The sequence below is a fragment of the Nicotiana sylvestris genome, chromosome 1 (genome assembly GCF_000393655.2).
Source record: "Nicotiana sylvestris chromosome 1, ASM39365v2, whole genome shotgun sequence".
Classification (NCBI taxonomy): Eukaryota; Viridiplantae; Streptophyta; class Magnoliopsida; order Solanales; family Solanaceae; genus Nicotiana; species Nicotiana sylvestris.
In genome coordinates, this window is record NC_091057.1 from 142,211,343 (window position 1) to 142,283,431 (window position 72,089).

The 72,089-nt window shown below is 36.4% G+C and overlaps 3 protein-coding genes and 1 long non-coding RNA gene across 4 annotated transcripts in view; 2 read left to right on the forward strand and 2 right to left on the reverse strand.

Annotated features, from left to right (window-relative positions):
• LOC138875464 (uncharacterized) overlaps positions 1-1,068 on the reverse strand; it is an 8,206-nt gene extending 7,138 nt beyond the window's left edge. Inside the window, exon 1 of the mRNA XM_070154294.1 lies at positions 812-1,068. Within this exon, the coding sequence (XP_070010395.1) occupies positions 812-1,068 (257 nt within the window). The remainder of the gene's footprint in view (positions 1-811) is intronic.
• A 30,645-nt stretch (positions 1,069-31,713) lies between these two features.
• Positions 31,714-32,469, forward strand: LOC138875477 (secreted RxLR effector protein 161-like). Its single transcript, XM_070154308.1, has one exon. It carries the CDS (start codon positions 31,714-31,716, stop codon positions 32,467-32,469), a length of 756 nt encoding a protein of 251 aa, XP_070010409.1.
• A 9,699-nt stretch (positions 32,470-42,168) lies between these two features.
• LOC138886906 (uncharacterized) lies at positions 42,169-42,687 on the reverse strand. Its single transcript, XR_011405866.1, has 2 exons — positions 42,524-42,687; positions 42,169-42,353 (listed from the first exon to the last, which is right to left on the reverse strand). It is a non-coding gene; the product is annotated as an uncharacterized lncRNA (long non-coding RNA).
• LOC104212530 (receptor-like cytosolic serine/threonine-protein kinase RBK2) lies at positions 42,420-51,354 on the forward strand. The gene is made up of 8 exons (XM_009761824.2): positions 42,420-42,585; positions 42,680-43,042; positions 43,168-43,419; positions 43,527-43,681; positions 49,298-49,377; positions 49,479-49,614; positions 49,709-49,858; positions 50,882-51,354. The coding sequence occupies exons 1-8, from the start codon at positions 42,507-42,509 to the stop codon at positions 51,050-51,052; spliced, it is 1,386 nt and encodes a 461-aa protein (XP_009760126.1). The 5' UTR covers positions 42,420-42,506; the 3' UTR covers positions 51,053-51,354.
• The last annotated feature ends 20,735 nt before the right edge of the window (positions 51,355-72,089 follow it).

Here is a 72,089-nt window from a genome sequence, read left to right on the forward strand (position 1 = left end):
TATACAATATAACTACTTTTCATTTACAATGTTTGAAAAATACATATCACAAGGAAATACTGTTTATAATGATCTTTTCACCATTAATATCTTCATACCTTCTGTGGCTAGATTTTTTAACCCTAAATTGGTACTTGTGCATGACAAAATAGTGCTTCATTACAGTTGCAATTGTTTGCTTGTCTTGATACACTTGTCCTTCTTCGATAACACTTTGTGTACCTTTAGTTATTATTTTACTTTGATATTCCTCTATGACGGGAGAGGTTGGCATATCAAGTAACTTTATTTTCCCAGACGAACATGCATGAAAATAAAGATAAACAGTGTCATTACAATTTTGTAGAATCTTTGTAGATAAATTGTAGATGAAGAGAATATTTTGTAGTCAACATTTTTTTCCACATAGATTGTAGTTTAATTGTAGTATAAATATAGTAATTATGTAGATACCCTTACAAATAATACTGCTTTATACATACTTAAACTAATTTGTAGTATATTTGTAGAATTTTTATAGAAAATTTGTAGATGAAGAGAAAATTTTTGTAGTAAACATTTTTTCAACATAGATTGTAGCTTAATTGTAGTATAAATGTAGTAATTTTGTAGATAATCATGAAAACAATATTGCTTTATACATCCTAAAACTGATGTGTAGTTTATTTGTAGATAAATGAAGGAATTTTATAGATATTACCGTAAAATCAGACTTTCATAGAATTTGAAACATAACAAACCTGCACTTGTGTTCTCATTGGTAATAGTCAATTCTATATTGAAATCTCGTACACTTATAAATAACGGATACGATCCTAAGTTTTTATTTTCCTTTTTTGTCTCCATATACACACGAACCCTTATATCGTTCCTAATTTCCATTGGAGGATAATTCTCATTCACAATGTATTTGATTTCTACAATTTTTTCTGAAGTATCAATCATTAATTGCTCTGCAATTGTAGAAATCAACATACTGTAACTTGCATCCTCATCGAGCACAATTCCATCAACTTGAAAATCTCTAAATCTGTCATAGCTATCCCAATTCCCATTTAATTGTAGCATGATTGGGATTTTGGATATGATTGTGTGTCGTTGCTGAGGTATTGTTAATATTTTGTCGCTTTTTATTTTATGGATTAAGAAAAAAAAGACGAAGAAAAGAGTATCGACAGAATTGATTTCTACAATTTGACTTGAATTTGTTGAATATTTTTTCGCTTTTTTGATGTCACTTGATTTAAAACGAAATTCCGTGTTCTGAGGCTTTGAAAGCCTCATTTAGAGTTACCTCGATTTGCGTACACAGTTCGGGTGCATAGCCGGAAAGCTTAAATATGATAATCTATGAAAAAGCGATAAGTTTTGATTATAAAAAGAGCTAATTTGACTTCGGTCAATGTTTTGGGTAAACAGGCCTGGACCCGTGATTTGACAGTCCCGGAGGGTCTGTAGGAAAATATGGGACTTAGGCGTACGCCCGGAATCAAATTCCGAGGTCCCAAGCCCGAGAAATGAATTTTTAAAGGTAATTATTTTCTGGAATTATTTAATGAATTTGATTAGAACATGATGGTATCGGACCCGTATTTTGGTTCCGCCGCGGTATACATGTCTTATATATAATTTAAGACATTTCTGTGGGATTTGGTGAGAAACGGATGTCATATGACGTGATTCGGACTTAAATTGCAAAATTTATGTTTAAAGAAGTTCTCAGAAAATTTCATTGATCTTGAGACTTAATTTGATGTTCATGATGTTATTTTGATGATTTGATTACACAAGTAGGTCCATATGATGTTTTTGAGTTAGTATGCACACTTGGGTTGGAGTTCCGAGGGCTCAGGTGAGTTTCGGGTAGGTTCGGAATGTTTTAGATTTAAAACCAGAAGTTGCAGGTCTCTGAACCCGCCAGTGCGGTTCTGCACAAAATTGTGTGCGACCGTGGAAGGGGGCCAGTGCGGTCCGCGGTCGGTTTTGTGCGGAGCACGGTGGAGGCCTGTGCGGTCCGCGATCGATTCTGTGTGGTGCGCAGTAGAGGCCTGTGCAGCCACAGTCCATTTCGTGCGGTCCGCACAGGGGGTCTGAGGGGGTATAAATATATGAGATTTTCAGTTATTTTATACTTTTCAAAAAACCCCAAAAACATAAGACGCGATTTTTCAAACAACCTTTCTTCTCCAAATTAATTTTAAGTCATTTTTAACTAGTTTTCTTCAATCATTAACATCTTTTAACATGATTTCAACTTCAATCAATTATTTTTCATGGGGGAATTGGGTTTTTTGGGTAGAACCTAGGTTTTTTTCTAAAATTGGGGATTTGGACCTTGATTTGAGGTCCGATTTCAAAACAAATTACATATGATGTCGTACATTGTTTGTTATTGTGAGAATAGAGTATAAAGCACGAAGGATGATGTCATGCCGCACGGCGTACCATTCCGTGCCGATTCTATTAATTATATGGTGAGGAAAGAGAGTAAAAGCACGAAGGGTGATGCCGTGAACATTTTGATTATATGATTGTTTTGGTGAGGATGAGAAAGCACGAAGGGTGATGTCGTGCATAATTTTTTTATTATATAACTGCATTGGTGAGGCTGCGAGTAAAAGCACGAAGGGTGATGCCGTGCAATTATTAATTTCTGCTTCCTTGTTGATATTCTAGTTATGTTTTTTCTTTCCTTACTTGATGTCTTTCTATTCGGAACTATTATCTCCCCCACAACATGTTTCCCCCTCCCATATTGACTGGTTATTTCTGTATTTCTTTTTCATTGTATATATATATATATGAACTGTACAGGTTTATTTGGTAGTCTGGTCCTAGCCTCGTCGCTACTTCGCCGAGGTTAGGCTATACACTTACCAGCAAATGGGGTCGGTTGTGCTGATACTACACTCTACATTATGTGCAGATCCAGGAGCAACTTTTGGGCAGTAGTTGGAGTGCTTCCTTCAGCCCGGAGACCCAAGGTAGACTGCAGGCGTCCGCAGGCCCTGGCGTCTCCCTCTATCTCTATTTCCTGTTTCTTTTTCTTTGTTTAGAAACAATGTATTGTATTTCTTCACACCTTGTATGTAGTAACACTTTGACAGTCTGTGACACTGTGACGCCAGATTTTGGGTATTTGAGGTTTTTAAAAGTTGTAATGGATATAGCCTTAAGATATTTAATTGTTGACTTTCGCTAAATTATTTAAAGTTTTGTTGTTATCATGTTATCAGCTTGTCTTTGTTAAAATGAAGCAATGTGGAAGCATAGCAAGTAGTTAAGGTTTGGCTTGCCTAGCTCCCATTAGTAGGCGCCATCACGACCCCCGAGGTTGGGAAATCCGGGTCGTGACAAGTTGGTATCAAAGCTCTAAGTTACATGAGTCTCACAGTACACAGACAAGCTTAGTAGAGTCTGAGGGATCGGTACGGAGACGTTTGTATTTATCCCCCAGAGGCTACAGAGTTAGGAAAAACTTCACATTTATTCCTTCTTATCGTGCGGTTTTGTTTCTCAATGCTAATTGAACCTCTACTCTGTTCTTTCGCAGAAGGCGAGAACACGCGCTTCCTCATCCTTCGGTCAGCAGCCTGAGCCCCTAGCAATAGCTCCCACAAGGTGTAGAGGGCAAGGCCTGCTAGAGGCCGTGGTAGGGGCAGTTCTCAGCCCCGAGCAGCAGCCCCAGTGATGGAACCTTAGGTTGATTTTGATGAGGAGTTTCCGACTCCAGCAGGTCAGGTGGGCCCAGCTCAGGTCCCATAGGGGTTTATTGCTACCCGAGTTCTTCAGGATGCTCTGGTCCGATTAGTGGGCCTCATAGAGAGTGTCACCCGGGCAAGCTTGTAGCACCAGCCATCTCTCAGGCTGGAGGAGGGGCCCAGACTCTTGCTACTCGCACTCCGGAGCAGGTAGCTCCTCAGATTCAGACTCCAGCAGTTCATCTAGTTGGAGCAGTACAACCGGGTGTTGTAGCTCAGACTGGTGATAGAGCGGCTATGTCCGTCGATGCTTTGTGGAGACTGGATAGGTTCACCAAGCTCTTCACTTCTACTTTCAGCGGTGCATTTACTGAGGATCCCCAGGATTATCTAGACAACTGCCACGAGGTTCTCAGGAACATGGGAATTTTTTAGGCCAATGGGGTCGATTTTGCTACATTTCGCTTGTCTGGATTTGCCAATACTTGGTGGAGGGATTATTGCTTAGCGAGACCACCCGGATCGCCAGCCTTGACTTGGGAGCAGTTTACAGTGTTATTCCTGGAGAAGTTTCTCCCCATTACTCAGAGAGAGGCCTATTGGAGGCAGTTTGAGCGCCTCCAGCAGGGTTCCATGACTGTTACCCAGTATGAAACTAGGTTCATCGACTTAGCTCGCCATGCTCTCATCATACTCCCCACCGAGAGAGAGAGGGTGAGGAGTTTTATTGACGGTCTTATTCATCCAATTCGTTTTCAGATGGCTAGAGAGGCTGGGAGTAAGATTACTTTTCAGGAGGCGGTCAATGTGGCCCGTAGAGTTGAGATGGTTCTATCACAAGGAGACGTTCATGGGTCAGGTAAGAGGCCCCGTCATTCAGGCCGATTCAGTGGTACCTTATCCGGAGGTCGAGATTCGTATGGTAGAGGCCATCCTCCTAGGCCCTTTCAGTCAGCGCTCCAGGTTTCTCGCGGTACTTCAGATGGTCATGGTCCCCAGATGCAATATACCAATCAACAGTCCTACAGTGCACCACCTGCTCCTATCAGTGCACTGCCGCTTTAGAGTTTTCGGGGTGGTCATTCAGGTCGTTAGGTCCAGCAGTCTCAGCAACCGAGGGCTTGTTAGACTTGTGGTGATACGGGTCACATTGCCAGGTTTTGCCCTCGAGCACATAGTAGCTCTCAGCATCAGGGTCCTCGTGTTATAGTATAGGCACCAGGTGTTCCACAGCCCGCGCAACCAGCTAGAGGTGGGGGTAGAGGTGCTACAGGTGGAGGTAGAGGTGGAGGTAGAGGTACTAGAGGTGGAGTTCAGGCCGCCAGAGATGGAGGCCAGCCAGCTGCAGGCTATCCCAGAGATATAGTTTAGGGTGGTGGAGCCCAGCCTTGATGTTACGCCCTTCAGATGCAGTTATTACAGGTACTATTATGGTTTGTGATAGAGATGCTTCAGTGTTATTTGACCTATGGTCTACCTACTCGTATGCGTCATCTTATTTTGCACTGTATTTGGTCATGCCTAGTGATTCATTGAGTATTCATGTTTATATATCTACACCGGTGGGTGATTCTATTGTGGTAGATCGAGTCCATCGTCTTGTATTGTGGTGATTGGGGGTCTTGAGACTCGTGTGGATTTGTTGCTTCTAGACATGTTCGATTTCGATGTTATATTGGGGATGGACTGGTTATCACCTTACCACGCTATCTTGGACTATCATGCCAAGACGGTGACCTTAGCCTTACTGAATTTGCCTCGTTTAGAGTGGAGAGGAACTCCTGGTCATTCTACCCGCAGTGTTATCTCGTATGGTCGAGAATGGGTGTTTGGCCTATTTGGCATATGTTCGTGATTCTAGTGTGGAGGTCCCTTCTATTGATTCTGTGCCCGTTGTTCGAGAGTTTCCTGATGTTTTTCCTTCGGACTTGCCGGGTGTACCACCCGATAGGGATATTGACTTTTGTATTGATTTGGCTTCGGGCACTCAACTCATTTCTATCATGCGTATCGTATGGCCCCGCCGGAGTTGAAAGAGTTGAAGGAACAATTACAAGACTTGCTTGAGAAGGGTTTCATTAGACCCAGTGATTCACCTTGGGGTGCGCCGGTGTTGTTTGTTAAGAAGAAGGACGGATAGATGAGAATGTGTATTGATTACCGGCAGTTGAACAAGGTTACAATCAAGAATAAGTATCCATTGCCGAGGATTAATGTGATGATCCAAAATGTCATCTTTAAATTAAATAACCATCGCGGTATTTTTAAGACATTGAAAAGCGATATCAATAATTCATCAACTTGTGTGCGCAGTCCGTATAATTTTTCGGAAGGTTTTTATGTGAAAAATGGACTAAATTGGGAACTAGAGCTTTAAAACTCAGCTGAGTTGACTTCGGTCAACATTTTGAGCAAACGAACCCGGATAAAAGTTTTGACCATTCCGGTAGTTCCGTATCATGACTTGGGAGTTGGTCATATGCCCAAAGCGAATCTGGAGGTCCCTAGATCAAATTATCGCCATTTAACGGAATTTAGAAATCTAAGGCTAAAGATTTCTTAAGTTTGACCGGAGAGTTGACTTTTTGATATCGGGATCAGAATAAAAATTTTATAGCTTCGTTATGTCATTTATGACTTGTGTGCAAAATTTGAAGTCAATCGGACTTGATTTGATAGGTTTTTGCATCGAATATAGAAGTTGGACGTTCTTAGTTTTATTAGGCTTGAATTGGGATGTGATTCACGGTTTTAGCATTATTTGATGCGATTTGAGGTTTCGACTAAGTCCGCATCATGTTTTAGGACTTGTTGGTGTATTTTGTTGAAGTCCCGAGGGTCTCGGGTGGATTTCGGAAGGTCAACGGGTAGAAAAAAGCTGCTGAAATTCTCTTTGGGAAACTGCTGTTTTTTTACAGCATCGTGAACAGTACCCTCATGAACAGTACCCTGTGAATAGTACCGTGTACAGTACCCTGTGAACAGTACCTCGTGAACAGTACCGTGTACAGTACCCCGTGAACAGTCCCGAACGCGTGAACAGTACCCCCGACATTTTCTAGGCAGATTCTTAATTTCTGAAAATGGGGGAAGAGGCGATTTTTGGGAGATTTTCAGAGAAAACAACGGGGTAAGTGTTCTTAACTTAATTTTGGTTAGATTACCCGAATTTATTACTAGTTTTGATACTAAATCTGTTAATTTAGTTGGAAGAGTTTGAAAACTCTCTCGGAAAGATTTGAGGATTTGAGGGTCAAATTGTTATCAAAATTTAGTAATTTTGGTATGGTTAGACTCATGGTTGGACGAGGTTTCACATTCCGTAATTTTTGTCGGGTTCCGAGAGGTGGGCCCCACGGGCAAATTTTTAGTGCAATTTCGAATTTTAATGGAAAATGTAGAATTTCATATGGAATTAATTCCTATAATTTTTATTGACTGAATCGAATTGTTTATGACTAGATTTGAGAATTTCGGACACGAATTCACGAGGCAAAGACTTGTTGGAATTTTGAATTGGTTGCAAAGCGAGGTAAGTGTTTGGTCTAACCTTAGCTTGAGGGATTAGGAATTGTGTCTTATTTGTTACATGTTAATTGTGGAGTACGACGTATAGGAATGGTGACGAGTATCTATACGTTGGTGTCAAGTATACCCGTGAGTCTTATACTTTGATTAACCTGACTCCGTTTCGTAGTGTCTATGCTCTATATGATAATTTCTATTGAGGAATATGACTTGTGGAAGTATTATTGTTTTGATGTTGTTTTCCTTGCCGGGATATTATTGTTTTGATGTTGTTCCCTTGCCGGGATGTTATTGTTTTGATGTTGTTTCCCTTGCCGGGATATTATTGTTTTGATGTTGTTTCCCTTGTCGGGATGTTATTGTTTTGATGTTGTTTTCGTTGCCGGGATTTGATTGTTGTACTATTGTTCCCTTGCCGGGATTGAATTGTTGAACATTATAGAGCATTGGCTCAAGTTGAGAATTGAATTGTTGAACATTATAGAGCATTGGCTCAAATTGTGATATTTTTGATTTTGCCTTGCCCAAATTGCTTTGTGATTGTTGCTTGGGTGAGGAAGAGCGATAAAGCACGAAGGGTGATGTCGTGCACATTTATATTATTCATATGGTGAGGAAAGAGTGTTAAAGCACGAAAGGTGATGTCGTGCCGCACGATGTACAATTTTGTGCCGATTATATTGATTTTATGGTGAGGATGAGAGTAAAAGCACGAAGGGTGATGCCGTGCAGATTATATTGATTTTTATGGTGAGGACGAGAGTAAAAGCACGAAGGGTGATGTCGTGCACTTGTCCTTTATTTTCCTGATTCTTGTTGATAATTGAATTATGGCTTTCCTTATATTCCTTTATTGGTTTCTTGTTAATACCTGATATTATTGACTTCCTTGCCTGGATTGCTTTGTGAATGTTGCTTGGGTGAGGAAGAGTGTAAAGCACGAAGGGTGATGCCGTGTATGGTGAGGAAGAGTGTAAAGCACGAAGGGTGATGCCGTGTATGGTGAAGACGAGAGTAAAAGCACGAAGGATGATGCCGTGCACTTTCTATTTGTTGGTTTTTTTTTGTTATTAACATTTCAAGTGTATTAACTGTTTAGAGTCCTTTACTGTGTTGTGATATCTTGTGTTGTAAGCCATATTGTTTTCAATATCTCGCCGCATTTATATAAAGCTTTCAAAACTTAAATTTTCAACAATTGTACTTTAATTAAAAAGGGTATTTTCTTTATTCAAACGATTTATAAAAATAACTTCATCTTTTTTTGTGTATTTTCTAGTTGGGTTGGAAGTTGTACTCTACTTTATATTAAGTAAATGAGGCTCTTTGAACATTTTTAATTGTATTGGGTTATGGACCCTATGAATTGAGTAACATGAGAATGTTGTTGCGAAATATGAGACGAAGACATGTGGGCACAAGGTGCCGAGAAAAATATGATGATTTTTATTAATGACAGATTATGATATAGGCACGAGGTACCAGGGAAAATATTATGGTTTTATTTAATAGCACGTGAGTTGTCCATGCGGTTGTGATATAAATATGGGCACGAAATGTCGTAAAAAATATGAAAGTGGTTGAGGCCTATATTAATTATGATTATGAAATGAGGTGTCACAAGATGACCTTTACTCGAAAGAATTATATTCGAAAGATGCTTATTTGAAAGAGATTTATTTGAAGGAAATATATTCAAAAGATATTTATTGAAAAGCATATTATCTTAAAGATTATTACTTGAAGGATTTATAGGTGAAAGATTTATATTTGAAGGACTTGATTAGATGATTGCACTTGTATTTATTAATTGTTGAGAAACATTTATGGTATTCTTGTTACCTGCTTTTTATATCATTGTTGCCATCATCGGTACCTACTTCGTATTATTTTTGTACGTTATATTGCACAGGTTTATTTGTTAGTCTGGTCCTAGCCTCATCACTACTTCGCCGAGGTTAGGCTAGGCACTTCCCAGCACATGGGGTCGGTTGTGCTGATAATATACTTCTGTATATTTTTGTGTACAGATCCAGGTATTTGATCGATAGTAGCTATTCGTTGCGGTGGAGACTCAAGGTAAACCTGTTGCAGCGTTCGTAGTCCTCAGAGTCACCTTCAATTGTACTTATTTCCATTTGTTCCCTTTGTTTCGGAATAGTGATGTAATTATGTTGTATGACTACTCCTATAAAGGCTTATGACTTGTACTACCGGTTTTGGAAATTGTAAATTGTTTAGAGAAATTCCATTTGAAGATAATAAATATCAATGTTATTTAAGTAAATTTTAGGCTTACCTAGTTTAGAGACTAGGTGTCATCATGACTCCTTCGGAGGGATTTTTGGGTCGTGAGAATTAATGATTTGTTTGATCAGCTTCAGGGTGCCAAGGTATTTTCAAAGATTGATTTAAGATGTGGCTACCACCAGTTGAAGATTAGGGCATCCGATGTCCCTAAGATAGTTTTCCGCACTCGGTACGGGCATTGAGTTCCTTGTCATGTCATTTGGGTTGACCAATGCCCCAACAGCTTTTATGGATTTGATGAACCGAGTGTTCAGGCCTTATTTGGACTCGTTTGTGATAGTCTTCATTGATGATATTTTGATATAATCCTGGAGCCGGGAGGAGCACGAGCAACATCTTAGAATGGTTCTCCAGACCTTGAGGGATAGTCAGTTATATGCTAAGTTCTCGAAGTGTGAGTTCTGGTTGAGTTTAGTTGCATTTCTGGGTCATGTTGTATCAGCAGAGGGTATTCAAGTTGATCCGAAGAAGATTGAGGCAGTCAAGATCTGGCCTAGACCAGCATCAGCTACAGAGATTCGGAGTTTCTTGGGATTGGCAGGCTACTACTGTCGATTCATGGAGGGGTTCTCATCTATCGCAGCCCCGATGACCAGGTTGACCCAGAAGGGTGCCTAGTTCATATGGTCAGACGAGTGTGAGACGAGCTTTCAGAAGCTCAAGACAGCTCTGACTACGGCACCGGTGTTGGTCTTGCCCACAAGTTTAGGTCCTTATACAGTTTATTGTGATGCATTTCATATTGGGCTTGGTGCAGTGTTGATGCAGGATGGCAAGGTCATTGCCTATGCTTCGCGGCAGTTGAAGATTCATGAGAAGAACTATCTGATTCATGACTTGGAGTTGGCATCCATTGTTCACGCATTAAAGATTTGGAGGCATTATCTGTATGGTGTGGCATGTGACGTGTTCACGGATCACAAGAGTCTTCAATATTTGTTCAAGCAAATGGAGTTGAATTTGAGACAGAGGAGGTGGTTGGAGTTGCTGAAAGAATATGATATCACCATCTTGTATCATCCGGGAAAGGCCAATGTGGTGGCCGATGCGTTGAGTAGGAAGTCAGCTAGTATGGGCAGTCTTGCTTATATTTCGGTCGGTGAGAGACCGCTTGCTTTGGATGTTCAGGCTTTGGCCAATCAGTTTATGAGGTTGGATATTTCTGAGTCTAGTCATGTATTGGCCTGCACGGTCGCACGGTCTTCTTTATTGGAGCTTATCCGTGATCGGCAGTATGATGATCCCTATTTGTGTGTCCTTAGAAACATGGTGCAGCGCGGAGGTGCCAAGCAGGTTACCTTAGATGATGATGGAATTTTGAGATCACAGGGTCGAGTTTGTGTGCCTAATGTGGATGGGCTCCGAGAGTTAATTTTAGAGGAGGCCCATAGCTCCTGGTACTCTATTCATCTGGGCACCGCGAAGATGTATCAGGATTTGCGGCAGCATTATTGGTGGCAGAGAATGAAGAAGGATATAGTTGCATATGTAGTTCGGTGTTTGAATTGTCAGCAGGTTAAGTATGAGCATCAGAGGCTTGGTGGTTTATTTCAGAGGATTGAGCTTCCCGAGTGGAAGTGGGAGAGGATCACTATGGATTTCATTGTTGGACTCCCGCAGACTCGGAGGAAATTTGATGTGGTATGGGTCATTTATGATAGGTTGACCAAGTCAGCGCATTTTATTCTTGTGGTAGTCTCTTATTCATCCGAGAGGTTAGCTGAGATCTATATCCGGGAGATTGTTCATCTTCATGGTGTGCCTATATCTATCATTTTGGATTGAGGTACGCAGTTTACCTCACGTTTCTGGAGAGCAATTCAGCGAGAGTTGGACACCTAGGTTGAGTTGAGTACAACATTTCATCCTCAGACGGACGGTCAGTCCGAGAGGACTATTCAGATTTTGGAGGATATACTCCGAGCTTGTGTCATTGACTTTGGAGGCTAGTGAGATCAGTTTTTGCCTTTAGAAGAGTTTGCCTACAGTAACAGTTACCAGCCGAGTATTCAGATGGCTCCTTATGAGGCTTTATATGGTAGGCGGTGCCGATCTCCGGTTGGGTGGTTTGAGCCGGGAGAGGCTTGATTATTGGGTACGGATCTGGTTCAGGAGGCTTTGGACAAGGTCAGGATTATTTAGGATAGGCTTCCTACAGCTCAGTCAAGGCAAAAGAGTTATGCTGACCGCAAGGTTTGAGATGTGGCCTTTATGGTTGGAGAGCGGGTATTGCTCCAAGTATCGCCTATGAAGGGCATGATAAGATTTGGGAAGAAGGGCAAGCTTATCCCTAGGTTCATCGGTCCGTTTGAGATTCTTGATCAAGTGGGAGAGGTGGATTATAGACTTGCATTGCCATCAAGCTTATCAGCCGTGCATCCAGTGTTTCATGTGTCCATGCTTCGGAAATATCACGGTGATCCATCCCACGTGTTAGATTTCAGCACTGTCCAGTTGGACAAGGACTTGTCTTATGAGGAGGAGTCGGTAGCTATTCTAGACCGACAGGTTCGTCAGTTGAGGTAGAAGAGTTTTCCTTATGTTCGTGTTCAGTGGAGAGGTCAGCCTCCTGAGGCATCGACCTGGGAGTCCGAGTCTGATATGCGGAGCCGTTATCCCCATTTTTTTCCCCGACTCAAGTACTTCCTTCTTCTGTCCGTTCGAGGATGAACGGTTGTTTTAAAGGTGGAGAATGTGATAACCCAAAAGGTCATCACTTGTTTTAAAATGAAATTCTGTGTTCTGAAGCCTTGAAAGCCTCATTTAATATCACCTCGATTTGCGTACGCAGTCCGGGCGCGTAGCCGAAAAGCTTAAATATGATAATCTGTGAAAAAATGATAAGTTTTGATTATAAAATGAGCTAATTTGACTTTGGTCAATGTTTTGGGTAAATGGACCCGGACTCGTGATTTGACGGTCTCAGAGGGTCCGTAGGAAAATATAGGACTTGGTCGTATGCCCGGAATTGAATTCTGAGATCCCAAGCCCGAGAAATGAATTTTTAAAGGAAATTGTTTTCTGGAATTGTTTAAAGAAATTTGAAATGGAATTTGATTAGAACATGATGGTATCGGGCTCGTATTTTGGTTCCAGTGCCCGGTACATGTCTTATATATGATTTAAGATATTTCTGTGGGATTTGGTGAAAAACTGATGTCATATGACGTGATTCGGACTTAAATTGCAAAATTTATGTTTAAAGAAGTTCTGAGAAAATTCCATTGATCTCGAGACTTAATTTGATGTTCATGATGTTATTTTGATGATTTGATTACACGAGTAGGTCCATATGATGTTTTTGAGTTAGTATGCACACTTGGTTGGAGTTCCGAGGGCTCGGGTGAGTTTCGGGTACGGGATGTTTTAGACTTAAAACCAGAAGTTGCAGGTCCCTGAACCCGCCAGTGCGGTCCGCACAAAATCGTGTGCGACCGCGGAAGGGGTCCAGTGCGGCCCGCGATTGGTTTCGTGCGGTGCGCGATGGAGTCTTGTGCGGTCCGTGGTCGGTTCTGTGCGGTGCGCGGTGGAGGACTGTGCGGCCGCAGTCCATTTCATGCGGTCCGCACATGGCACTGGACCGCAGTACCTCATGAAGGCATGTGCGGCCGCAGTCCATTTTGTGCGGTCCGCACAGGGGGTCTGAGAGGGGTATAAATAAACGAGATTTTCAGATATTTTGCACTTTTCAAAACCCCCAAAAACATAAGAGGCGATTTTTCAAACAACATTTCTTCTCCAAATCAATTGTAAGTCATTTTTAACTAGTTTTCTTCAATAATTAACATCTTTTAACATGATTTCAACTTCAATCAATTATTTTTCATGGGGGAATTGGGTTTTTTGGGTAGAACCTAGATTTTTTTCTAAAATTGGGGATTTGGACCTCAATTTGAGGTCCGATTTCAAAACAAATTACATATTTGAGCTCGTGGGGGAATGGGTAATCGGGTTTTGACCACGTGGGCCCGGGGGCGGTTTTGACTTCTTAGGTAAAACTTTGGAAAACTCATTTTCATGCATTCAAATTGATTCATCTAGCATTTATTGATGTAATTAAGTAATTTATGGCTAGATACGAGCGAATTGGCGGAGGAATCGAGGGGTAAAGCTATAATTGAGACTTGAGTTGTGTTCGAGGCATCGAGGTAAGTGTTTGGTCTAACCTTAGCTTGAGAGATTATGATTTGTGTCCTATTTTCTATTTGCTTCTTGTCGAGTACGACATATAGGCATGGTGACGAATATCTATACGTTGATGTCAAGCATGACCGTGAGTCTTATATTATGATTTTTATGATTTCGTTGTATTATTCATACCTTGGTGAAGATTTCTAATTGTTGTATAATGTTTGCGGAAAGAATTGTGACCTATGAACATTGAGGAGCGTTGGCTCAAGTTGTATAGCAAAATTGTGAAAGTATAAGTGACAATTGAACTTTTAGAGCATTGGCTCGAGTTGTGAAACAAGTTGTGAAAGTATAAGTGATAATCGAACCTATAGAGCATTGGCTCGAGTTGTGAAGTGAATTGTGAAGTGAAATTGAGAAAGAGAAGAGATCATTATGTTGTCGCCCTTGCTGGGCTATTGTTGATTTATTTGTTGTTCCCTTGCCGGGATTTAATTGTTTAATTGTTGTTCCCTTGTCGGGATTTAATTGTTTAACTGTTGTTCCCTTGCCGGGATCTCTATTACTATTTTGTTTATTCACTTGCCCTTTTCTTGTGATAGTTGTTTAGGTGAGGAAGAGTGTTAAAGCACAAAGGGTGATGTCGTGCATTGTTTGTTATTATGAGGAAAGAGTATAAAACACGAAGGGTGATGTCGTGCCGCACGACGTACCATTCCGTGCCGATTCTATTGATTATATGGTGAGGAAAGAGAGTAAAAGCATGAAGGGTGATGCCGTGCATATTTTAATTAAATAAATGTTTTGGTGAGGACGAGAGTAAAAGCACGAAGGGTGATGTCGTGCACATTTTTTTTATTATATAACTGCTTTGGTGAGGCTGCGAGTAAAAGCACGAAGGGTGATGCCGTGCAATTGTTGATTTCTGCTTCCTTGTTGATATTCTAGTTATGTTGTTTCTTTCCTTACTTGATGCATTTCTATACAGAACTATTATCTCCCCCACAACATGTTTCCCCCTCCTGCATTGACTGGTATTTTCTGTATTTTCCGTTGTATATATATATATATATATATATATATGAACTGCATAGGTTTATTTGGTAGTCTGGTCCTAGCCTCGTCACCACTTCGCCGAGGTTAGGCTAGACACTTACCAGAACATGGGGTCGGTTGTGCTGATACTACACTCTGCACTATGTGCAGATCTAGGAGCAGCTTTCGGACAGTAATTGAAGTGCTTCCTTCAGTCCACCCGGATACCCAAGGTAGACTGCAGGCGTCCACAGGCCCTGACGTCTCCCTCTATCTCTATTTTCTGTTTCTTTTTCTTTGTTCAGAAACAGTGTATTGTATTTCTTCAGACCTTGTATATAGTAACTCTAAGACAGTCTATGACACTGTGACTTCAGGTTTTGGGTATTTGAGGTTTTTAAAAGTTGTAATGGACATAGCCTTGAGATATTTAATTGTTGACTTCCCCTAAATTATTTAAAGTTCTGCTGTTATTATGTTATCGCTTTGTGTTTGTTAAAATGAAGAAATATGGAAGCGTAGCAAGTAGTTAAGGTTTGGCTTGCCTAGCTCCCATTAGCAGGCGCCATCACGACCCCCGAGGTTGGGAAATCCGGGTCATGACATTTGATCAGTGGATTGAGGAAAAAAGTCAACGAACTGAGCTTTTTCAGAACTGATTTCTACAATTTGATTCGAATTTGTTGACGATTTTGTCTTTTTTGATTTGTGGTTTAAGGAAAAATATCGAAGAACAGAGGTTTTGCAGAAAAGAGTATGTAATTTGATTTTAAATTGAAGATAAAGGATTTCCGTTTCAAATTTGATCTGAAGGTCGCTAAATCAATTAGAATAATCTGTTCCTGAATTGTAGCGCGCCTAATTAGGAAGATTCAACTACTAATAATTAGTATTTAATGAGTGGTATAATAATTGTAGAAAAAGTGTGAACATGACGGGTAAATTAAAAACTATGCACATATTTGGTAATAAGTCTCATATATGGTATAGGAAGGAATAATCCCTTAAAATATTAGGCAAGTTTAAGGAACCGTATATGTATTCCGCCAATTGAAAATGACAAGAAACAACCAATATTTTATGGGCCTAGAGTATGGGCCAAAATTTCAATCAGAAAGTTGTTTCCCGTTGGTTTCTTATGGGCTAAACATGGCCTCTCAAATGATAGGGTAAAAATTTCACGGGGCGATACCCATTTCTTTTTAAAACTTTTAACTTGTACCCACTTTTTAAATAACTTTAGCTTCCTTTCTCCTTCCCCTTCTCCTTCTTCATTTTCTTTTTTCTTCTTCTACAACGATGACTTCAACATTGCTCTCTTTGATTAATGAAGCTAAAGCAAATATACTGAGGACTTCCATTTGGATTATTATAACATTAAAAACCAGTTTCCTCATTGTCTGGAAACACAACTCCGTCATCCATTGCTGGAAATTTACTTGATACCGTGAATGTTTATGCACAAGGAACCCAGTCTTTAACAGTAAGTTTCAAATTCATTATTTCTCATGCACATGGAGCTTGTTCTTCTTTTTCTTTTCTCTTTTGAGTCTCTTTTTTTTTTGGCTATGAAACGTAGCTCTTGATATATTTAAAACATGAAAGTTAATAGAGTACACACTAGATGGAACTGAACGATGGATCCGATTACATAAAATCTAATAATGGTAAACTAAAGTTGGGTGAGTTATCAAAAACTATAACATCTTGATAGTGGAATTCCCCAGTTACAACACAAAAACTTCAGCTCTAGAGCTAAAGTTTCCAGTTACAACACAAAAACTTCAGCTCTAGAGCTGAAGTTCGCCAGTTACAAAATAAAAACTTCAGCTCTAGAGCTGAACTTCAAGCCCGACTACTAGAATGCTGAAGTTTTGCGTGTTTGCCTTTGCTACTTCAGCCCTGTGTGCTGAAGTTATGCAAAAAAGCGGGTACGCTTGCAATATCTTTTGCAAAACGGGCACAAGTTAAAATGTGACACAAAAAGCGGGTATAGATGCAAATGCCCCAATGATATGTTAGACTCACTTGTGTCACATTTTAACTTGTGCCCGCTTTGCAAAAAAATTGCAAGCGTACCCGCTTTTTCGCATAACTTCAGCACACGAGGCTGAAGTTGCAAAGACAATCACGCAAAACTTCAACATTCTAGTAGCCAGGCCTGAAGTTCAGCTCTAGAGCTGAAGTTTTTGTTTTGTAACTGGCGAACTTCAGCTCTAAAGCTGAAATATTTGTGTTGTAACTGAAAACTTCAGCTCCAGAGCTGAAGTTTTTGTGTTGTAACTAGGAAACTTCAAAGTTTTTGTGTTGTAACTGGAAACTTCAGCTCTAGAGCTGAAGTTTTTGTGTTTGTAACTAGGGAATCCCACTATCAATATGTTCTAGTTTTTGATAACTCACCCAACTTTAGTTTACCGTTATTAGATTTTATGTAATCGGATCCATCGTTAAGTTCCATCTAGTGTGTACTCTGTTAACTTTCATGTTTTAAATATATCAAGAGCTACGTTTCACAGCAAAAAAAACTCAAAAGAGAAAAGAAAAAGAAGAACAAACTCCATGTGCATGGGAAAGAATTAATTTGAAACTTATTGTTAAAGGCTGGATTCCTTGTGCAGAAACATTCACGGTATCAAGTAAATTTCCAACAATGGATGACGGAGTTGTGTTTTCAGACAATGAGGAAACTGGTTTTTAATGTTATAATAATCCAAATGGAAGTCCTCAGTATATTTGTTTTAGCTTCATCAATCAAAGAGAGCAATGTTGAAGTCATCGTTGTAGAAGAAAAAAAAAGAAAATGAAGGAGGAGAAGGGGAAGGAGAAAGGGAGCTGAAGTTGTTTAAATAGTGGGTACAAGTTAAAAGTTTTTTAAAAAATGGGTATAAGTTAAATGGGGGCGACCAAATAGGGCGCCCCGTGCAATTTTTACTTATATGTTTCATTTTCTGCTGACTAGTGGCGAAACTAAAAATTTCTCCAATGGTATTCAAATTTTTAAAAAAAATAAATTTTTTTTTTGATAAAGTGTATTCAATATGTGTTACATACCTTTTAACCATAACTAGTATTAACTGCGCGATGCGCGAAGAAATCATTTCAAATTGCGATGTAAGTTGTTTGAATCATGTACAAATAACCTTAAAATATAAACCTGTCAGATAAAAATTATATAACATGAGAATTTAATGATGAAACATGATATGAAATTATTGTTCAAATCTCGTAGTGAACAACCAATCTTTTTAATATATATTTGTAGCAACCTAACTCCTTGATTTTGGTACTTGTATTTCATTTCGCTGTCGATGTTAAAAAATACTAAACATGTCATATTGTAATCTATCTTGTTCGAGCACATTAGATCATATTATCTTAACAAAATTCTTATTATCACTTTATTTTTATCTAGAAGTCAAATATATCTTATTCATCACATCACTTTTACATAAAAAAAAATTTTGTTTCTTTTTCTTATAGTTATTGTATTATTTAATATTTAATATTATTATACTATCATATAATTTTTTTATTAGCTTATAATTAAATTAATGTCTTGCTTTTTATCCTTTGAATAGTATTTAATAAAAATAAATATTTTATTCTTGAAATTTGGTATATTTTTATGCTTTTATCCTCACACTACCTCTATTATTTTTATGTACATTCTCTTCCCTACAACAAATGTTAATTAGTTTTTATATTAATATTTTACCTAGAGCCAAAATAATGTCATATTTTGTTTTAAATTGTAACTTTTTATTAGTTTAAAATATTAATACATAAGTTATTTGATTATCATGTTTCAAATGCATTGATTTCTCTTATAATTAGTTTTGTATTAGATGCAGTTAAGTTTTCTTTCCTTTTTAGCTATAAGATACAATTTAATTTTTAATTTTCATTAGTAAGATTACCAGTATTAGAATTTTATTTTGTATTTAATCATAGAAAAAAATTTCTTAATTGTTTGAACACATTATTTCTAAATATTGTAGTAATATTTTTACTGCCATTTTAGTTCTTTACGTAATATTTTTTTAAAAAAAAAATCTCATCTCAAATTCAAATATTCTTATCATTCTATTTTCTAAAATGGACCGCATTTAAAAAAAATTATGCTATGCATTCAAACTCAAACTAACATACTCGATTCAGATATTAGTCACAGAAAAATATTTTCTTAATTGTTTGAACATATTATATCTAAATGTTGTAATAATATTTTCACTGTCATTTTATTTCTTTACATAAATTTTCTTTCTTTTTTAGTTTTAAGATACAAATTTAATTTTGGTAAAATTACCTATATTAGAAATTGATTTTGTAATTTAAAATTTTTATTTTTTATTATTGTTTTATTTTTCATAAGTAAGACTTCAATTTCGTGGTATTATCCATAATTTGAGCATTCGCATCATAGTTTTAAGAACTTTCTAATCTCAAATTCAAATAGTCTTTTATTTTAATTTCTAATAGTAAATTTCTAATAATTTTGCTATTTTTTAATCTAATATATAGTCTTATTACATTTTATGTGGTTTTTCATTAACTTGTAAATTTATTTAATATCATTATCAACTACTTTTCTTTAATAATATAAGATAAATATATAATTTTTTAATTATGAAATAAATATTTATTTTGTTTTAAAAACATTGCTCAAAAATTGGAATTATTTAAAATTTAATAATATTTTTAAGTATTGTATATTTATTTTATTTTATTTTCTAAAATTATGATTTATAAATGTCCTTACATTATATCTAATTTATTTTTATTGTTCAATATTTTTAGTTTTTTATTTTACTATTAGACTTAAGTTATGTACTTATATTATGACTTTTCTTATCATAATATAATAAACTTTCTCATCTCAAATTTAAATAAGTTTTACACTTTTTCCTATGATAAAAAATCTTAGTTTTTTTTTTCTATTTATTCTTTACTATTGATTTTATATTATTCAATACCTAATATTACTACATTGTCATGTGAATTATTATTAGTCTGTTTGAATTTAATATCTATTTTTACCATACTCATCTATATTATATTAAAATGAGAGTGGTATGCATTGTGGTTAAGTCAAGTGGCAAGCTAAAATGAAGCTACTTGGCAATTTTAGGACAACATTAATAATTAGAATTTATATATAGAAACATAATTATAATATATAATATTTAAAGTATTACCACACTCATTATAATATAATATAGATAAAAATTTAAAAACTTTCTCATCTCAAATTCAAATAATTTTTATCATTCTATTTTCAAAAAATTATGTTATGCTTTCAAATTTAAACTAACTGAACTTAATTCAAATATAATCATAGAAAAATATTTTCTTAATTGTTCGAACACATTATATCTAAATGTTGTAGTAATATTTACGTATAAAATATTCGTTTGCACGATTTATCAATATTAATATGAATTTATTATTCTTGTTATTAAAATATCTTTTGTTGATTATTTAATTTTTCTCTTACCTTATAAATAATTTGTATACTTTATGTAAGATCTTATTTTACTGCTTGAAATTATTTAATTTTTAAACTCAATAAATTCTTAATATCTTAAGTAAATCTTAGTTTTATTTTATATTTTAACTTACTCCAAAGTATAACTGGTTATAGGTTATCTCAATTTACGTTTGTATATATTTTTATTTTTTTCTATTATAATTTTTAATTATTTTTCACCTCCATATTTTTAGCTAATATAGAAAAAATCTATGAGTAGATCAATATATAAATATAAATATAGATATAGATATAGATATAGATACAAATATACATATAAATTTAATTATAGATATATAGATTAGATTTGTCTAAGATCTATTTAGATTATGTATAAGATTCATTAAACTACTTCCATTAATTATGTTTCTATATATAATTTTTAATTATTAATATTGTCCTAAAATTTTCAAGTGGCTTCATTTTAGCTTGTCATTTGGCTTAACCACAATGCATACTACTCTCCTTTTAATATAATAATAGATATAGATATTTTACCTCTATACGCAGTGTAATTTTTCGACAAAGTCACGCGGCTTCGCCACTGCTGGTGACGAGAAATATCTCTATTTATAGGCCGCAAAGACTTGCTAATAATAAATTAATTTGATACCTTTTAGTGGACATATTTGACGCAAATTCAAATTAGTTGGATCAGTAAATTTCGAATAGCGTTTATCTAATGATAAAAGAAGAAGATAGGCCCAAGTTTAACGGATTGGAGCGGTATTGTTTCATAGACTATCAAATAACAAAATGAGTAATACATATTTGGTCAAGCTTCTAAAATCAGTTTAGTTTGAAAAGTGTTTTATATTAAAAGTATTTTTCAGAAAAGTACTTTTGCTAAAAAATAATTAGTGTTTTGCTAATTAATTTTAAAAGTACTTTTAAGTACCAATTAACGTCGGACCAAGCTTTTAAAAAGCATTTCTAAGTGTACTTTTTCAAAAATACTTTTTTTTTTAAAAAACTTTTGACGAAAAACCCTCCTCTCAAAAATTATTTGGGCTTTCACTCAAAAGTTCTTTTTTCTTTCTAAAAATTTGGCCAAACATAATATAAGTAAGAATGGACCTAGTAGCCGGCAAAGAAATGATATATATATATATATATATATATATATATATATTAGTCTGACATTTACAAGACCTTACAAGAAAATAAATAACACCTAACATGTTTTACAATAACTCTCTCCTTTCTTTTCAAAATTCAATTCCACTTCTTTGGATGCTTCTTCACCGACAAACTTCACCATTTATGGTATCTGATATTGTACTACTATAATTTATTTAAGTAGGTCAGTGATTCCATGAGAGCATCTCAAGTTGTCTTTTTTCATTTTAGGATGTCCTAAAACCCCAAATGTCAGCCATTTCTTTCTAACTGTTGTAGGACATGATTCTTTTAATTAACTTAATTAGATGGTTCAAATAAGAGTTCGCAAAATTAATTCTGCTTATATAAATGTCTTGAATCCACATTTTTCTAAAATTTTCTGTCATGGCCATGTAAATAAGAGTAATTGTTCATTAAAAAAAGAAGGTACCGTTGAATACCATGATTTGAGTACTATATATCCAGCTCTTCAAATGGTAGTGGCAATTATTAAACAAAAAATAAATTGAGCATATTAAGCTCATTAGATTAGAAGAAAGGGTAAGGAACATTATCAATAAACAAGGCTTCCTTGTTTATTGCATTTAAAAAAAAAAAAAAAAAGTAAACTCAAAATGTCCACAAAATCTTTTACTTAATGGCCAAGGTTGTATAAGTAATGACAAATTGTTACAAAATATTAGGATGAAGTAATACAAAACATAAGTCATCAATAGCTTTTGCCCAATGTGGGGATACAACCAAGAAATTTAAAATATCAATATTAAAACCGTAAATATAATGTGTCAATACATTAGTTATAAAATAACAAGTGGGCTTTAACAAATATGTACTCTTTATCTAAAGATAGAAACCAACATTCTTTCCCTATTATTAGTATTCTTACGAATTTAGATTTTACTTCTCCTGCCAATATGAGAATTAATTAAAATCACATATTTGATGGAAATTTTCAGCACATGCTTAATAATTCTTACCTTTCCTTCCCTTTTTATCTTTACTTTTATCCCTCGATGAATTTCAACTATGACTGGGTGAAATTCAAAAATAGCCAGATTTACAATTAGTCGTTCAAAAATAGCCCAGTTTCAAAAGTAATCGAAATTTAGCCCCTTTTCATGTAAACATAAATTTGAGCGAAAACACTGTTCAAAACCCGAAAAATACGCCAGTATATTATGCTGGAGTTCCAGCATAAGTATGCTTGAACTCCAGCATATTATACTGGAATTCCAGGATAAGTATGTTGGAACTCCATCATTCCAGCATAATATGATGGAGTTTCAGCATAAGTACACTAGAACTCTAGCATAATATACTGGAGTTCGAGCAAGTATACCAGTCCAGCATAATATACTGGAGTTTGGAGAACCGGTGCTCCAGTCTCTAGTATATTATATTGTGCTCCAAACTCCAGTATATTATACTGGAGCCAGCAAAGTATATCGGTCCAGCATAATATGCTGGAGTTGATACACAGGTGTACCGAACTCCAGTATATTATGCTGGACCGGTCTCTGTTGCAGCAAAATAGTGGCTATTTTTCATTGACTTGATAAACGATGGCTATTTTTGAATGACAAATTCGAAAACTGGTTATACCGTGCTATTTTTACATTATGACTATCAAATAAGCATTAAGCAAAAAGTAAGTTGAATAATAAAAAGCAATGTGCACATTTGAATTAAACTCGACGAATTGTGTTATGGAACTATCATTGAAAGTCTTATATATAAATGGAAGTGGTAGGGTTTAATTTGTTCTCTTTGCGTCCCAAGATATTTAGGAAAAAGGATGGTCCCCATTGGTTATCTAAAAAAAATAAAAATATTATTGAGGTATTACTTTTTTATTTTGTTTAGCAAAACAAAATGTCTTTGTTACTTTGGAAGTGAATAAAATATTTAATTTGCCTGATAAATTTTTGTGGTTAAAAAAACTATAACTGTTCGCGAATTATTTTTTCAAGTAGAAATACTTAACAAATTGTCACGACCCGGATTTCCCACCATGGGGTGTCGTGATGGCGCCTACTATCGGAGCTAGGCAAGCAAAATATTTAAAACACCTTTCCTGCTTTCTTTCAAACAATATAATAAACGAGACAAAATCTAAGCGGAAGACTTTAAATCTAAAGCAACTGAAAACCAAAAGTGCGGAAGTTTGAACCAAAATGCTACCCAGAGTCTGGTGTCACTAGCTCACGGACTACTACAGAATACTACAATCAATGTCTGAAGGGAAAATACATCATGTTTGTCTGATACAAGATAAACAAACAAAAAAAACATGGAAAGGGACTTCGGCCTGCGAACGCCAGCTAGGCTACCTCGAGAGTCCCTGGACTGAAGATAGCTCCCAGAAGTCCTACTGCTGCGGTCCGTAAGCTGCTCCCTGATCTGTGCACCAAAAATGCACAGAGTGTAGCATCAGCACAACCGACCCCATGTGCTGGTAAGTGCCTGGCCTAACCCCGGCGAAGTAGTGACGAGGCTAGACAGTACCTACCACAATTAACCTGTACAGATATATATACAACAAGTGCAAGAAAACAATAACAAGATAATATATATATATATATATATATATATATATATACAACACGTGCAAGAAAACAATAACAAGATAATACAAAGTATAAGTGGACGGCGTGCCACACGATCCCATAATATCATATATAAGTGGACGGCGTGCCACACGATCCCATAATATCATATATAAGTGGACGGCGTGCCACACGATCCCATAATATTATATATAAGTGGACGGCGTGCCACACGATCCCATAATATCATATATAAGTGGACGGCGTGCCACACGATCCCAATTCATCTTCATCACAATGCACAATATGTCACCGGCAATAGAGGCCAATAACCAAGTGGACGACGTGCCACACGATCCCATAATATCATATATATATAAGTGGACGGCGTGCCACACGATCTCATAATATCATATATAATATCTGACTTCATATAGTAGACCCCTTCAGGGAAGAATAACAACTCAATACCTTTAACCCGGCAAGGGTACAACTAACAACCCAAAATATCCCGACAAGGGAGAATATATATATATCAGTCTACACATCCCGGCAAGGGAGTATTCACAACACATTCTCCTTTTAAATCATTCTTCCTCAACCATTCACATTATATGAAACTTATCAAATAAACAAGGAGCTTGTGTCACATTATTCGAATTAAAAGCAATCAAGACCCGCGGTCATGCTAGACCCGGTGCATAGATAACCGTCACCATGCCTATACACCGTACTCCACATTAGCAAGTAGCAAATATCATCCTAATTCTATTCCCTCAAGCCAAAGTTAGAACAAACACTTACCTCAAATGCTCCAAACTCAACTCACGCTTCTAGAATAGCTTTACCTCTTGATTCCACCACCAATCCGCTCGAATCTAGTCATAAGTTACTTAATCACATTAATAATTACTAAATGAATCATCCCCAATGCATGAAAATAGATTTTTCAAGGTTTTTCCCAAAAAGGTCAAAAATACCCCCGGACCCACGTGGTCGAAACTCGAGGTTCGGACCAAAACCCGGTTACCCATTCCCCCATGAATCCCAATAGATGATTTGTTTTTAAATCGGACCCCAAATTGAGGTCCAACTTCTCAATTTGTAGAAAACCTAGGTTCTACCCAAAACACCCAATTTTCCCCATGAAAATCTTTGATTTGAAGTTGAAATTATGTTAAAAGATGTTAAGGAATAAAGAAATTAAGTTAGAAATCACTTACCAATCATTTTGGAGAAAAAAAAGTTGTTTGGAAAATCGCCTCTTAGGTTTTGGGTTTTTGAAAAGTGAAAAATGACTGAGATTTTCCGAACTTGTATACCTTTCTGAGGACCTGGCGCGGACCGCACAAAAATGTGTCGCGGCCGCGCCGAGTGGGAGAAAAGTGGGGCTTCTCTGAACCCTTCCAGCGCGGACCGCACTGTTTTGGTGCGCGGCCGCGCTGGCTTACCTGAAACCCTAGCCCTCAGACTCAGCCACGCGGACCGCACAAAAATGCATCGCGGCCGCGCGGCTCCAGCGCGGACCGCGCGGAAATGACCGCGGCCGCGCTGGTGTCTGCAACACCTGAACCTGCATTTTCTTAAGTCCAAGACCTCCCGGGCCCCATTCAAAACTCACCCGAGCCCTCGGGGCTCCAAACCAAACATGCACACAACCTTAAAAACATCTTACGGACTTACTCGTGCGATCAAATCGCCAAAATAACATCATATACATAGGATCAAGCCTCAAACACATGATTTTCTTTCTTCAACTTTCATAACTCAAACTCTCCATTTTTAGTCCGAAACACGTCATATGACGTCCGTTTTTAGCCAAACTTTACAGATAGTGCTTAACACATATTTAAGACTTGTACCGGGCGTCGGAACCAAAATACGAGCCCGATACCTATATTTTCTAACTCCTTTTCATTTCAAATTTTCATATCAAATTTCAGAAAAACAATTTCTTTCAAAAATTTATTTCTCGGGCTTGGGACCTCAGAATTTGATTCCGGGCACACGCCCAAGTCCCATATTTTTCTACGGACCCTCCGGGATCGTCGAATCACAGGTCCGGGTCTGTTTACCCAAAATGTTGACCGATGTCAACATTATGCATATTAATACCAAAATTCATCAAATGTTTCACATAATTCACATATTCTAACATAAAAAAAACTTTTCGGCTACGCGCCCGAACTACGCACGCCAATCAAGGCAACTAAAAGCGAGGTTTACAAGGCCTCGAAAGCGCGGAACAAGGAAGAACTACGGTGATGACCCTTCGGGTCGTCACACAAATATTTTGGCTTTCACTTACAACTATGAAATGTAATCTGGTGATTTTGTCATGAATATTTTTCTATCGGTTGGATATAAGGTTTGGGTCGTGGGTCGCTCATGTGGACTGACCCGACCCGTTTTAAAAAGAGATAAACCTAAGGAGGTTACACGTAGGTTTTATAACTCCTAAAACTACCGCACGTTTTCTTTTGAGAGACGTAAGAACGTGGAGTGGTGGTTTTCATAGGTAGTTCTCCCCATCTCCTCTTTTCTATATACTTCTCTTCACTACAGAGATTCAGTAGTGCAAAACACTAAAAAGGAAGAACACAATGAACTTTAGGTATTTAATTTGTGAACAAAAACTCTGTTTCCTGGAGATTCAGAATACGATTTGGGGCAATTCTTTTGGTGGTGAGTTCAACGGTTTCCGCTGTATCTATAAGGTACACAATTCATTGTTCTCTCCCCTCGGTTTAATCTATGAATGGTATCAGAGCAAGGTTTAATTGATTCTTAGTTTGTGACTGAAAGATTGAAGAATTAAATCTGCATAAAAAAAGGTTACAGTATTAGGTGCTCAATTTTTCTTGTGTATATTGTTAGAACGAGAATCGAGTAACGAAGATATTAGAATATTTTTATGTTATGTACTTTCTATGGAATAACCCAATGTTAACAGACGTTGCTCTTTGTTTAATTTGTCTTTTGGCTCGTTCTGATAGGAATTCTCTTAATTGGGAATCAAGAGGAAACCTGATGAAATTAATTGTGTCTTTTGCTAATATAGACAAATATTTTATTGCGGTGGACAAGTTTAAAATAACCTAGATGCTTATCAAAGTAAACCCAGATTCCTTCTTGATCCATGTTATTACCAATTTTTTTTGAAAAACAAAAGGGGCCATGTAAGTAGCACTCCACTGAAAGGGTATATACAGAGAGGAATAGTTGTATATGGGGTACAAACAAGGGATCATCGCTTTACTGTGTGCAAGCAATTACTACATTTTTTTATTTAAAAAAAAAAGCATTATGAAAGCTTTATGTAGTATCACCAAGTTGTCACGTGCAGACATATCTGGTTCTAATTCTTTTTAATATTATCAGCAATATTTAATTGTTCTCAACATCTATTCAAAGACTAGTCACATTATTATTTAATTGATTTGGTGCCCATGTGTTGGTTACAATTGTGGGTGTAAAGAAACCTACATATGCTAAATCTATTTTCGTGTATGTGCTACTGGTTTAGTGAAGTACATATTTTTACCAATGCTTGGTATAATAGTAACTGTGTTCCAGCTTTACTAAGATCATTAATAAATATATTAAGAATTGGCCAGAGGAATACACTTGATTTCTTAAATAGAAACTTCGGTTAGACTTAATTCCTTAAATTAATATCCTTCTATAAGTAATTGTGATATATGTTGTCACATTGAATGGTTGGAGCCATTCTTATTGTTTTCTTGGTCCTATTTCAGATATGGCTGAATAGGGACAAGTTCGAATTACTCCAAGTGGGAGTTCTCGAAGTCAAGGAAGGGGACAACGTAGAAGGGTACGACGTCGCATGACTTTTTTCTATAATGATTCAGTCTCAGAGCCTGAAGTCATCAGGAATGTCCCAAGGGCGAGACAAAATACGTTAAGGAATCGAAGGGCTGAACGAAGGGAAAGAGAAAAGAAATTTAGGAAGTTTAAGGAATTTAAGATGGGCCCTGATGTTTCCGTTCCTGAACATGTATACTTTTTTAAGATAAAAAGAGCTGAATTGGCTAATTACGTAGAAATTACTGATTGGGAAGTATTAGCTATTTTAGCTAACTCTCTTCGAGAGCCTTGGGGTGAAATTTTAACTGAAATTTATCATGATGTTTGGCCTAGTGCACCTTTTAGCGTATATGAGCAAGAGTTAGTGTTCGATTGGTATATGGACGTCCTAGCAAACATGTAAATTGTTATTATGTGTTTTATTTTAATGAAATTTATATTATTTTTTTTGTCTCACTAGTTACATACATTGTTTATCATATCCTTTTGTAATGGATTGAGACTTAAAATATGTACACACTAAGAAGTGATCTTAATATTAATTAAAAATATTTAGATATAGGTAATGAATAAAAACGTAGTGACCGTTTGATTCTATACTAAATGTAGTATTAATATTATAATTAATTTTCTTGAGTGTGTAATCACATGCATAAATTAACTGAAGTATATATTGATGAGTTAAACTTGTAATATTGTCTCTAATAACAGACATGACATCAAAAAGTATCATTGCTGACTTGAACAAGGGTGACAAACCGAATGGTGAAAATTACAATATCTGGAGTCGTAAGATGTGGTATGTACTCGAAGAGCAAGATGCTCTTGAACGTATTAACCATGTTATGAGTCATCCAGAGGAGGGTAACACTGCCCAACACATGAGGGATCTGGAAACTTACAATGTTTGGAAAAAGAAAGATTCCACTGCACGTGGAATTATTGTAAGTTCAGTTGCTGATGATCTTATCCACGAATGTGAGCAATATCCTACTGCTCAAGCCATGTGGGCACACTTAAGAGAGGCATATGGGGGTACGATTGTGACTCGCCTTCGACAGCTGACAATCAAGTTTGACACGTACACAAAGCATTATGATCACAGTGTCAAGCAACATCTAAAGGTGATGTCAGATATGATTGCTCAACTCAAAAGTGTTGGCCATGTTCTCTCTGATGAGCAGCAGGTTCAGGTAGTGATTCAGTATCTTCCCAATAATTGGGAACATTTGAAGGTTAACTTGACCCACAATGGTAGCATCAAAACTTTTGCTAATGTTGCTCGTCATGTGGAGCTTGAAGACGAATGGTTTGATGCTGCTAAAGTTGTACCTAATGCCTTTGTGGCAGAATCAAGTGGTACAAAGAGATCAAGCTTCAAGCGCAAGAGAAATTGGAAAAATGACGGAAAGGGTAAGGAGACCGGAGAAGGACCCTCCAAGAAAAGAAACAAGCCAAATTCCAAAAAAGGAAAACTGTTCTACAAGAAGAAAGACAAGAGCAAGATGAAGTGTTACAATTGCCAAGTTCCAGGGCATTTTGCTCATGAGTGCACTGAGCCGAAAAAGGTAGCATTTCAAAACGCATCTCTTAGTGCTATATATGTTTCTAGCACTGTTTTACTAACTGAATCTTATCGTGTGTGAATTGTAGACTCAGGGGCCACCGACCATGTGAGCCGCGATAGAGAAGCGTTTATAGAGTTTCGTCGAGTTCCACGTGGATCAAAGCATGTATATGTGGGAAATAATGCTAAGCTTGAAGTCAAAGGAATAGACACTTGCAGAATGGACATGCGTGGTGGCCGATCTTTGATGTTGCATGACGTCCTATATGTTCCAGAGATTCGATGAAACTTAGTATCTGTGTTTGTTCTTCTAGATTTAGATTTCAATTTGAAATGTAGTCACAGTGGTCTTAGAATTACTCAAGACAATGTTTTTTATGGTTTTGGACATCGTTATGATGGTTTTATTATGTTAGATTGTAATCCTTCTACGTATAATTATTATGTTGACCGTTGTGTTATGGCATGTTATTCTAGTAACAATGATGTTGATATTATTACATGGCATGCAAGATTAGGTCACATAGGGCAGGATCGAATGAGTAGATTGGCTAAGGAAGGACATCTAGGTCCTTTCTCTAAAATTGAAATGCCAACTTGTGAAAATTGTCTTGCCGGAAAGATTACACGTAAACCATTTGGAAAGGCTAAGAGAGCTGATTTTCCATTGCAATTAATCCATTCTAATATCCGTGGTCCAATGAATGTGAGGACTAGGTCTGGTGCTTTATATTTCATTACGTTCATTGATGATTTCACACGCTTTGGTTATGTCTATTTGATCTCTCATAAATCTAAAGCACTTGAATGTTTTAAGAAATATGTGAATGAAGTTGAGAACCAATTAGACAAAATGATTAAGACCTTAAGAACCGATAGAGGGCGTGAATATCTTTCAAAAGAATTTAAAGGATTGTGTAATAAAAAGGGAATCACCAGACAGTTAACTATTTCATACACACCTCAACAAAATGGTGTAGTAGAAAGGAGGAATAGAACACTACTGGATATGATAAGGTCCATGATGGCGCAGGTAGATTTGCCTATCTCCTTTTGGGGAGATGCGTTATTGACTGCAACTTATATATTGAACAAAGTGCCTTCTAAATCAGTTTCTTCTACTCCTTATGAGCTATGGACTAGTCATAAACCAAACTTAAAGGATTTACGACCTTGGGGTTGTGCTGCATATGTAAAAGATTCTTTTAGCAAGTTTGGTAAATTAGGTCCAAAAGGCAAGAAATGTATCTTTATAAGATATTCAGAACACTCCAAAGGGTATGTGTTCCTTGGTGAATTAGAGGATGGAAGTGGTACTGAGATTGAATCGCGAGATGTCACTTTTTGGAAAATGATTTTCCAAAGAAGGACGAGGTAATATGAAATGTTGAACTCAGATAGTCAGCAAGTGTCTTCTGGCACAGTTGATAATCAAATTGATAAAGATCTTATTCTTGATCCAAGTGGGAATGGGAGTGGGAACTCTCAATCCCGAAATCTTTCTGACGAACCTGAATTTCAACTACGAAAGATTGCCAGGAAAAATATACCCAAACGTATGAAATTTAAGATTATATTTTCTTGGTATCTCCCACAAAAATGGATGAGCCAAAGTCTGTGACTGAGGCTTTATCGAGCCCTGGAAAAGATGAGTGGATGAAAGCAATGAAAGAAGAATTAGAGTCCATGAAAACCAATGAAGTCTGGGATCTAGTTGATCTTCCGCCTGGTCATAGAGCCATTGAGAACAAATGGGTTCTCAAAGTTAAACATAAAGCGGATGGGTTAATAGAAAGGTACAAGGCACGATTGGTGACAAAAGGCTTTACTCAAGAAGCTGGAATAGATTATGAGGAAACATTTTCACCAGTTGTGAAGTTTACCTCAATTCACTTACTTTTGGCTATTGTTGCACGTTTGGATTTGGAATTACATCAAATGGACGTGAAGACAGCTTTTCTCAATGGAGAACTGAACGAAAAAATCTACATGGAACAACTTGTAGGCTTCATCGTTAAAGGCCAAGAAAAAAAGGTCTGTAAATTGAATAGATCTATTTATTGTCCAAAGCAATCTTCAAGGCAATGGTATTTGAGATTTCACAAGGAAATGATCTCATATGATTTCACCATGATCGATGAAGACCATTGCATTTATGTGAAGAAGTCTAATGGGATGTTTATAATTCTTTATCTTTATGTGGACGATATTTTATTGGCCGAAAACAATTTGGAGTATTTGAAAACTATCAAGTCATGGCTTTCAAAGTCATTTGACATGAACGATATAGGCGAGGCAGACTATATCCTTGGAGTTAAGATCCAAAGAGACCGTCCCAAAATGTTATTGAGTCTATCTATTCAAGAAACTTAGATAAAGAAAATTTTAGAACATTTTCGCATGAATGATTGCAAATCCATGGATACTCCTATAGCGAGAGGTGAAACTTTAAGCCTTGAAATGTGTCCCAGGATTGAAAATGAAAAGGAAGACATGTCTCGAGTTCCATATTCAAGTGTTGTCGGGAGCTTGATGTACGCTATGATGTGTACTCGCCCAGACATTTGTTATGTCGTAGGTCTGGTTAGCAGGTATCAATCCAATCCTGGAAGAGATCATTGGAAAGCTGTGAAGAGAATATTCAGATACCTGAAGGGAACTGCAAATTATTCACTATGTTATAGTGGAAATGGTTTATACTTGAGAGGATATACAGATGTTGATTGGGTTGGTGATCAGAATGATAGAAAATCAACATCCGGTTATGCCTTCTTACTTAATGGTGGTGCTATATCATGGAAAAGTAAGAAACAAACCTGTACAACCCTTTCAACGATGGAATTTGAGTTCGTGGCTTGTGCATCTATAGTACAAAAAGCTGTTTGGTTGAAGAGATTCTTTGAGTATTTGGATATTACAAAGAACTCTCAGGGTCTCATGACTCTATATTGTGATAGTAAAGCGGCTATTGCATATACAAAAGATCCAAAGTATCACAGCAAGACCAAACACATTGACATCAAGTATAACTTTGTAAGAGACATGGTAGCAAGTGGAGAGATAAATTTACAGTACATTCCTACGCAAAGCATGATAGCTGATCCTTTTGCAAAGGTGATATCTAGAGACCTGTTTGAGAAACATGTTATGGCTCTAGGTTTGCGAAGGATATGAATATATTTATGTATTGTAGAACGACTTAAGTATTATAATACACTCATCAATATTTGACTCTTGAATTTGTGCTTATATCGCGTGTGCATGTGATGAATATTTTGTTAATAAAGTGTGTCGAACAAGTCGCGAGATTGGCTCTCTCACACGAGCAATCGCCTCTTACATTAAGAATCGTGAAGAGACGAGACCTTATAGAACCTTGGATAATGTGAGGTTATATTCACTTGTAGAGGTCGGTCATGAAAACTAATCAGACTTATGAATTTTACAATTCGATTATGACTTGTTTTGTAAGCCAGATGGAAGTTTTTCTAAGATGATGGTTTGAGGATTATTGAAGTGAGAAACTTAGGTTAGAAATTTGGAGGTGTCTAGACCAAAATCTGTACGGTGTTGAATGATTAAAAGAATAAGAAACACGCGCCAATATAAGGTGAGAACATCGTAACATGTGTTTCATACCACGTGTGCTATCGACCATGGGATAATGGAAGAATGAATCCCTGCTTCTTCATTGTGTGAGATCCCAAAGAAGTTATATCAACTTTTATAAGAATACCCTTTGATCTTTTACTGTCTCTCGAAGTGCCAATCAGTGTTGCTACTTTAGCATGTCACTAATAGCCATGAGTGATTCGCAATGCAATGCATGTCTAGGAAAGCAGCTGATTTGGAATGGAAAGATTCGAGTAGAAAGGGAAGACGACTAAAATTTAGTAATTTAACCTGTATTCATTGGTCGACCATTACACTTACCATGAGGGTATTGGGTGTAATTGTGGATACAAAGTTCAACATGAACTCGAGTTCGCCTCTTTTCGAGGATGAGGGATCGGATAACTAGCTACTAGAATAGCCAATAATGTCTGGGGTATTGCGAGTAATAATAAGATCCTTATGGTAGTAGTAAATCCTTTCCGCGTGTGATTGGATTTCTACATAGAGCTATTAAACAACCTTAAAGGGATGAAAAATATTATGGCTCTTAATGCTCGCAGGTCGCACGAACTATTTGCAGGTATGAATTATGTGTGTTGCTTTCACGGTAGTTACTAGTTTGGATTTAGTCCACCTATGCGAAGTGGGAGATATTGGATATAAGGTTTGGGTCGTGGGTCGCCCTTGTGGACTGACCCGACCCGTTTTAAAAAGAGATAAAACCTAAGGAGGTTATACGTATGTTTTATAACTCCTAAAACTACCGCACGTTTTCTTTTGAGAGACGTGGGAACGTGGAGTGGTGGTTTTCATCGGTAGTTCTCCCCATCTCCTCTTCTCTATATACTTCTCTTCACTACAGACATTCAGTAGTGCAAAACACTGAAAATGAAGAACACAGTGAACTTTAGGCATTTAGTTTGTGAACAAAAACTCTGTTTCCTGGAGATTCAGAATACGATTTGGTGCAATTCTTTTGGTGGCGAGTTCAACGGTTTCTGCTGCATCAATAAGGTACACAATTCGTTGTTCTCTCCCCTCGGTTTAATCTATCACTATCTATCTTATTCTACAATTAATACCAGATAAAAAGTATTTAATTTGCTACTTATCACAATTAAATTTAAATTTGGAGCATTTAACAATTGGATTTAACCTTTATGACAATTAAAATGCGATTTGTAAATCTCCACTACCTTGCTTTTGGTGAAAAAGAAAGAAGCACCTTTGTGAATTTTGTACACAACTCTAGATTGAGATTTTCATTCATTTCCACTACAAAGGAAAATCTTCTTAAATGAAAGTTTCTGTATGAAAAATTATGCAATTCATCATCACAACTAAAAATGAGAATCTTCTTAAATGAAAGTTTCTGAACGAGAAACTATACAATTCGTCATAATGATTTTGTTTTGTTGACATTATTACCAATCTACTCACATTAATCATCAATTACATCACTTCTCCTTCATTTTTTTTACTTAATTTGCAATAAGTGACCAATTTGTCTGGGCACACCCATTAAGTAAATACTAAATTCTAGACAAAAATAATAGGAAGACCGGCGTGATAAAGTGACACAAGTATATGTGTCATTTAGGCAATTCTGCCCCTTTTTTTTTTTTTTTTTTTTGTTTTTTGGACAAGCTTTAAGCACAAGCTTGTTCACAAGAATCCTTTTAATATTTGTGATTAACAAGCAAATCATGGTCACATGTACAACTTTGTAACTCATTTTAATCAACCATATATACACACGAATAAGATTTTTTTTATGTACATAAATGAATGTGTTCTCATCATTTTTTTTTCCGCCCATACATCCTTTTACAATTGATAAATTTTTAATACATAATTTCCTTGACAGAATTGAAGCTCTTTCCCCCAATATTTTCGAAGCTAATAAAATTTTTGTAAGTGAATTCTTTCTAAGGGATTTTGTTTAAAACTAATTCATTAAGCAAATCACCTTAAAATGTATTACTACTATAAATCGAACTAAACATCACTAAAGGAAAAAAAAATGACTGCTGGGATAAAATAGGACTAGAGTATTTAGTGGGCGTTTGAACATAAGAATTGTAAAATTCCAAAAAATAAAGTGAAAAAAAAAAATTCAAGTGAAAATAATATTTGAAAATTAGAGTTGTGTTTGGACATGAATATAATTTTGGATTGTTTTTGAAGTTTTGTGAGTGATCTGAATGAAAATTTTGAAAAATAGTTTTTTGGAGTTTTTCAAATTTTCGAAAATTTCCAAAAATCATCTTCAAGTGAAAATTGAAAATTTTGTGGCCAAACACTAATTTTCGGAAAAAATAAAAAATAAAAATAAAAATTCTTATGTCCAAACGGGCTCTTAAAATCGAACTTGAGAAAAAAATTTCCAATAATAACTTCCATTTTTTTTTTTTTTAACAAATTCATCGCTATTTCCAGGGCAAAGCTGATATTTAAATCCCCATTCCAAACAAACGTTCCCTCCCCCTTTTCCCAAAGGCCCGAACCATCCCCCGACACTTTCTCTAAATAGGCAAAAGTCACTCTCCTTTCTACTGTTGGGAATAAACCCCTTACCAAAATAATATTCACGGTAATAAAGCGGAATAATAATGTAGCACCGAGATACGGTAATTAACAAGAATAAAAGAGTAACAATGACACCAAAATTTTTACGTGGAAAACCCTTCTGAATAAGGAAAAAAAAACCACGACCCCGAGAGGAGCAACTGATATCACTATAGTAAGGAATTTTACAACTTTGTAGGTCGGAGGTAAATACTCCAAAGACCACTACAACACTCAAAAGAAATAACCCTCTTTTGATATTCCCACCTCACTACAATATCGCTCACTCTCTATTTTCCTCACAGACTATTTTCTTATACCTTGTCTGTGAAACCTTACTCTTTCTTTCTCTCTTTGTTGGTGTGTAGAAATGAGAGTTGAAGCTCTCCTTTTATAGCCAAAGCTTCACCCTCTAAAGCCTACAATATTTGACAATTTACACACACTTTTCACAATTCAACAAAGTTGGCTACCAAACCAAAGAAATTCAACAAGGTTGGCTACCAAACCAAACTAATTCAACAAGGTTGGCTACCAACCAAACCAAGTCAACAAGGTTGGCTACCAAACCAAAGAAAACTCTTATTAGGCACATGCCTAATACTTCTTCAATGAGATGGACATCATCAATCTCCCCCTCCAGTCTCATTCATCTAGAGGAGGTAGCACTGTCTTCTAGTTTGAGTGCATGCCGACAAGTTCTTTGCATAGCTCGAACTTGTTCCTTGGTACCACCTTGGTCAGCATATCTGCGGGATTCTCACTTGTAGAAATCTTCAAGACTTTTAGAGATTCATCATCTACCATTTCTCGAATCCAATGATATCTCACATCAATGTGTTTGGTCCTTGCATGGTACATAGAGTTCTTGCTAAGGTCTATTGCACTTTGACTGTCACAATAGACGACATACTCCTTCTGATGCAATCCAAGCTCTTGAAGGAATCGCTTGAGCCATATCATCTCCTTGCCAGTTTCTGTAGCGGCAATGTACTCTGCTTCAGTTGTTGAAAGTGCAACGCACTTCTGCAACTTAGACTGCCATGATATAGCTCCCCCTGAAAATGTAAATAAATATCCAGTAGTAGATTTTCTGTTGTCAATGTCACCTGCCATATCAGCATCTGTATAGCCCTTCAAGATTGGATCAGATCCTCCAAAGCACAAACAATCTCCCGTGGTACCTCTCAGGTACCTGAGTATCCACTTGACTGCTTCCCAATGTTCCTTTCCAGGATTTTCAAGAAACCTGCTGACAACACCAACTGCGTGAGCAATATCAGGTCTAGTACATACCATTGCATACATCAAGCTTCCGACTGCTGAAGCATAAGGAACTTTAGCCATGTTCCCTTTCTCCTCCACTGTTGTAGGACACATCTTCTTACTCAACTTTAGATGACCAGCAAGAGGTGTGCTGACTGGCTTAGCATTCTTCATGTTGAAGCGTTCTAGTACACGTTCAATGTACTTCTCCTGAGATAGCCACAACTTTCTACTTGTTCTCTCTCGAACTATCTTCATCCCTAGAATTTGTTGTGCTGGGCCCAAGTCCTTCATATCAAATGACTTGGACAGATCTCCTTTCAACTTTGCTATCAACCCCTTGTCTTTTCCTACAATTAACATGTCATCCACATACAACAACAATATAATAAAGTTATTCTCAGAAAATCTTTTGAAGTATACACATGGATCAGAATAGGTCTTTAGGTATGTTTGACTTTTCATGAATGAATCAAACTTCATGTACCACTGCCTTGGTGCCTGCTTCAATCCATAAAGACTCTTATTCAATTTGCACACCATGTGTTTCTTTCCAGCTACTTCAAATCCTTCTGGTTGCTCCATATAAATCTCCTCTTCCAAATCTCCATGAAGAAATGCAGTTTTCACATCCAACTGCTCCACTTCAAGATCTAGGCTAGCTGCTAAGCTCAAAATTGTTCGAATAGAAGTCATTTTAACAACGGGGGAGAAAATTTCGTCAAAATCAATACCTTTCTTCTGTTCGAAGCCTTTAACCACCAATCGAGCTTTGTATCTGACCAGCTTGCCATCTCCATCTTTCTTGAGTTTAAAGACCCATTTGCATTTGAGTGGTCTTTTACCCTTTGGAAGTTCAACCAGCTTGTATGTGCCATTTTTCTGGAGAGATTCCATCTCTTCTTGCATAGCTTTCATCCACTGGTTCTTTTCTGGATGGGACAACACCTCCTTAAGACTTTCTGGCTCCCCCTCATCACTGATGAGGACATACTCTGTGGAAGGGTACCTGCGTGACTCTACCCTTGGCCTCTCTGATCTCCTCAGAGGTTGAGGTTGTTCTTCTCCCTGAGTGGGGTGCTCCACTTCCTCGACACCTTCATCAAGTTGCTCCCCCTGCTCAATAACCTCACCAGGTTGCTCCCCCTGCTCGGCAACCTCGTCGGTCGTACTTTCTGCACTTGTGGGATTGTTAGAAGTAGAAGGAATAGTAACAAAGTTAGGAATTATACCATTCTTCGCCTTTTCTGACATATCAGCAGCAGTTCCAACTTCACTTTCTCGGAAGACTACATCTCTACTTCTGATGACCTTCTTCTTTACAGGATCCCACAGTCTGTACCCGAACTCTTCATCTCCATATCCGATAAATATGCAGGGAATAGATTTATCATCCAGCTTTGTTCTCTGCTCTTTTGGTACATGTGCAAAAGCTCTGCAACCGAACACCTTCAGATGCGAGTAGGACACCTCCTTGTTGGTCCAGACTCTCTCTGGGATTTCAAACGCCAACGGAACTGATGGACTCCTATTGATCAGGTAACAGGCTGTCTGAACTGCTTCACCCCAGAATGACTTAGGCAGTTTAGCCATTCTGAGCATGCTTCTCACCTTCTCCACAATGGTGCGGTTCATCCTCTCGGCTACGCCATTGTGCTGTGGGGTTCCAGGAACTGTCTTTTCATGTCTGATCCCATGACTTGAACAATACTCTTCAAATTCCCTTGAAGTGTACTCACCTCCATTGTCACTTCGGAGACGCTTTAGCTTTCGACCCGTCTCCCTTTCTACTAGAGCATGAAACTTCTGGAAAACTTGAAACACCTGATCTTTGGTTTTCAAAATATAAACCCATAATTTTCGTGAAGCATCATCAATAAAAGTAACAAAATATTTGTTACCGCCCATTGATTCAATTTCCATTGGGCCGCAAACATCAGAATATACTAAATCAAGTATATTCAATTTTCTTTCAGACGATGTCTGAAATGAGACTCTATGCTGCTTACCAAATAAACAGTAGTCACAAGGTTTTACCGTTGTACCTTTGGCATAAGAAATGAGTGATTTCTTGGCAAGAATCTGCAATCCCTTCTCGCTCATATGACCCATTCTTTTGTGCCACAAATCTACAGAAATCTCATCTTGTGCCGCGTTCAATTCACCTTGGCATATTTCTGCATTTGTCCTGTACAACGTGCCACGAGCAACTCCCTTTGCAATCACCAATGATCCCTTAGTGAGTCTCCACTTTTGATTTGCAAAATAGCTCTCGTATCCATCTCGGTCTAAAGCAATTCCCGAGATCAAGTTCATCCGTAAATCAGGTACATGCCGCACATCCTTTAGAACCAATGTGCATCCGACATTTGTCTTGATACAAATGTCACCAATCCCCGCAATCTTTGAGTAACTTGTGTTACCCATTTTCACTGTGCCGAAATCACCTGCTACATATCTGCAAAAAAGATCTCTTACCGGTGTGGCATGGTGAGATGCCGCTGTGTCAACCACCCATTCCGACTCTGAACCTGACAGGTGCATGCATTCCTCTTCCTCATTTATAAAGAGGACAACATTATCATTATTTTGCACCATGGCGGCTGTGTTGTCGTCATTCTTCTGGCCACTGGTTTCACCTTTGCCCTTCCTTGGATTTGGGCAATCTCTTTTGAAGTGACCTGGTTGATTACAGTTGTAGCAATTTCTGACTCTTGATTTGGATCGGTTCTTTGACTTCCCACGAGCTCCGGATCTACCATAGTTGTTCGAACTCCTTTGATAACTCCTGCCTCTACCTTCTGTGATGAGAGCCTGTCCTTGATTTTCAGGCTTCTTTCTCATCTTCTCATTGAGTAGAAGAGCCGATGTGACATCTTTCAACTCAATAGTAGTCTTACCGTGCAGGATGGTTGTTGCCAAGTTATCGTACGAAGATGGCAACGAGTTCAATAGCAAGATGGCTTTATCTTCTTCCTCGATTTTCACTCCGAGGTTGGCAAGCTGTGTGATTAGTCCGTTAAACACATTTAAATGTGACAAAAAATTCGTACCTTCACTCATGTGTAGGGCGTATAACTGCTTCTTCAGGTACAATTTATTTGTCAGCGTTTTGGACATGTATAGGCTTTCCAACCTTGTCCAAATTCCTCGTGCAGTGTCTTCATCAATGATGTTATTTACCACATCATCTGATAAGTGCAACCTAATTGCACTAGCAGCTCTTTCATCCAAGTCAGCCCAATCCTCAGCTTTCATGGTATCAGGCTTTTTGGAATCAACATCTAGAACCTTGTGTAATCCTTGTTGGATGAGCAGATCTCTCATCCTTCTTTGCCATGTTGAGAAACCGTTATCTCCGTTGAATTTTGCTACCTCGTACTTTACTCCGGACATTTTTATTTTTTCACCAAGTATAGTACTACCGACAGTGAATAGTATTTCAGTGAACGAGCAGAACCCGTGCTCTGATACCAGTTGTTGGGAATAAACCCCTTACCAAAATAATATTCACGGTAATAAAGCGGAATAATAATGTAGCACCGAGATACGGTAATTAACAAGAATAAAAGAGTAACAATGACACCAAAATTTTTACGTGGAAAACCCTTCTGAATAAGGGAAAAAAAAACCACGACCCCGAGAGGAGCAACTGATATCACTATAGTAAGGAATTTTACAACTTTGTAGGTCGGAGGTAAATACTCCAAAGACCACTACAACACTCAAAAGAAATAACCCTCTTTTGATATTCCCACCTCACTACAATATCGCTCACTCTCTATTTTCCTCACAGACTATTTTCTTATACCTTGTCTGTGAAACCTTACTCTTTCTTTCTCTCTTTGTTGGTGTGTAGAAATGAGAGTTGAAGCTCTCCTTTTATAGCCAAAGCTTCACCCTCTAAAGCCTACAATATTTGACAATTTACACACACTTTTCACAATTCAACAAAGTTGGCTACCAAACCAAAGAAATTCAACAAGGTTGGCTACCAAACCAAACTAATTTAACAAGGTTGGCTACCAACCAAACCAAGTCAACAAGGTTGGCTACCAAATCAAAGAAAACTCTTATTAGGCACATGCCTAATACTTCTTCAATGAGATGGACATCATCATCTACGGTGTCTCTGTCTCAAAATTAAGGCTGCGATTAATATTAGGGACCTTAATGTTAGCAATTTAATTTGTTCCTCAAACTCCCTCCACTTGTCACAAATCTTTACTAAGAAAGATCACCCTCCCTTCTCTTAGGGTGGTGGGGAGGGGGAGGGGGTAATGGTGTTGTGAAAAGTTTCAAGAATGATAAGATAGAATTTATGATTTGGGATAAAGGGGTCTTTAATAGAATCTTTTCTTGAATTTTTGGACAAACATGGATGACAATTAATTACTAGTAACAAACACACATTTGTTGAGGTTGTTTTCTTATTTGACTTTATACATGGCTCTAGTAATGCAGTTTCGGTCCACATTGGTATTCTTACGTTGGATTTTGTCCTCTATTCAATTGCTCTTCTTATAATCTTCCCTTCGACTCTCTGTTTCGTTTCGGCTGATGATAGACTCTTAACATATTTTGTGAGTTCCTTGTTTCTTCTATTCTTTTTTATTTTTCATTTGGATATTTTCTGTTTTGAAGGTGAGCGTTGGCGTAACTGAAGTTGCTGTCAGGTGGCCACCGGTTCAAGTCGTGTAAATAGCTTCTTATTAAGGCTCTGTACAATAGACCTTTGTGGTCCGGATTCAAGCCGTGGAAATAGCTTATTGCTAGCGGGAGCTTAGTGCACCGGGTTGCCCTTTTATTTTCCCTGTTTTATGATTTGATCGTAGTTTTTTTTTTTCTTTTTTCTTGTTTATGATGCAGAGAAGGAGAAAGCTGTAAGTTTTCGCGTTTGTGTAGAGCAATTGTCTTTGCTTTTGTGTTTCATAGCGTCGCACCAACTTGCATGCAACTGGACTATTTTATCGGGTACCTCCTACATCCCACTCGTCTACAAAAAAATAATCTATACTCTTTGTCTTTCTTACCTTAGGGCCCTTTTGTTCTTAGCCTGTAATCTGTATTTTTTTTGGGAGGGTGGGGTGGGATGGAGTGGGTGGCTGGGTGGGGGTTCTTTTCCGGGTGTGGGGGGTAGGGGTTGTTTTTGGTTTTTGTAATTTTTTGAGTATAAGCTGACTGGATATGATTTTTTACACAGGGCATGGTTGTAATTTAGAGAACATCTTGTGCGGTGCTTATAATCAGTAAGTTTCATTAATCTATTCAGCATTGCTTATTGGAGTACAAATTTTAATTTCCTTGTGTTTGTTTATGTGAAATCAGGAATTTTTGAAGGTTCTTTTTTGGTAAACAAGAAACTAATATTATTACTGCTAAAGTTTACTGCAGTACATAGCTTGATTTGTCTAGGACACATAATACCTAGGCAATCATTTTCATAATTAGATGATAAAGCAAGAAAAAGGGTACATCATAGAACATTAAGCTTTCACAAACTTCTAAATTACTCCCATGTTTTGCTAGTCAGCTAGTCAGCCGGTCGCTTGTTGCCTTCCGTTAGTATTTGCTTTAAATCCGAACTTCTTGCCTCAAGCATTAACCACCTGCAATCCATTTGAATTCTTGGTTTTGGGATTAGTTATATTTTCCTTGATGCAAGACCAAGGAAAGCATAAGAGGAAAGATTTCAAAATCTTATTCTGTTACTTTGTGATTTGATATGATTTGGATAATTTAAAACTGCTAAGAGAATCATTATGGATGCAGTACATACCTCAGAAAACAAAGCTGTAGTTTCTGCACAGAAGAATCTCTCTTCCTCAGTTTCTGTTCAAGGTGACATAAGCTGTATTCCAAAGAAGTTGTGTATGACTTGTTCCTTTTTTCTTCTGATTCTGATGGATTATCTTCTGGAAAATACTCGTTGTAGACTTCACGTTGTTTGAGATGGAAAATGAGAAACATAATGATTCTTCTCCTAGAGGAATTATTGAAGCGTGCATCAGAAACCAGGAGAATGACTCCGATTCTCCTAAAGCTAAACCCTCAGGGTCTCACTTCTGCTTGTCAAATCCACGGATGCCCTCTCGATGGCACAAGTTCTTCAAAATGTGGAAGAGGAGCTCCATCAAGAGACTACCTACCTTTCCACCTTTAGCCGTTCCGAGGATATCGAGAAGGAAAAGCAGAAGTGTGAGGGAGAATGTAGCAACAGGTTTCTGTCACTTCAAATCCTCCTGGAAGAACTTCAGCCTATCTGACCTGAACAATGCTACCAATAATTTCAGCGAAGGTTTGTAATTTGGTTTAACATCTCTCTCTTATTTTGCATTCAGGCTAATACATTTCTATGATTATATTTAATACTCTTTCTTGAGCATAAATGTGTATCCTAGAGTTGATCTCCTTGTTTGACAGAAAACTTGATTGGCAAAGGAGGGTATGCTGAAGTTTATAAGGGTTGTTTGCCTGATGGTCAGCTTGTCGCGGTTAAGCGCCTCAATAAAGGTACAGCAGAGGAGCAGGAAACAAGCTTCCTATGTGAGATTGGTACTATAGCACATGTAGACCATCCTAATACCGCAAAGATGGTTGGTTATGGAGTGGAAGGAGGGACATACCTTGTTCTTGAGTTATCTTCTCAAGGGAGCTTAGGATCGTTTCTTCGCGGTCTGTCTCAAAAGTTCTCATTACAAGACAAAATTTCTCTTCTTGTAATGGATGAACTTTCCTTTTCTGCTTTAACACAAGGTACTTGCCTGTTTTTGTCTTTTCAGGCTCAAGGGATAAACTAGATTGGGCTGCTAGGTACAAAATAATTTTTGGTATAGCAAATGGCCTACTTTACCTTCACGAGAATTGCCAAAGGCGGATTATACACAGAGATATTAAAGCTGATAATATTCTACTTACGGAGGATTTTGTGCCTCAGGTACTATACTTGCATTTAAGATTGACAATTAAGGGAAGAAAAGATTATATCCAACATAAATGCTGAGATCATCTGTGTTGCACAAGTAGTTTCCATAGTTGCTCTACATATATATGTTTTTTCATATTAGCCTGAATGCTGTGAAGAGAGATGTTAAAATAGATTACGTACCTTCGCTAAAATTACTGGTAGCATTCTTCAGGTCAGTTAGGTGAAGTTCTTCCACAATTATTTGAATGGATAGAAACCTATTGGTACATTTTCCCTCACACTTCTGCTTTCCCTTCTTGATATCCTGGGAACAGCTAAAAGTGGGAAGGAAGCTAGTCTCTTGATGGAACCGCTTCAACATTTTGAAGAACTTATGCCAGGGATAGGTAATAGTGAATTCGACAAGCAGATTTGAGAATCAGAGGGTTAGCTTTAGGTGAATTAGAGTCATTACTCAGCTTCTTATGCATGCTCCAATAACTCCTCTTGGAAGAATATATTCTCTGCTTGTGTATGGTCAAAAGCACTTAACTTAAGACTGACAATTAAGTGCTACACAGTAAATTTCTTAACTTTGTCGGTTAGGAGACCTTGGCTCACAAAGGGTTGGATGTGATTGTTGGTTTGTGGTGGATTTGGTTAGTGATTTATTGGTGGTGGGCTTTGATGATAACTTCTTCTGAGAAAGCTAGTATCAGGATGGGGAAAGGGATATAGAGAGGTGCAAAGATGGCAATAAGTGAAATTTAGTGGCAGGCCTGTTTATTGTCACAATAAGTGGTGTAGTAGTGAGGAACGGGATATAAAGAGGAGCAAAGAGAGAATGAGGTAGAAAATGGATGAGTACATTTTATGTCTGATATATCTTATGTACTGCTGACGTTCAAACACGCGTTTCAAAACTATTTTCTCGAAGAAGGACACGCTTTCATAAAAGAGGCTCTATAGATAACAGAGCTGGATACTTAAGAAGAAATATGATTCGGAATACTAGAGAATGTGTGGCGTTTTATTAGTTATGGAAAAAGTTTCAAGGTTGCTCACCTTCTGTAGATCTCGTATTGTGGCAATGGAGGCTTGCCTCACTACTGATAACCTTCAGAAAAGAGGGTTACCCTTATGCCGCAGATGCTATGGCAGTTACTTTTCAACTTTGAATGCTCAATGTCTGGGAATACATGGAAGTTTTTGAGGCAAGAGTTGGAAGAAAGTAAGAAAAGAACTCAAGATGTTTTGAAGACAAGCAAAAGTCAGTCAAGAGGATTAAGATTGTATCTTGTTATGTCAATTCTCCTGTGGAATATGCAAATGAGGTAGAAACATTACTTGAATTTATAGAGTCCCTCTAAGTTTAGACGAGGGCTACACTTTTGGATTTTTGCTCACATGTATAACGTTTATGTGATATCACATGTATAACGTTTATGTGATATCACATGTATAACGTTCATGTGATACTCACATGTATAACGTTCAAATGATACCTCACGTGTATAACGTTCATGTGACCTCACGTGTATAACGTTCATGTGATACCTCACATGTATAACGTTCAAATGATATCTCACATGTATTATCAATCTTTTATGACATTACCGGTTAAGAAAGAAACAAATTCATGTGATATCTCATATGTGTAATCTACCCTTTATGAATATAATTATTACCGGTTAAGGAGAAAAAAACAAATTCATATGATATCTCTCACATGTATAACGTTCTAAAGTGTAGATAATATTCCAGCACTACTTTTATGTCGTTTATGAATCTAATTATTACTGTTTGAGAAAAGACGAACTCATGTGATATCTCACATGTATAACGTTCAAAACACATATTTCAAAAGCATTATTGTGAATAAATTTGAATAAAAGACACACTTTCATAAAAGAGATTCCTTTGGTAGAGATTAGCAGGACAGATAGAGAGGTAGTGCATGAGTGGGGACAGGGGAATCGATAAAAACAAAGATAGCAAGAGTTAAAAATGGGTTAACATTCAAAACACACAAGACGGGACAAAGAGAGGTAGTGCATTCGTGGGAAAGGGAAATAGAAAAGTACAAAGATAGCAAGGAACTAAAAATATATGAGCACAAACTTATGTGAGACACATTGTGTATAACGTTCAAATCACGTGCTTCGAAAGCATCCTTTTGAACGAAAAATAGTTTTCATAAAAGAGATTCTTTTAATAGAGATTAGCATGAGAGGTGGCCGAGAGAGGTTGTATATTAGCGGGAAAAGGGAAACAAAGAAGAAGAAATATAGCAAGAGTCAGGGGCGCACACATGAACTTTTTATAAGCAGTGTCAATATTTTGAAGAATTGAGCAAATGAACAAATAATTGAAACAATATCATATTTAAAAAACATAGTTCAAATTATATTAATAAAACATAATTCAAACTATGTTACTACAACTCACCTCAACAAATTCTCCTTTTTTAGAATGTATTCATAATAACCTACAATACACTTATCTTAGACATTTTTTGTGAGCATATGGCACCTTTGCAATTGGCTTAAAGGTTTAGTTGATACTTTTTCTAAAAAAGGTCAAGGGTTTGATTCCTTCGGACTCGTATCTTTTCTAAATGATAAATTTAAAGTTCCAGAAATTAAGAGGGTAGCGCGGCTCGATCTCGCTACCTGCATTATGGATTTAATGCACTCAACCACTGCGCTAAGCCGCACTAATTGTCAAGCGATGTCAATTTCTTTTTATTTAACTGTTTTCTATTTTATTGCATATATAGATATTATTTAGTAAACTTTTCGACCAAGCCCTATCGGACTAAGGTAGGTACACCCTGCCAAGAGTAATTAAATGGATGGATACAAACTCATGTAAGATATATCGGTACAAAACACGTGTTTCAAAAGCATGAAATACATGCTTTTTATATAAGAGAGGTATGTATTAGTGGGAAAATGGAAATATAGGCCAAAGATAGCAAGAGTTAAAAAAGGTATGGGTACACATTCGTGTGAGATGCATTGTGTATAGCGTTCAAAACACATGTTTCAAAAGCATCCTTTTGAATGAAAGACTAGCTTTAATAAAAAAGATTTCGTTAGTAATTAAAGCATAGAGTTAGATGGCTGTTCTGGCTAGGTTTTAGAACATAGTTTCAAAACTAGTGCTGCCCAATTTGGTTGTTTTGTTGATAAGGCTTATTTACAAGCTAAAGCAAAATTCTGTTGTTTTTGCAGTGATGTCAAAAGTGAGACGTGTAGATACACGCCCAAAGGTCTTCAGGGGCTATAAGTTTAATGCACAATTGTAACACAAGCTTTACTGAAGTAAGGCGAATATGAAGAGGGGGGGGGGAGTATTTATGTAATCTAAGAAAAAATATCTATAAAGATAACAAATAATATGAGTAAATGAATTGTAGAAAACTGCAATCAAGCAAAATATAAAAAGTAAAATCATGTCAACCAAGTCCAAAAGTCAGTTTAAATTTCTTTCGATGCAAAGATACAGTTGTAAGTTTATACTTCAAATTTAATGACTAGTTCTAAACTTTTAATTACTAAATTTCAAAGTTTCTCTTCTTGATCGCCAAGATATAATGCATAATGGTCGTTTCAACAACTATTATATCGGTTTGCCAGCTTCATTTTGTATAGTGCCATGGACAGGACCTATGGGTGTTGACGTGCATGCCTTAAGACCTGGCCGTTTGCCCCGAACCGCTGTTTAAGGGATGCGAAATACCTATTGTGCCACACTAAATTTCAGGGCTTAAGCTGCTGTGATGATATTCAGTGTTTGTGAAAATTTTGGTTGTCAGCATTTACTAGTTTCGCAGTCACACTTGAACTCCTTGACACAATGATAGCCTCTAGAAACCGATGTGTGTGTCTGTGTATAATAGGTAGCCTATCTAAAAATATTTCTAAGAAATAAAAAGTTAAAAACAAAGTTTGATGATGATTGTCATTCTGTAAGTCAGTGCCTTCTGAGTGTAAGAGTGTTTGTCTATTAAGGTCATTCATTTGACTAATAACAGACATGAAAATATCCTTTATTCCAGATGCACACATGTGAGAGATCTTTGAAATTAGTTTATTCATTGTTTGTGATTTGAATTATTTATATATATATATATATATATATATATATATATATATATATATATATATATATATATATTAAGACAATTTTTCCTAATTGAGAGGTTTTTTCATGTATGTAGTTAAAATAAGGTAATGCACTTGTCATGTAATGTAAAGTACTTGAGATGTACCTCCACCAGAAAGCAGTTCAAAACTAAATGGAATTTCTACTATTTACATGAGAAGAAAATTAGTGAGTGGTATGGATGATTATCGAATTTCCTTTCGTATACGCTAGACAATGGAAGGAAGTCAAGTCACTGGTAGTTTAACATTTCATGTATAGTATATCATATGATGTTTTGGCTCCAAGATAATAGTAAAGTTAAACATGTGTTTGTTTTCCATGAAGTAGAGCCCCAGGTTGTCCTGGTAATCAAATGTTACTCATTGGACTATAAGAGTGCGAATCATAGACATGTACTGATGATCAGAATTCCGCATTCTCCATTCTGTTTTTTAAAAAGACAAGATATTGAAGAACATGAGCCTTTCTTTTATGCTTAGCAGCTAAGAGGATATTCATGGATGGAAGTGCTTCGCTGATGAAAATTTGAAAAGATTTCATGTCATCAAATTTTCCGAGATCTTTTTTACAATGTAGTAGCTTTCCATCTAGTGTAGGTGCAGAGGTACTTTTCCTTGACATAATCATTTTAATGCATGAATCTTTGTTTCTTGAATGAATGATGATTATAGAAATTTATTAATTAATTTACAGGTGTAAGTTAATAAACCGTCCGAAACGATCGTTTTTAGTTTGGTTAAGTTGTCCTCCATGATACAGTCCCATTTTCTAGCTTGGCATTTCTAAACGTGGAATTTTTATAGTGTTTGTTAGTGGTTTGCGACATCCTTTGTGAATCTAGTGTTTATCCACTTTTCTAAGAACACAGATCTTCATTACTGTTAGGATGATATAATATTCATATTTGTATCATACCATTTTGTGTTCCGAGATATCTGATCAAAGTTGTGGTACTGTATGGCATCCTATTCCTGGAAAACTGTGTATATGACTATATGACATGACGAAGATGTATTAGAAACATATTATACTTTACACTACCTAACGTAATAATGCATGAAGGAATTTACATGAGAATGTGCAGGACATGGACGATCTTTATATTTCAGAATGTATGCTGGAGAAACCTGATAGATAAAAATTTCATTTGTCCCAGGATTAGAAAGAGAAGTCACACTTCCATCTTCTGTATTTAGTTTTATATATTAAGCACAGTTCACGCATAAACCAGTCTGATAACTCAATTGCACTGGCGGGTTAAGTTTGAATGGTCCAATAGTCATGATCAAGAGAAATTACTGGCAAAGAGGTTCTACTTCTCATTTTAGTCGGTTAAAGTATTCTTTGAGTTCCATGCAATGTAGTAGACACTATGACTTGAGTGTAAGTTGTTTGCTGCAATTTACCCTTGATTATTGCCTATTCTAAGCATGTGGACATATACTAACGATGATCAGCAAATTGTGGATGCAGATCTGTGACTTTGGCCTCGCAAAGTGGCTTCCCAAAGAGTGGACACATCATAATGTGGGCAAGTTTGAAGGCACATTTGGGTCTGTCGGTCACTGAAATCTGAATTGAAAGCTTTGAAAATGTCTCTATATCTTCATCTACTTTGCAAGGAGATCTAATGCATTCTTCTTGATATTGTCAGTTATTTTGCTCCCGAGTATTTTATGCATGGCATTGTGGATGAGAAAACCGATGTATTTTCTTTTGGTGTGCTGCTATTGGAGATAATAACTGGAAGACAAGCATTAGATGATTCACAGCAGAGCCTTGTGCTTTGGGTACTTTCTCGTGTCAAGTCTTAAAATCATATTCTTTATTATCTAGTTCAAGAATACATCCTTACCATACGAGCATACATGTATTCAACTGTAGGCAAAGCCTCTGCTCGATAAGCATGACGTGAAAGGACTAATTGATCCTGTTCTTGGTGATAAGTTCAATCCAGAAGAGATGCAGCATGTGATTCTAACAGCTGGCTTATGTGTAGAACAGAACCCACTTATGCGGCCTCGAATGAATCAGGCAAGTAGTTATTTTCTATCACGCTGATTTCCTGTTGTTCTGCAATTCAAGCCATTTTTGTATTATAGAGGTGCCTGTCCTTTTGCTATTGTATTCTTCTATCTTTTTCCACGGGACTAGGGACTCGCTAACTTTTGATAAGTTTACTAGATTAATTCTCAAGGCATAAAACTTCCTCTTGGGGCACAAAATGTAGAAATACAAAAACTGATATTCAATCGTCTAGTAAGAAAAAGCATTCAATCGTCTATCCTTTCTTCTTGATATTTGAAAGGATGAATTATTCTTTAGAGGTAAAAATAGAGGTTACAATTTGCATTTGTAGAGCCATAAGGAGGGTAAAGCTACGTAATGCATTTAATTATCTAACCCATAAAACAAGAGATAAGAAGAGAATATTTCAATATATCAAGTGCATGTTGTTGTATGCATTTTATATAGTAACAGAAAAGAAAATGCTGTAGTGTGCATCTTAGGTGAAAATAAGTAACCTGCTGACATATAGAGGGCTGCACATCTGCTTGTAGGCATAGGAAATTAGGAAACTAATTCTCAAGAATGAAAAGAGAAATTTTCTTGATTGCAATCACTTGTAAGAAGTTCTCTGTTATGTTAATTACTAATTTCAGTAGACATATTGTCTTTCTTTTTCTATTTTTACTTTTCTTTTAGATGGTAGCGGAAGTCTTTATGATCTTGGTAGAGACCTACATAGCTTTCAGATCAAAAGGCATCCTTACATCGCTCACCTCCACCAACATCTCAATTGAATATATATGCGTTCGTTTTTTAGAATTCTTTAAAAAAATCTATCTCATTACCTATCCAGCATCACGGCACCTCTTTCAGTGTTTTATCTTTGGTGTTCTTTCTCATTTCACCTAACTTTGATTCATCTTTTCAAGAAGAACACAATGGCTGAAATTGTTGGAGCAGCTAGTACTTCTGTGCGACTAATCGTCCTTGCATTAACCAAGAGGAAACTTGTCCAGATCAGTAACAATGATCCTTTACTTATTGCAGGTTATGGTCCTGCTGAGAACTGATGGCGGCTACAATAAGAAATGCTTGCGAAGGACATATTCAGAAGAACTCATGGATGCAGCCGAGTACAACTCGACAAAATGCTTGCATGATCTTAAACAGCTTAAGCTAAGAAATTCAGTTTCTGAAGACAACATAAAGACACCTTAGCAGCTTAGCTAGAATTGGTAATCATTTTGTTGCATAGTTTAGTCACAGCTTAAAGGAAAATTAAGTTTTTTGGGTGTGTTTTTTTCACCCTCATATGTACTTTCAGATAATCTTCCCTGTTTTGCATGGAATTTGAGAAAGAGGTAGAAAGGCCCTCACTCATTCAAATGTCATGGGAAACACAGTGCACTGTGTAAACCCTCAGTCCATGTATATATTAGACATATGGAAACTATGTTTGTAAGTTAAATGGTTCAAAGTGCATTTTTTTATTTAAACGATAGTGTTTGGGCCAACTTGTGCACACATCGACTATTCCACTAGATATCCGTCACCTCCCATTAGCGCATAGAAACTGAAAGAGCTTAACTGTTCATTTCGATTTCTTTGTTTTCTAGTTTTCTTGTTTTTTGACAGTACAGAAAAATAGGAATAGGGAGCCACAAAAAAGTACATTCTCTTTTTTTGTTTTCAACAGATATCCAGACTAAAAAGCTAATGTCTAAAATCTCCTTCCAGAGATGATTGCTGAATAGCAAAATAAGGAATTTCTCTGTAGATGGAGTGCAAAAGGGCGAAAATCGATTTAGCCCGTTGCCAAAACTATTTATATTAGGCAGCTAGCCCGTCACCAAAAGTGTATAAAATTTGTATATTTTTTGTAATTTGTCTTGCCCATATTACCACCCTGTAATATGAAGCCTTGTCCAGTCATATTTATTGTTTACTTTTTTCAGCCATATACATAGTTTACACATTGAATATACACAATTATACATATGTACTCCCTCCGGTCCACAAAAAGTGATCAATTTGCTTTTTTGTTTTGGTTCAAAATAAGTGTCCATTTATACAATAAAGAAAGAATTTAATTTGTTTTTACAAAATTACCCTTATGTATTTATCCCTAAAAAGTTTTCTTACACCTCACATTAAATATTTAATTAAGAGTAATGTAGTCATACTAGGTATTTTTGTATATAATTTAGTATTTTCTTAATGAGCGTGCCAAAAGTAAATTGGTCACTTATTGTGGACCGGGAGAGTAATATATAAATTATGCATATATTATAGCTCCATCGGCTATTTTTAAATTAAGCATTAGGTGGGCGGGTATTTAAGTTAATTCTTCAATTTTGAACCAATATCTTAGGCCCGAGAAGAACTGTAATCGAAAAAATAGTACGGGCGAGCCAGTTTTCAAACTGGTCATTCAAAAATAGCCAGCATTTGCAAAGTCATTGAAAAATAGCCACTACTTTGCTGCAATACGGAAAGTTCCAGCATAATATACTGGGGATCGGTGCACCTATGTATGAACTTCCAGCATATTATGCTGGAGCTCCAATACGCGGAAAGTTCCAGCATAATATACTGGAGATTGGAGCACTTGTATATGAACTTCTAACATATTATGCTGGACCGGTATTATATTAATACCAGAACTCCAGTATATTATGCTGGAGTATTTTCTGGATTTTGAACATTATTTTCGTTCAGATTTATCTTTACATGAAAAGTGGCTAAATTTCGATTACTTTTAAAATTGTGGCTATTTTTGAATGACCACTTATAAATCTGGCTATTTTTGAATTTCTTCCCGTCGAACTCCTAAGAAGAATTAACCTAATAGCCACCTATCCAATTGCATAAACTAAAAAATAGTGGACGGATATATAATTTATGTACACACATAGAACTCAGTTAGCTATTTGTGTAAAGATCAGATAGGCTAGAAGCTCATATTATATTAAAAACGTACAAAAAGAGAAATATATATTTTTAACCGCTTTCAAAAATATTAACCGATAAAATATATATTATGTATGTGTGTGTATACTATATACAAAAAATATACATAATTTATATACTTTTCAGCTAACGAATGTAATTAATTTCATCAAAAGGTCAATTTTTGGATTTTGCCCAATAAAAGTGTCATAGCTTATTCATTCCTCTCAAATTTATTGTCAAAAAAGCAAAACTAATTGTTGCTTTCCTTTTTGGTAATGATTTTGAAAAATATTACATTTTAAAGCTCAAAGAAATAATGAACGGATGCTTGAATTCAACTATGACCAAGGGATTATTTCTTATCCTTTTTTTTTTTTAAAAGTTAACTAGATACCACTTTATTTTGTTCACGGTAGCTATGCTTTATGACCGGATGATTGTTCCTTCGTTTTTGTTATTTTTTCCTTTCTAGATTCTGCTTATCTGCATCCCGAATAATAATGTGAAATTTTCAAGAATTTATGGCAAACAAGTATGTAAAATTAGTTGAACAGTGACACCAACGAATCACTAAGCTCTTTGTTGTTTTTAATTTTGCTTCATATGTGCGTATTAAATTGATTAATTACCAAACTTTATGTCCCTTTCAAGGAGGTCTTTTAGTGATATTTTTGCACGCATTTCTCTATGGTGAAAATGATAGGAACTAAGGGTGTGTTTTTGCACGAGGGAAAACATTTTCCGTAAGAGGAAAATATTTTCCTTACTAAGAGAAGAGAAAATATTTTTTAAGACTCTTTTTAAATTTTATCCATCTTATTTTCCATCCCTATCAACCCCCACTGATCCTCCCCCACACATCTACCCCCACCCCCTACCCTACCCTACCCTCGACCCCCCACCACCCACCCCTAATAGAAATCTATACTTTATTAAAAGCATAAAACACCTATTGAAATATCGTTCGCATTTTTTACCCTCTAAAAATTAATTTCACATTAGACAAAATAGTCATTTTATTTCTCTAATTTTTTTTACTTTTAAATCAATTAAAATTTTACTTATTATATCTTTTCTTATTTGAACTATATAAAAGTCTTAATATTTGGACTTTAACTGACATGTAACATATTAATTAAATCAAAACCAATTTTACCATCCAAAGCAAAGCTACACTACCATCGTTAAATATCCTTCGAAAATTCTAAAAAGTAAAACAAAAGCAAGAAAAAGAATTTGAATTTAATATTGCCAATAATTAAAACTTGTAAATGAAATAATATTTAGGATTTTAAATTCATAATTTACCACTTTTACTTTTTTGAAACTTCTTATCCTCTTAGTTAATTAAAAATGAATTTTATTTCCAGCTCAAACATATAAATAGTTCAAAATAACAAGTAATATAACACTGAATTTTGCATTGGAATAGAATATCTTAAATTTTGAGTTGTAACCAAATTCAAATATGACAAACCTTCATCGAAAGATAAAAACTAATTTGTAAAATTAAGATATATACGTTATGTTTTTATTATTTCCTTTTTATTAATTCAAGGATTTTGAAAAATAATTTCATCAGTTAAAAATTACTGGATGTTTATAATAAAACAATGATAAGCTTTAAAAGTGTTGAAGTTACGACAAGGTGTTAAAATACTTTTGCTTGACATAGTTTTTTCTCTGTTAAGTTAGCTAAATAAAATTTATATCCCTAATTTTCAAGAGTTTATGCTTTTTAAAATTTTATTATATAACTCAATTACATAGTTTAATAGTATTTATATGGTTTTTAAAATTTTATACTTATTGATATAGAGTACACGCGCAACACGCGTATCCCGGTAGTGTTATTAAAAGTATTTCTTCTCATGTTGTGGATAGAGTTTTTTTTTTTTTTCATTTTAACAAAATGAATATTTTCTTTTCATAATATAGAAAAAGTATTTTCTTTCATTACAACAAAAAAAAGTAATCTTTTTATGATATAGAAAAAGTATTTTCTTTCACTTCAACAAAAAGTACTTTCTTTTTATGATGTAGAAAAAATATTTCTTTCATTTCAACAAAATTAGTACTTTCTTTTTATGTTGTAGAAAGAGTATTTTTATTTTGTTTCAACAAGAAAAAAAGAATTTCCTTTTCAGTTATGAAGCTCAAATTTCAACGTTCTCATGTGAAAAAGTAAATCAGCATATTAGTTCATTTGGGTCTATGTGGATTTTTTAGAAGGATAATTGAATTATTGAAGGAAAATAGAGTTGTAAAAACGCCGAGTAATTGAGGGGCGAGGGGGGAAGGGGCAGAGGAAACATGGGAATTGGGGGGAGGGGGGAGGGGGGTGTAGAAAAGAGTAGCATAGAAAATTATATTCCTAAAAAAAAAATTATACTCTCTAATTAAACACTAGAAAATAAATTTCGGAAAAAGTTTTTCATTCACCAACCAAACATGGAAAAATAAGTGATAACACCATTAATTTTCCAAGAAAACATTTTTCACGAAAACGTTTTCCTTTCATACCAAACACACCCTAGATCTCTAAAGGCCAGAAAGCAAAACATCTAAGTTTATCACATGCTTCGGATTGTTTCATTTTTATCTTTTTAACATATACTTAGTTGAAAATTGAAATATTTCTTCTTTCTTTTTTGAGTTAGTTTACTGATTGTAATTATCCTTATATTACCAGTTGGAAAAGCTTAGTCAGCTTGGGGGCCGTCTACATCATTGTTTTTACAAGAGACAGTGAACAAAAAGATGATATCGTATACAAAAATCCGACGAAAACCCTTACGTAAAATGACAGAACACACACACACAAAAAGTAAAAATGACAAAGAAAATACAGAAGTGAAATGGAAAATTAATACCCCTCCTTTTCGATTTATGTAAATTAGTTGACTGAGCTTGAATAAGTTTAAGAAAGAAAGAAAATCAAACCTTTTGAAATTTATAGTCCGAAATAAGCTATCATATCGTTAGAATGTTTCAAGATTTTAAAAAGAATCATTTTTTGGAACGAACTAAATAAGAAATAAATTGACATAAATGGAAAGAAGGAGTAACAAGAAAATAATGAAAATAATAAAAATAAAAACAGATGAAAGAAGGCAGAAAAGAGATCTGCGAATTTGGAGATAGTTACCTTCTCATCCAACTAGAAATCGATCAAATGAACTTCTTTTTTCTTTTTGTTTACTTGGAATTCTTTTCCTCTAGTTTCCTTTTCCTTTTTCAAATTAACTTGGTTTTAGATTGTGAGTGCATGTATTGAAAAGATGGAACGTATTATTATGCTTCTTTTCAGAAACTATGTAAATTTTGATTACTAGGAGCAAATGATATCCTATTATTTTTAAGAAGCTGAAAAATAATAATTTCTCCCTAAAAGTATTTCTTTTAAAAGGATTTTTGAAAACATACACTTATAATAAGCACTTTTAAAAGTTTGATCAAACACTAATTGAAAAACACTTTTCAAATCTCAGTCAAACATAAACTACTTTTCACTAAAAATATTTTTTTTTAAATATATTTTGAGAAAAATATTTTTCAAAATAAGTTGATTTAGAAGTTTTGCTAAATTAAACATACTACTTAGTTTGGGATCGGTTCAAAGTAGTACATATAACTTTTCAAGTAGAGACATAGTTTAACAGTAAACTAAATATTGGATTGGGTTGGAATTACAATCCAGTAAATGGAGAAAACTGGATTTGTATTTGGAGAAAACCCACTCAGGATAATGGTAGCAAGAAAGTGGATCCTACTGATTTTTTTTCCCCACTCCACATTTATTATTTTTTTGTAGTGTAGTAACTGTGCCACATTGTTATTAAATTGAACCCTTTACACTGCACTTAATTTAGAAAATTAATGATATAAAATAAACTACGTGACCATTGAACAAAATAGGATTGGATTAAATCTGATCCTAGTCCTGAAATCTGATCCCTATTGGCAATTAGATCCAAATATTAGTTGAACAATGTAACCTAATAAAATTAGGTTTGAAGTTTCATAACATATATATTCTTGGCTTGTAGCAGCAGGAAACCCTTTTTGACCAATAGACGGTACGTTACCAACCTTGACATATTAGCAATCTATAATCTAGGTACTCTACTAGACTATTCTTACAAGTTGAATGTGTTGTTTAATTTTTCCTTGTCAAAGCTATTGTTTTATGTCATTTTGTTAAGGAGGTATTTATCCTTTAATGGTTGTGCATAAATTTTTGAGTTCCCACCAGTGGCGGATCTAGAGGGTAATGTGCGGGTTCCCGAGAACCCAGTAGCTTTTGCACGGTCCTTGTATATTGATTAAAAAATTTATTAAAATATTTATAAATATTTGATTGTGAATCCAATTGATAACTTGAGATCGTTATAGGAACTCATAAACTTTATAGTCTGGATCCGCCTCTGGTTCCCACACACACACACACACACACACACACACACACACACACACACATATATATATATATATATATAAACAAAGATTAATGAAAAATATATGCATTTTGCAGATCTAAACATAAATCTAATGCCGGATACTCAAGTTTTACATAACGGGGGGGGGGGGGGAATCTTCTCAATTTTCTAAAACTGAAAAACACTTTTGGAGTAGTTTTTTAGGACTTGATGTTAGATGCCGGCTAAGGTTGGAAATGAAGAAGTGAATTAGGAAAGTTAGATAGGGTTAATAAAAAACCCAACACGTGAGTGACATATGGGTAATTGGACGGCAGAGATGTATTCTTGAAATAGAGGGCCTAGATTTGATTTTAGCTCTAATGATTTTGGGCCATCAGCTGAAGCAGCTTATAACCAATTTGGGCCTAACCAATTAGGCATTTATAATCTGGTAAAATTTGTTACTCTCTCTCTCTATTCTCTTTCTCTCTCTAACGTCCTCACTCTATCTTCAACCTTCTTCTAACTTCCTTCCATTAATTCTACAGGTAAAAGCTTGGATTCAATGGAGATTAGAAGCTTTTGTTCTTAGTTAGATAATTTCGATTCCAGAATTTGATTGTACATTTCGAATTAATCAATAAAATCTCCATTTCAGTTCCAATTTCTTTTTCAATTTCTTAGTACATTACAATTGGTATTAGAGCTTCTTCCTGGCCAGTCCAAAATGACAGGAGCAGAAACGAGATCTAAAGCTACAGATGAGTCTCTGAAGAAGTTAGAGACACAATTTCAACAATACATGCATGGTTACAAATAATGAAAGATTAGAAAATCTGGGGAAGAAATTAGAATTGTTAGTAGAAAAGCTGCTTCCTTCACAGGATGGGCTTCTGGGTAGCACACCAATGGAGAATCTCACAAATGTTGGGCCAATCACTAGGCCATGGGTGGGGGAGAATAGGGAAAACCTAGGAGGAAGGAACCAAGGCCACTCTTCTCAATCTCGAGTGGAAATGCCCTACTTTGATGGAGTAGATCCCTACGCATGATTGAGGAAATGTGAAAGATTCTTCCAGCATAATATTATCACTGATCCACAACAAATCCTTCACCTCAATGGTAAGGCTGAATCCCGGTTCTTTTCCTATCACATAAGTAAATGAGTAGTTAGATGGACATATTTTACTACTGAAATTTGTAGTAGGTTTGATGGTGCATCTAATAGCAAATTAAACCTTATTGGGGAATTAAAAAAAATAGAACAAACAGGAACATTAGATGAATATTTGGAGAAATTTGAGTAACTTAAAGCTTGGGTGCTAATCAGAAATCCTACTATACCAGAAGAGTTCTTCTTTGAATTTTTCATTTAGGGCTTAAAGGAGGAAATTAGACATACAGTTAAAATATTGGATCCTTATTCATTCAACAAAGCAGTAGAGAAGGCTAGGCATAAGGAGAACCTATTGGAAGTTATTACTAAGTTTGGGAAATCACAGTGGAACAAAGGAATATCTGCAGGTTATTATCCCCAGCCTCCCAAGGGTTCAAATGGGGGTTCTAGCTATGCTAATAACAGGTTTTTTGAGAGTAGAAACGCTCAAGGTTTGTGTTACAAGTATGTGGAGAAATACCACCCTGAGCATCAATATAAATCAAGGCAGATGAATGCAATATCAGCTGCTATAGAGGAGAACTTAGAGGAGACCCTACAGCAAGAAGAAACAATGGTAATACCAAAAGAGGAGATAGTGGATGAGGCAATAAACTTAAATGCACTATCTGGAACTGAAGCACCCAACACCATTAAGCTGAGGGGTGAAGCCAAGAAGAATTCCCTAACTATTTTGTTGGATTCAGGAAGTACACACGGTTTCTTAGATATGGAGGTAGCAAGAAAGACAGGTTGCACTATTTCAGAAGTTGTACCTATGAGAGTGACAGTAGCAAATGGCAACTACCTAATGAGTTTGCACATTTGCCACAAATTCAAGTGGAAAATTACAAGATGTGGAATTTGAAGATGCAGTCAGAATCACTAAGTTGGGGGGCAATGACATGATACTGGGAGGGGACTAGATGAAGAGGCATAATACTGTCCTGCTTGACTTTTTGGAGTACAAGGTGCAAGTGACTCACAAGGGGAAAAGGGTAGAACTCGAGAGAATTTACAACCAAACAGAGCTTAAAAGTTTAACAACAAATGGAGTAAAGCAACTACTTAAGAAGGGACAAGACATATGGTCTCATCTATTTACAATTTCAGCAGAAGAAGTAGCAGAATCAAGTTTAATACATGCAGCCATTGACAAGGTGCTGAAGCAATATCCAGATGTGTTCTTCGAACCAACCTCCTTGCCTCCAAAAAGGGCCCATGACCATTTTATTCCCCTAAAAACAGATACAAACCCTATAAGTATTAGACCTTACAGATACAGTTTTTTTTCAAAAAAATAATGAGATAGAAAAGCAGGTGAGTGAGATGCTCAACAATAGCATCATACAACCAAGCCATTCCTCATTTTCATCTCCTGTTTTATTAGTCAAGAAAAAAGATGGAAGTTGGAGGTTTTGTATTAACTATAGAGCTTTAAACAACATGAACATCAAGGACAAGTTTCCTATTCCCTTAATTGATGATTTAATGGATGAGTTATGTGGGTCATGTATTTATTCCAAAATAGACTTAAGGGCTGGTTATCACCAAATAAGAATGGGAGAAAAAGACATTTACAAGACTGCATTTAGAATACATTTGGGATATTATAAATTTAGGGTAATGCCTTTTGGACTGACTAATGCACCTGCCACATTCCAATCACTAATTAACCATGTCTTTAGGGATTATCTTAGAAGGTTTGTGTTAGTGTTCTTTGATGATATTTTAATATGTAGTTCTACCATGGAGGATCATGTTATACATCTGAACAATGTACTAGGAATATTGAGGAAAGAACAACTATTTGCTAAGTTGTCAAAATGTTCTTTTGGCCAAACAAAGGTAGAGTACTTGGGGCACATAATTATAGGAGAAGAAGTTGCCACTGATTCTTCAAAGATTGAAGCTATGGCTTCTTGGCCTACTCCTAAAATTATCAAGGCCCTTATGGGATTTCTGGGGTTGACAGGTTACTATAGGAGGTTCATCAGGTCATATGGGGTTATAAGCAGGCCCCTAACCAACTTGTTGAAGAAAAATGGATTTCACTGGGATGAGGAAGCTGAGCATTCATTTCAGATCCTTAAACAGGCCATGTCCAATGCACATGTTCTAGCATTAGCAGATTTCAACAAGACCTTCATAATAGAGACTGATGTTTGTTCTAAAGGGATGGTGCAGTGCTTATGCAAGAGGGCAGACCTATTGCTTTTTTCAGCAAAGCTTTAGCTCCCAGACACTTGGGACTATCTACCTATGAGAAAAAAATTCATGGTTATATTATCAGCTGTGGATAAATGGAGACATTACCTTCAAGGGGCCATTTCATAATAAGAACAGACCATCACAGCTTAAAGTATCTATTGGAACAAAGAGTTACCACTGTACTACAACAGAAGGGTCTTACCAAATTACTTGGACTTGATTATGAGGTCCAGTACAAAAAGGGGGCTGAGAATAGGGTGACTGATGTACTATCCATGAGAGGAGAAAAAGACTCATCCTTATTTGCCTTATCTTCTACTAAGCCTACTTGGATGAGTGAGGTGGAGCAGAGTTTTGAGCATGACCCTGCAACTCATAAATTGATAACTGAGCTGATAACCAGTACCAACAGCAGCCCCATTTACACTCTATTGCAGGGTATTTTGAGGTATGATCAGAAGATCTACATTGGCAAGGGGACAGACTTAAGAGCTAAGATTTTTGAAGCACTGCACCAATCTCCTTTGGGAGGGCATTCTGGTCAGCAGGGTACTTACAAAAGGATGAGGATGATTTTTTATTGGCCTAATATGAAGAGTGATGTCTACAAATAGGTTTCAGATTATGACATTTGTCAAAGGGTGAAGACTGAGAACATACATACAACTGGCCTACTACAACCTCTACCAATTCCTGATTTGCCATGGCAGGACATAGCCATAGATTTTATGGAAGGGTTACCATCATCAGGCCACATAAATGCTATACTAGTGGTGGTGGATAGGCTCACCAAATATGGCCATTTCTTAGCTCTCAAACACCCATTCTCAACACAAGATGTGGATGATTTGTTCTTGAGAGACATCTACAAATTACATGGTTTGCTTAAGACTATTGTTTCTGATAGAGAGAGTGTATTCACCAGCCAGTTTTGGCAGAGATTATTCAAATATATGGGAGTCAAACTGAATATGTCAAATTCCTACCATCCCTAAATAGATGGACAAACGGAAAGGTTAAACAGGTGTTTGGAAGCCTATCTACGAGCTATGGTATTTACCAACCCTAATCAATGGGTGAAATGGTTACCTTTGGCTGAGTGGTGGTACGACACCAATCATCACAGTGCCCTAAAGACTACTCCTTTTCAGGCATTTTATGGTTTTGCACCACCACAAATTCCCTCAGGGTCCTTACCCCAATTAGCACAGACACAAGCTGGGACATGCATAGCCCAAAGACAACAGATGTTGCAGCTTCTTAATGACAACCTCACTCAAGCCCAAGCAAGAATGAAGTTTTATGCCGATAGAAATAGATCAGATAGGGTTTTAAATGCGGGTAACTGGGTTTACCTAAAGTTTCAGCCTTACAGGCAAGCTTCAGTTGCAGTGAGGAAGAATCTTAAACTAAGCGCGAGATTTTATGCCCCCTACAAGATTCTACAAAGGATAGGATCAGTAGCTTACCAATTAGAGTTGTCCCTGGGTTCTCAGTTATATCCTGTGTTTCATGTGTCCCAATTGAAGAAGCGTGTAGGTCCTGACATCACTCCACAGCCACAACCCCCAATTTGCGATGAGAATGGTTGTGTCTTAGTCCAACCAGTGGCAATCTTGCAACGAAAGATGGTGAAGGTGAATAGTGGGTTTGGAGTCAAGGTATTGGTTCAATAGGCTAATTTGAGAGCTGAGGATGCAACTTGGGAAGATTGGTGATACATTAAAAGCAGGTTTCCAGAGTTTGTGACTAATCTCTGACCTTGAGGACAAAGTCATTGTTTTCATCGGAGGGGTATTGTTAGATGTCGGCTAAGGTTGGAAATGAAGAAGTGAATTAGGAAAGTTAGATAGGGTTAATAAAAAAACCAGCACGTGAGTGGCACATGAGTAATTGGACGGCAGAGATGTATTCTTGAAATAGAGGGCCTAGATTTGATTTTAGCTCTAACGATTTTGGGCCATCAGCTGAAGCAGCTTATAACCAATTTGGGCCTAACCAATTAGGCAGTTATGATCTGGTAAAATTTGTTACTCTCTCTCTCTTTCTATTCTCTTTCTCTCTCTAACGTCCTCACTCTATCTTCAACCTTCTTCTAACTTCCTTCCATTAATCCTACAGGTAAAAGCTTGGATTCAATGGAGATTAGAAGCGTTTGTTCTTAGTTAGATAATTTCGATTCCAGAATTTGATTGTACATTTCGAATTAATCAATAAAATCTCCATTTTCAGTTCCAATTTCCTTTTCAATTTATTAGTACATTACACTTGCAGGAATTGAAAAGACTTCTCTATAATTAGTGTTAAGAAAATCACCTACCATTGAAACAAAGGCCAGAAATTTTGAGACATATGTCTAACGTAAATTAGGCTAGAAATTAACTCTCAGAAAATAACAATATCTTCTGGAATACATGGAACGGTTAACTATTAACCCAACAAAGTAATATGTGGATTAAGTTATCTTCATTTTAAAGGAACATCCTATTGTATGGAAGAAAAACTTCTTGTCACATATTTGACTTATCAACGGATATAAAATCCTTCAAAGGCAACTTCTCATTGGCATGACGACATGTCATAAGGTCGAGGTCACATAACGAAGGCAAATCATTGTTAAGGTCGATGTAGCTTAAATGGAAGACGAGGACGAGCACCTGTCTCCTGTCGGCTAAAAATATTTAGATTCCTTAGAGAAAATTTCAGTAAATATTCCTCTCTATTATACTAGGGTTTTGTGGCTCATGTATCTTTATGAATAGAAAGAGATGTAGTTCTATAAAGGGGGATTGAACACTTTTTATAGAGAACAATACTGACATTCTCTGAAGATCCTCTCTTTATCATATATATACACAAGTTTGCCTTTACACCTCTTTTCTTACATATATCTCTCGATCTAATAAGAATTGGAAATTCAAGTGCTTATCATTATCCATCATTGTTAGATGAATCAATGAAAAAATCTCACTCATGTCGGGTGAATTAACGTTGCTCCATTATTTACATAAACATAATTAATTGTCATTTATTACTATCTCTCACATTCTTGAATCATAATAGATAGGTTATATGTGTATCTCTATTATGTTTTGATGACCTAACAAACTTACTGTTAAGAATCAGATAAGGAACCTATCATACATCCTCAAGAACTTAGATCAACAAGTCTCTAGTTGGGGACACGGTTCAACTCTTCAGAGTCAAAGTAACAACAGAGGGAAAAAATAGCTACCAATTCCCGTGGTAACTGTACAACTCAACCTCCCCCCCCCACTCCCCCCAGATGTAAAGTTGTTGCTTGCACATGCAATAGTACAAGAACGGTGCAACATTCAACTTTATGAGGAATACCCTTTACCTAACTTGCTTGCATCATTCAAGTGATGTCACAAATAAATTATTACAATCAAGCAGAGGTAAAACAAAACACTTTCACATTCACTACTAGAAATCCGGTAAAAAGCGACCACAAAAAGTGACCAAAGTTGGTCGCTTATAGGCCTAAAAGCGAGCAAAAAGCGACCAAATATGCCTGGTCGACCAACTTTGGTCTCTAAGGTAAAAGGACCAAATATTCCGGGTAAAGACTATAGCGACCAACTTTGGTCGCTTTATTATATTAATAATATAATTTTGGCAACCAAAGTTGGTCTCTAAATGTAAAATACGTTTTTATTTATTTATTATTAATCATAAAAAAGCGACCAACTTTGGTCTCTAATCCAAATATTATATTTTAAAATCTGGAAAATAGAGACCAAGGTTGGTCGGTTTTTTATTAATTTTTTTAAAAAATAAGCGACCAACTTTGGTTTGGCCGCTAATTTCAAGAATTTAAATTTTTTAAATATAAGCGACCAAAATTGGTCGCTATATTTCCAGAAATTATTTTTTTTAATGGAATAACAACCAAGGTTGGTCGCTTTTTGAGAATTCTGGATAAAAAGCGATCAGCTTTGGTTGTTATTGCCCAGAAAATTATTATTTTTTTAATAGAAAAGCGTCCAAAAAGAGACCAAAGTTGGTCGCTTTTCTGGGTATTGTTTTGCCAGAAACTACCTGTTTTGGCAGCTACACCACCTGCTAGTCATACCAAATTCTTATTACAAGCAACAACAACAACAATACCAACTACAACACAACAACAACAACACAAAAACAACATTAAAACTAACATTAAAACCAACAAAGTTTAAAGTTCAATAGAACTACCACATTAAGCTAACCAAACTAAGTTAACTCTTATTACAAGCCCATTCGAAAACCGATTCTATTTGTCTAGTTCAATGTTTATAAAATTCAATGAGTGTTGTGTACATCATTATCATTACCGTCTGATGAACTTTCATCACCATGACGGTATTCAGAAGGGTCTACTTGTCGAGGACGAAAAGAACGATCACGGGGAGGATGGGAGGAACGAACACGGGGAAGGCGAGCCTCTGGCAATGACTCACGAGACCGGGGAATCAGAAAACCTCCAGAAGCTAGGAGAGATTTGAGTTGCTCTTGCATGCCCTGGCACTGAGCGACCACACCAATGTACTGAGCATCTCTAAGCTTTTCTCTTTCCTTGACCGCTTCTAGCTCGGATGTGAGCTTTGTCACAGTCTCTCGCATAGCGGAGAGGCTCTCCCCATCAAGTTGCTCGGCTTGCGAGGAAGTATCTATTCCTTGCATTCCACACTTATAGCGATGGAATTTCTTAGTAGGAAGCTCGTATACCTTCCCCCATTTTGGACCGCCTGCAGCCTCTGTCCACATTCTTTCAGCATCCTCGTCCGAAGGTTGGATTGGCTTGCCCGACTCATTAGGTGGCTGACTGCATATGAATTCCTCCACTTCAGCTGTGAAGCGACCCTATAAGATAAATTACATTGAATTAGTATTTCAAAATTTATATAAAAGTAAATCAAAATACTTAATGAAAAGTGAAAACTTACATGTACAGTCGAGGCTCGTCCCTCGACCCACCTTTCTTGATCCGTCTCTTTCTTCTTCTTCACAATATGAGTCTCCTTGAATAGCTCTTCTTGGTTCATCGGATGCCCCAACTTTTTTTCCTAAAAACTCATAAATTTTAGTTAATAAATAGAATAGATATACTTTGAAAATTAAAATAAATGAAGCAATTACGTACCATTCTCTTTTTTATTGTCCCTAGGCTGATCGCACCTCCAGTGTGCAAGAATCCTCCCTTCTCAGATGCGTGCGTTTTCTTTCCTTTTTCGCTCTTCTCTAAGAACGTTGCAGTAAGCCATTGCCTTTGCAAATCATCCCATAAATTCTGAAGCAACCAGCCAGGCTTCTGGTTCAACTTTCTAGCTTTGGAGAAAGTATGTGACAACCGCTTGCGAGCTTTGAGATGAAAATTTGCAGTCACATTCGTGCTATAGCGGTGTTCCCATACACACTTGCTCTGTATTTCAAAAGTTAAATATTATATGGAAATATCATAAATATAAATAATTATTCTACTTAAAAGAACATTTATACCTTAAACTCATTGAAAATTTGCTCCTTTAACGAGAATGGGAATTCACTCCAAGACATATAAGGGCCATCATAAAGCTTTCTGGTTGCTTTTGTGATTATCCTCATAGTAATATTACTCGGGATGAACCTGCAATTTAATTAAAAAAAACAAATTAATATCTTAGTAAAAACTGTACAAAACAATAAACGTAAAAATAACAAATAACTCTTACCCATCACCCTCAAAGACTATGATGATCCTTCCATATTGATCATAATGTACCTCCTCATCAGCATCAGCATCACCGTCCAAAACATGTATATCAGAGGCATGTGTGAAAGGTGTAGGGGGGTCAGAGCTAGTATCTCGCAGTCGAAGGCCTGAAATAGATGGAGTCCCTGATGAAAATGAATGTGATCCCTGTGACTGCGACATAGTTGTATGGACCGCCATTGGATGTGATACTGATTGCTGTGACCCGAGTGGATGTGACAGTGATGGTTGTGATCCATATGGATGTGACATGGATTGATGCGATCCATGTGATGATGATGGGTGTGATCCACGTGGTAGTGAGGCAGGTGGACTGTATGCCAGACGTATAGTCCTATGGCCCTATGAGGACCTGGTGTCTGCACGAAGGTGTAGGGCGTGTGATGTTTTGGCAGCTCAGAATAGCCCTGGGGTAGAGGCAAAGACATAGGCATAGGCACATCATAAGAGGGTGGAAAAGATTGAGTATTATCTTCTACCCTCCTCTTTGGTTTCCTAGCCTTTTCTCGACCCCGGGAACCATTAGGGTCATTGTTACCTCGACCCTTGTCTGTCATCTGCATAATATAATACATATTTAGATTGAAACATATATAGAAACTAGCTATAAACGAGAGTTATTAAAGATGTTCACTAGTTTGAGCTTCATCAATTGATTTTTCTTCCTCGTTTTCTATAATTCTTACTTCATTTATATCAACTTCTTCCAATATGTGTTCAAGATGTTCCAAATCATTTTCTAAAAGTTCGTCCACTATTTGGTGAACACTGGAGATATCGTTTTGATATGCAACATCTAACACATTCTCGACTTCCACCCTACCTACAGGCTTAGTTTTGATTACAACCCACCAATCGGACTTATTCCACCACAATGGATAAGGAGCATAATATACTTGCCTAACATTATGTGTAGTTATGAAATGATCATAGCGATCATACTCCCTCGTATGATTAACCTCAATTATGTTGTATTGATTGTGTACTCTTGTACCTCTTGTTGGATTTGGGTCAAACCACTTACATTTAATGAGTATCAATTTCTTAAATGGCCAACCTGTATATTCTAGTTCTATTATTTCTTTGAGCACACCATAATAATCAATATCTCCAACTTGGTTGCCATCACCACCTTGAACCCACACCCCACTGTTGTTGCTATTTTTATTTTTAGAGCAATCCTCTGTATGAAACTTATAACCATTCATAACGTACTTAGACATTGTTGTGACCTGAAGCCCAAGTCCCCAAGATATATCTTTCAAAAATTGATCTACACCATTATTTGGATCATTTACCTACATATTGTTAAAAAAATTCATAAGTTAGCATAACTTCCAAACATTGCTAACCTACTTAGTGTTAGAATAATTTAAGGATAAACTTACAAATTGTTTGAACCACGTATCAAATGCCGTATATACAGCATCATGGCCAAATTGACCCACGAAGTGACTGTGACACATCAAATATTTTTAGTAGTTGCATTGAGATGTAATCACAGTAAATTTTATATTTTGATAACTACTAAATCAATACTTACTTGAGAAATGGTACAACTTCGGGACAATTTAGCAACACATGAAGTGTAGCTGACTTGTACTCCATATCACTCAAACTTCTCTTTCTAACATCCTTAGAACATCGGCTTGGTTGATTGAATATGGATAAAAGCGGATATAATGGATCATTCATAAGGTCGACAGTGTGCTTGTTGGGCCTATTCCTAGCACATGGCACATTGCTCTCAAAATAGTAAGAACAAAAATGAGCATTTTCCTTTGCAAGATAAGCTTCGCATATAGATCTTTCAATCCTATTCCTCTGCTTAACAAATTGTTTGTATTTGCCAATTGTCCTACATAATTTCAGGTTAGCCAAGAACATTCAAATAAAACAGAAAGCTAGTGATCAAACTTATAATATTACCTCTCAAAGGGATACATCCATCTGCATTGAACAGGCCCTCCAAGTCGTGATCGTGTACAAGGTGGATTGGAAGGTGTTCCATCACATCAAAAAACCCACATGGAAATATCTTTTCCATCTTACTAGAAGTTACACGAATGTTCTGATCCATCCGGAGTAGGTTTTCTTCCCTTAATGTGGAAGAACACAAGTCTTTAAAAAATAAACTAATCTTTGTGATAGGTTTCCAGATTCTTTCAGGCAAACCACAAAATGTAATAGTCACTAAGGTCTCCATGAAAACATGACAGTCATGACTTTTCAAATGGCTCAACTTCCCTACCTCCATATCAACTTTTTCCCCAGAATTTGACGCATAACCTTCAGGCATCTTCAATTTCGTTACCCAATCACAAATTTGCCGTCTTTCCTCCAAAGTGAATGTGCAACTTGCTTTGGGCTTGAATATCTTACCATTGTTTGTTGTATGCAAGTATAATTCAGGCCGCCTGCAATATTCTTGTAAGTCCATTCTAGCCTTCGGGTTATCCTTTGTCTTACCTTTAACATCCATCACTGTGTTGAACAAATTGTCAAAATAATTCTTCTCAATATGCATGACATCAAGGTTGTGACGGAGAAGATTATCCTTCCAATAAGGCAACTCCCAAAATATACTCTGTTTCATCCAATTATGAGTAACACCGTATCTGGGGAATCTATAAGGTGGAGCTTCAGTAACTTTACTGAAGTTCTGGACCCTCTCCCAAATTTCCTCACCTGAAAGTATCGGAGGTGGAGAATCATATTCCATTTTATTCTTTTTGAATGCATTTTTCATCCTTCTAAACTCATGATCAGGAGGCAAGAATTGACGATGATAATCAAATCATGATTGCTTTCGGCCATGTTTCAAAGTGAACGCTTTACTATTTTCCATGTAGTAAGGACAAGCTAGCTTCCCAGTAGTCATCCACCCAGACAACATTCCATACGCAGGAAAATCGTTAATTGTCCACATTAAATTAGCACGCAAATTGAAATTCTGCTTGGTTGATATGCCATATGTTTCAACACCATCATACCACAATTGTTTCAGCTCATCAATCAAAGGTTGCAAATATACATCTATCAAACTTTTCGGATTACGTGGACCGGGGATAAAACAATTTAAGAATATATATGGACTAGTCATGCACAACTCGAGTGGTAGATTATAAGGTGTAAGAAAGACAGGCCAACATGAATACGGTATCGCAGATATAGAAAGAGGCGTGAAGCCATACGCACACAGGCCTAACCGAATGTTCCTTGGTTCACTAGCAAAATCTGGATATGTCCTATCAAAGTGCTTCCAAGCTTCTCCATCTGAAGGGTGACACATAACACCAGGTGATCTTCTATTTTCAAAGTGACATCTCATATATGGAGCAGAACTCATTGACGCATATAACCTCTTTAGCCTAGGTATAAGATGTAAATAATGCATCGCCTTGATAACGACCATCTTCCCGCTGGAAAGCCTCTTGAAACGAGGCTTTTCGCAAAATTTACAACTGCTTAAATTTGCATCATCTTTATAATATAACATGCAACCATCTTCACAACAATCAATTCTCATTGACGAAAGTCCTAACTTAGAAACTAATCTCTTTGCCTTATAGAAATCACCAGGTAATTCGATATCAGGGTCAACTAGTTCATGCATAAGGTCAATGAAAGAGTCCATGGCTCCTTGAGAAATATTTCAATTAGATTTGATACTTAGTAATCTAATTGCAACAGACAACTCAGAGTGCAGACTTTCTTTACGTAGTGGACGACTAGCTTCTCTAACCATTCATAAAAACGTTTTGCATCATCATTAGGAGTTTGTTCAACATTTTCATTGGGCTCACCCCCTAAGTGCATTCCAAAAGTATCCGTAACCATATCATGAATTCTGGAATCACGATTTGTATTCTCCACCGACCTACTACTTTCACCCACAACTATGTTATGAAATATCACATGGCTACCATCGATCTCTCCATGATTAGTCCACACAAAGTAATTCGCTATAAACCCCTTACTATAAAGATGAAGCTTAACTTCCTCCGATTTTTCAAACTTCATACAGTCGCACCTAACACAAGGGCACATAATTTCTCTTTCATTTTGGTATGGCGGAAGTGACATTGCATGTCTAATAAAGTCATCAATCCCTTCTACAAAATCCTCCCGCAATCCCTGCCGATTAGGATAATTCCTATTATACATCCAAGTACGATGTTCCATCTATACAAATAAAACAAGAACAAATTAATTTAGTTAATTCATATCCTAATCTTTTTTTAGTTAATTAATTTCATATCCTAAAATTTCAATGCATATCCTAAATTTTCAATTCATAAACTAAAAGTTCAATTCATAAACTAAAAGTTCAATTCATAAACTAAAAGTTCAATTCATATCCAAAAAATTCGATTCATACACTAAAATCTCAATTCATATCCAAAAAGTTCAATTCATAAACGAAAAGTCCAATTCATATCCTAAAATCCTCAATTTATAAACTAAAAGTTCAATTCATATTCTAAAAGTTCAATTCATATCCTAAAATTTCAATTTATAAACTAAAAGTCCAATTCATATCCAAAAAGTTCAAATTCATACATTAAAAGTTCAATTCATATTCTAAAATTACAATTTATAAATTACAAGTCCAATTCATAAACTAAAAGTCCAATTCATATCCTAAAATACTCAATTTATAAATTAAAAGTTCAATTAAGAAACTAAAAGTCCAATTCATATCCTAAAAGTTCAATTCATATCCTAAACCCTAGATTCTAACTAAACTATCAAGACAATACAAAGTATAATTGAAACAAAAACTAGAAATAACAAAGATTCAACCCATACCCTAAAAGTTCGATTCACAAGAACAAATCATAAACCCTAGATTCTAACTAAACTATTCAAGACAACACATAACAAATTTAATAGGAATTAGTAGGGTTTAGAGTTTCTTCTCTTCAAACCATTTCTTCCCAAATTAGTAGGTAAAACTAAATATTTTAGCTACTAACAATTATCATAGATTTAATTTAGCTAAGAAAAATTAATTTTTTTCAAATCAAACTAGGAGAAATTAAACAAAATCAGTGTATTTCGAAAAAAACAAAGAAAGGAGAGAGAAACATACTTGGGCAGTGGAGGACGCCGGCGGTGGAGCTGCTGCCGTTGATGGGCGTCGATGGCGTTGGTGGCGCCGCTGCTGCTAGGAGTCAGAGCGAGGGGGGTTTGAGTGTGAGAGAGAAAAGAGAGAGTTTGGGGAAATATTTTGAAGAAAATAAGAGAATGAGAGGGGAAACCCCATTTTGACACTGTTTTTAGGTAGCAAAATAAGTTTTGACTATTTTGACCAAAATAGCGACCAAAGTTGGTCGCTAATTTCTGACCGTTTGACCAGAATAGCGACCAATGTTGGTCGCTATTTCTAAAAAAATTAAATTACTTTTAATTTAATTTAAAATTATGTACATATGTAGTATAGTATAGTATAGTACAACAACAACAACGACCCAGTATAATCCCACAAGTGGGGTCTGGGGAGGGTAATATGTACGCAGACTTTACCCCTACCCCGAAGGGTAGAGAGGTTGTTTCCAGGAGACCCTCGGCTCAAAATAAAAGCAACAGGAGCCGATATATTAGTACCATAAAAATGCATAATAAAATAACAACAATATAAGAGATATGAAATACAGAATACGAAATAGATGACTGGTATAGTAAAAACTAGCAGGTAAAGCCCTGCATCAATAGACGACCAATGACATTCTTAGTCTAACTCCTAACTGGCTAGTCTCA

What these genes read in the sequence shown, in the direction of transcription:
- LOC138875477 (XM_070154308.1), top strand. Translation starts at nt 31,714, where the DNA reads ATGGATACTCCTATAGCGAGAGGTGAAACTTTAAGCCTTGAAATGTGT.
- LOC104212530 (XM_009761824.2), top strand. Translation starts at nt 42,507, where the DNA reads ATGGATGCAGTACATACCTCAGAAAACAAAGCTGTAGTTTCTGCACAG. An exon ending in CGGAGGATTTTGTGCCTCAG is followed by an intron (nt 43,682 to 49,297) that starts GTACTATACTTG and finishes TTGTGGATGCAG; the next exon opens with ATCTGTGACTTTGGCCTCGC. An exon ending in TGCGGCCTCGAATGAATCAG is followed by an intron (nt 49,859 to 50,881) that starts GCAAGTAGTTAT and finishes TACTTATTGCAG; the next exon opens with GTTATGGTCCTGCTGAGAAC.